At 41.2% G+C, this 72,089-nt stretch overlaps 1 protein-coding gene and 1 long non-coding RNA gene across 3 annotated transcripts; one reads left to right on the top strand and one right to left on the bottom strand.

Annotated features, from left to right (window-relative positions):
- Positions 1 to 16,332: 16,332 nt before the first annotated feature.
- On the bottom strand, positions 16,333 to 36,797 carry LOC132393200 (uncharacterized). Of its 2 annotated transcripts, XR_009511795.1 has the most exons (4): positions 36,696 to 36,797; positions 23,292 to 23,394; positions 21,390 to 21,553; positions 16,333 to 16,818 (listed from the first exon to the last, which is right to left on the bottom strand). It is a non-coding gene; the product is annotated as an uncharacterized LOC132393200 (long non-coding RNA). The 2 variants fall into 2 exon arrangements; XR_009511794.1 differs by lacking the exon at positions 36,696 to 36,797 and having other exon boundaries at positions 23,292 to 23,739.
- A 649-nt stretch (positions 36,798 to 37,446) lies between these two features.
- On the top strand, positions 37,447 to 69,946 carry LOC132398189 (histone-lysine N-methyltransferase PRDM9-like). Its single transcript, XM_059977310.1, has 10 exons — positions 37,447 to 37,470; positions 38,368 to 38,491; positions 42,981 to 43,118; positions 44,772 to 45,043; positions 45,788 to 45,855; positions 48,137 to 48,327; positions 48,956 to 50,490; positions 51,136 to 51,321; positions 69,671 to 69,786; positions 69,874 to 69,946. Exons 1-10 carry the CDS (start codon positions 37,447 to 37,449, stop codon positions 69,944 to 69,946), a joined length of 2,727 nt encoding a protein of 908 aa, XP_059833293.1.
- The last annotated feature ends 2,143 nt before the right edge of the window (positions 69,947 to 72,089 follow it).

The following is a 72,089-nucleotide window of genomic DNA, read 5'->3' as shown; positions in this document are numbered from 1 at the left end:
TACTCTTTATAAATAAAGAGTAACTGCAAATACAATAATGATAATCATGGTCAGAAATAAGTAGCAAATAATATTGAGAACATGAGTTATTAAGCCCTTAAAAGTGAGTCGACAGAGTGATGAGGTGAGTGAACTTATCTATACTGGTTCAGGATCCTGATGGTTGAAGGGTAAGACCTGTTCCTGAACTAGGCGGCGTTGGACATAAGGCTCCTTCACCTTCTCCTGATGGCAGAGGGAAGAGAGCAGAACCTGGGTGGTGGGTATGCATGATGCTGAATGCTTTACTGTGGCATCACTGAATTACTGGGAGGACTCTTCCTTTGATGGACTGTGGCGAATCCACCACTTTTTCTTGGCTTACCTCTTATTGGGCATTTGTATTTCCATACCAGGCCATGATGCACCACTGTGCATCAGGTTTTCCTGAAACTGGTAGATGAATAATTAATGCTTTCTCTGCAGAATAGTGCAAATTTATTCACAACATCAAGCAAACCATTGTTAGTGTTTTCTCCCAAATTAACATGGCATTAAGGTTTGGCCTTGTGTGAGGAACAGAAGACACTTTAAAGTTATCCTGTCAAATTCTAACACCAGTGCTGATGTGGCTCTCCATGATCTGTCACTGTTCAAAACATTGGAAGACAATGTGGGAAGTCTATTCAGCAAATTAAATGAAATATCGGATCAACAGGGAACCTTTAAAAAATAGTGCTCTAAATCTGAAAAGCATCCACAAGAGACACAGAATCGGAATAAGGGAAGATGTTATTCCCTACTCAAGAGATCACTTAGAAATAACAAATATTAAAGTGAGCAATGGAGTACCTTGGAAAGTACCTTAGGTGAGGGTTCTCCATGGTGCTTGATATGTACTGCTTTCACCAAACCAAACATGCTCTGTCTCTACAAGTTATACAACATTCAAAATGCGCTGAAATGTTTCTGACAATATTTTCTGGCAATATATTCCAAATCTCACTACTGCATTAAAAATGACAAGGGCATCATGTGCATTGGAGCTCCACTGTTTCCAAGTTCAGTTCCTATGTCACACAAAAGGCAATTCAAAAGCACAGTAAATGCCTACTCTGCTGGTGACGGCCTCATCTTTTAATACTAAGTAACTGTCTGTTAAACCACAAGATATGTTTAAATTTAAATAGTGACACAAACACACATGAATTCAGAAATGAATGTGACCAAGAATCAAATTCCTACCCAATAATTTCCCTCCAAAGCAATGTGTGATCAATATAAGACAACTTCGTTGCTGTGAGGAAATGGTCACACTAAACTGCCTTGATTAGTCCAAGATTCCTCGTGCAGTTTTGCTTGTTTTCATTTCCTTGAGAGAGTTTGTTAACCAATAGCACAATAATATTCCCATTAAGCCCTGGGCATGCACAACTTTCTGGACAATAAAGAAACCTATGATGTTTCTCTTCAAGTATGAAAATGAACCCTTAATTGTATTTGATAGTGATTATTTGAATTAAACTGCCTCTTCTTAACCCTAGCTATCTTACGCTTGTAGATTTAGTGAAATGAAATATTGGCATTATCATCAATAGATAATTAACAGATTTTACTTTTCACAGGACTGAATGTACCAAAGCCAGAATTCATGGGACGACGAAGCAGAGGGTGTCAGCCCCATTTAGTGATTCAGATGATCACTTTCTTCTTTCCAAGAAGTCACATAGTGAGCTGAATTTATGATTTGCTGAAACATTTCATGCAGTTGTTAACAAAAATTCTGTTGCAAAGTTTGGTCTTAAGCCTGTTGAATATATTGTCAAAGAGAATCAATATTGAAGTTTAGAGAGAAGGTAATGTGTTGCAATTTCCTATTGCGTTGCTGATACGGTGTGAGTTTACTTTTATGCTACAGTATGTTGCTTTTAGTTTAAGCTCTAATCAGATGTCAAAAGTTTAGTTTATTGTCATATAGACAAGTACATGCCTGAACACAACAAAGTAAAATGTACCTACAGAAGTATCACAGGCACATAGTATCATGTCAGCAGCATTCACAGGAAAAACATAAAATAATAAATTACACAGGAACAGGAGCTTCGTGATGATGACTACCCTTATAGGTCCAAATTATCAATCTAATTCTTTAAAGCAGGCTTAATATGTTGGGAGAATCGTGGTGATAATACAATGGAATAGGAATAATACAATGGAATATGATGGAACAATGAGACGTGTAGAATGTTTGGGAAAAGAGTGCTGACATGTTGGATCAGAGTCGATGATTTCTGTTTAATCACCAGTAATCGCAAAAAAGATGTTAAATTTACTTCTGCACGTTGCAGTGTGTTCAGCATTTTCTTGGTTCAGTTTATATTAATTTTCTGATTATTTCATGGGTTATTTTGCCACCTACTGTTGAATCAAGGGCAAGCCTGGAAACATTACATTCTGTGTTCTACTAAACCAAATCTTGAACTGATCCTTGTGATTACCTAAAATGAACAAACGAAATATGGTTTGAAGTAGTTAGCATTCTTAACCTACTATCATAACTTTTCATCTGATTTTGAAATGTTAGTAATCTGATCTTAATATGATAAATGATTTGACTTAAATGTCATAATTTCTGGTTTATCTTTGTCACTAATGATCTCAATGCAGATTCACTATATTTTCCCAAGGTGTTTCTTACTGTGCGGTTACAAATGAATTCTGTCATATTACACAAATCTCTGAAGTAACATGCAGATCATGAAAAACAAGTAATATTTCAGGATTAATTCCCTTGATCTGAAATTCAGAATGAAATATTTTGCTGTTTTACATTTCACAGCTGATGACTTATTTGCTGACTGCTTCCAGAATTTTCTGCTTTCATTTCAGATTTCCAGACCATGTAGTTATAGATTTTTATCTTTTATGACTGGTTGCTGTTTCTATCTGATTCTACAACTAATTTTTCATTTTCCCCTCTTCATAAGATTTCAGGTGCCAACAATTTCATTTACCATTTTTAAAGTGAATGTTTCATTTTGTCTTCTTCACTGTTCTGCTACTTCATAATTTCCTGAGCCAATTTTATCCAAAATAAATATAAACACTAATTCATCATGTTTTTGTTTGTTAAAGTACCCCTCTGTTAGAAAGTATGCAACCACTTTACTCCATTGGATACTGGATCAAATTTTATATCTTTTGCATTGGCCCAGTTATAAATGCTTCTTTAGTTTAAATTGTATAATTTTTCTTGAAGCTTATTAAAGCAGTTTAATTAGTGTTGATCCCAATTGCCATTACATTGTTACCTTTAAACATTTTCTTTGTATTTCACCTGGCTTATCATTATACTATTATGTTTGATCATAGAACATAGAATAATACAGCACAGTACAGGCCTTTCGACTCACAATGTTGTGCCAACCCTTAAAGCCTACCTCCCATATAACCGCCCACCTTAAATTCATCCATATATCTGTCTAGTAGTCTCTTAAGTTACACTAGTGTATCTGCCTCCACCACGCACTCCAGGCAGTGCATTCCACACACCAACCACTCTCTGAGTAAAAGCCTTTCCTCTAACACCTCCCCTTGAACCTACCACCCCTTACCTTAAAGCCATGTCCTTTTGCATTGAGTAGTGGTGCCCTGGGGAAGAGACGGTGGCTGTCCACACTATCTATTCCTCTTAATATCTTGTATACCTCTATCATGTCTCCTCTCATCCTCCTTTTCTCCAAAGAGTAAAGCCCTAGCTCCCTTAATCTCTGATCATAATGCATTCTCTCAAAACCAAGCAGCATCCTGGTAAATCTCCTCTGTACCCTTTACAGAGCTACATCATTACCTCATGACTCTTAAACTCTATCCATTGATTTATGAAAGCTAACACCCCATAAGCTTTCTTAACTATCCTCCAATCCAAATGTATTCCTTCCACCATGACCCTCTGCTTTCTGCAGGCAAGCCAATTCTAAATCTACCGGGCCAAACTTCCCTGGATTCCATGCCTTCTGACTTTCTGAGTAAGCCTACCATGTGGAATCTTGTCAAATGACTTCTTAAAATCCATGTAGATCACATCCACTGCACTACCCTCATCTATATCCCTGCTCACCTCTTCAAAGAACTCTATCAGGCTTGTTAGACATGATCTGCCCTTCACAAAGCCATGCTGACTGTCCCTGGTCAGACCATAATTCTCTGAATGCCCATAGATCCAATTTCTAAAAATCTTTTCCAACAGCTTTCCCACCACAGACGTAAGGCTCACTGGTCTATAATTACCCTGGACTATCCTTACTACCTTTTTTGAACAGGGGGGACAACATTCACCTCCCTCCAATCCTCAAGTACCATTCCCATGGACAACAAGGAGATAAAGATCCTAGCCAGAGGCTCAGCAATCTCTTCCCTCTCCTCATTGAGCAGCCTGGGGAATATTCCATCAGGCGCCGGGGACTTATCTGTCTTAATGTATTTTAACAACTCCAACACCTCCTCTCCCTTAATATCAACATGCTCCAGAACATCAAACTCACTCATATTGTCCTCACCGTCATCAAGTTCCCTCTCATTGGTGAATACCTAAGAGAAGTATTCATTGAGAACCTCGCTCACTTCCACAGCCTCCAAGCACATCTTCCCACCTTTATCTCTAATCGGTCCTACCTTCACTCCTGTCATCCTTTTGTTCTTCACATAATTGAAGAATTCCTTTACCCTACTCGCCAAGGCCTTCTCATGTCCCCTTCTTGAGTTCATTATGAGTTTTCTCTTCAAGTTTATAAATGAACACTTAGTTGTATTTGATTGGTCTTTTGAATGAAACAGTCCACTCTTAACCAAGATATTCATATTATCCTACGGCTGACCTAATTAAGTGACTTTTCACATATCTCCATTGTTAATCTCACTTACTAGGAATGTCTCCACATATAGGTCATAACAATGGAAAATAAATTTTTTTCTCAGCAATGCACACACAAAATGCTGGAGTAATTCAGCAGGGCAGGCACCATCCATGATAAAGAGATGATCAAGTCTGATGTAGGATCGGCTCAAAATGCCATCCTTTTACACTTTTTCATAGAAGCTGCCTAGCCTGTTCCTCCAGCATGTTCAGTGTGTTGCTTGGATTCCAGCAACTGTAGATTTTCTTATGTTTGGAGTAATTATTTTTCCAGATGCTTTGCACAGCAGCTGGTTCATGATGGTATTATATTCAAAGACATGCAGTAAAATTATATCCATTGTGGATCACTAGCCTTTCTCAACACCAGCTCCCACCAGCTATAGGAACAGCAACATCCTGATCACTTCTTAACTTTGTATTTTAGTTTGTGAAGCCTGCGAGACGTTTGTTATTGAAGAATGCCCTGTGCATGGTCCACCCATCTTTATGAAGGACTCTGTTGTGGATTCCAATCAACCAGACAGAGCACGTTTAACTCTTCCTGAGGGTCTTTACATAGCCACATCAAAAATTCAGAAAGCTGGTCTTGGTGTCTGGAATGAAGGGAAGGTTATTCCCAGGGGTATTCATTTTGGACCATATGAAGGGGAGCTTTCTACTGAAGCAGCAGCTACTGTCAGTGGATATTCATGGGTGGTAAGTAGCTCTTGCAGTTAACAAAAGCAATACTCCACACGTTAGGTTGCACCTGTTGAAGAGAACTGTGGGAGTAAATATGTTGTTACTAGCTTGAGACCAGCTAAACACCACGATAGGGAAAACAGTGAGAAGACAGTATGTTCACAAAATGTTCCCCATAGTTGATAATCCTGTGTTCCATTATTACCTCCATCATTATTTGAACACTGCTATACTTTAGCCTTACATTATATTTCATTGGAATTAGGGAATCAGCTACAGACAAGTATTCTCAGCTGAGAAAAAATACATAACTTCCGACCCTTAATGTCTCTCTTCTCACCACTTCCAGTGATTCTCAATACCATTCTCACACTTGTAGCTAAATTAAGACTCCATCACGTGCCCGCTCTATTACACTTCCTTTTATTCTGATTAATTCTACACTCCTGGATTGAGAGTGCATTGAATGATTGTGGCCAACAAGAAAAGATCAGATCTTTGTAGTAGCTAAAAAACCTTTAACTACCATTTGAGTCCCAGAAATATTGTGGGAGTGCTGTCGTATCAAAGCATAAACTCATTAAACAGATTAAAGGATAATTAATTGAACCGATAGTATGGAAAAAATGCAAACTTCATGGTTATGTTTTTCACTAATCAGGCAGTTGAACCAAAATATTTTTCCATAGATCTGTAAGGCAAACGATGACCTTGAGTACATAGATGCACAGGATCAATCTAAATCAAACTGGATGAGGTATGCAAAGATTTATACAATTACAAGACAATGCTGGAGAACTGATTTTGAACGTTCCAGAAGAATCGACACTTTGTCTGACAGTTGTGTTCTCCAGTTAAACAAAGGTTTCTCCTCAGACCAGGCCAAGACCCACAAATTCTTTCTCAAACCTTGTGATGCTACACTGCCAACTGATGCTGCAGTAATGTCAACTGCATTGGTGCTGATTCAACGCACCCAGGCAAAGCTTCTCAATTTCATCAAGTTTTCCTCTAACTTTCCTGCCTTTAAATCCACTTGGTCCATTACTGACAGCTCCACCCAATTTCTTGATCTCTCTGCCTCCAAATGTGGAGCCAAACTGTCGACTGCCATTTTTATCAACCGATTCCAATGGTTTTCTTGATTATACCTCCTCCCACTCTATCTCCTGTTTAAAAAAAAAGCTATTCCCCTTTCTCAGTTCTTTCATCTCTGCCAGATCTGCTCCCAGGATGAAGCTCCCTTTCCAGGATATCAGAGATGTACTTTTTTCAAAAACTGGAGTTTCTCTTCCTCCACTGTTGATGCTGCCCTCACCTGCATCTCCTCCATTTCCTGAACACTTGCACTCATCCTATCTTTCCACCACTTTAACTGTGACAGAATTCCTCTTCTCCTTACCTACCACCCCATGAGCCTGTGCAACTAACACGTTCTTTGCAACTTCTGCCACCTCCAAAGGGATTCTATCACTTACCCCCTCTCTCTGCTTTCCACAACCGTTTGTCCCTCCCCACTAAACTCCCTGGTATCACAGCAAGTCTCAGGAAATAAGTAATCCACTTCACATCACGCTGCCTCACTCTTGTTAATATCACAGTCAGTATATGAGGGGTGATTGATAAGTTCACGGCCTAACTTAGGAGTCAATTTTAGAAAACCTAGCACATTTATTTTTCGACATTGTTCCCTCCTGCATTTACACACTTAGTCCAGCGGTTATCAGGGGTTTTGATAATTTCATGGCCTAAGGCAGAAGGAGATAAGTTATTAACTTCCAACTTCCTGCATAATCACTCAAAGAGTTGAAATGCATGTACATGTTACGAGAGCAGTGTAACTCATTTCCTTCTACCTTAGGCCACATACTTATCAATCACCCAGGCTGTGGACACGTCCTGCAGGTCCAAGATCCATATGTTCCATGACCGCTGGAGTAAGTGTGTAAATATAGGTGGGGACTATGTTGAATAATAAACGTGCTAGGTTTTCTAAATTTGACTCCTTCTACCTTAGGCCACAAACTTATCAATCACTCCTCGTATTCTGCATCCAAGTTGTGTGAGATTGCTTTGTCTGGACATCAGATTTGAAGTTGAATCATAAATGTTGTTATTTGAAATGTGCTGCTGGGAAGATGTTTTGTACTTTGTCCCCAGGGGAACATTGTTTTGTTTTGGTTAGATTCATGTATGGTTGAATGAGAATTCAACTAGAACTTTACATAAAAATCTAAAACAAGCTGTAGATGCTGGAAACTTAAATTGAAAAGAGGAGGTTCTGGGAACATTGAGGAGGCTAGTCCACATTCCTAGTTGGGAATTTGTTAAACTTTCAGCTGAAAGAGTATTTGACAGATTTCTGACGAAGAGCTTTCCATATTTCATTTTTGAATTTGAGCCAGAATTGGAGACTTCTCTCATTCATTTGACTTTGCCAATAGACCTCACATTCTGTGTACACCTCACAATTTTAATTTTAACTTCATATTTACTTCTTGTGTTCCAGGTTTGTGAACTGTGCCAGAAAGGAGGAGGAACAGAACCTGGTTGCCTTCCAGCACTGTGGAAACATTTACTACAGGACGTGTAAGCCAGTTCCTCCTGACTGTGAGTTACTGGTCTGGTACAGTGATGATTATGCCAAGGAGCTGGGAATCACTTGGACCTCCATGTGGATGTCAAATCAGGAAGCAAAATATGAGCATTCTGATCAGTTTAACAAACTCCAGGAAAACATTATGTTTACTGTAAATATGTTATGCATGTTTCAAGTGGAACGTATAACACGATCAAAAATAATGCAGGAATAGTCATGCAGATGAGATATTTGACAGAAGTTAAAGCACATAGAATTGCACTGAATGATATAATGGGTGTCAACAGTGTGTATATTTTGTGGGTGCATAGATTTATTTTAAAAAACACATAGTTGGACCATCTCAGTCTCGAACCTGTTAGCATATTAACAGATGTAGTCAGTTCCTTTGTCCTGCTGTGGACCTCAGCAATTCCCAGCTTGTGATTTTCTGTGACATGTACATTTTGCTTCTTGGTTGGCCATTTTAACATACAGACTATCACAGAGCCTAGAGGAATTCTTAAAGATTAACACATGGAGGAGATCAGAGATAGAATCTATCATCCTTGATTATTTATGGAAATCCAGTAGAGTTTCATAAATTTGTCCCCTCCACCCCACACCCCCCAGCCCACAGTCTTAGAATTAATGTCTCAGGGCAGCTCAGTAATGAAGCAATTACAGATCTCACTCTCACAAATTCATTCTTGTGTATTTTGCTGGAAGTGCTATTTTCTGTTTTTCTTTCTCCAGTATTACATCAAGTGACCCAGAGTGACTGTTACCCTTGCCCTCAATGCAACATTGCATTTACCACAACAGATTTCCTTAAACGGCATTTGAGATGACATGCTGCAGCGTCCAGACCAACATCATCTGGAGAACTATCTTGCTCCAATGTAAACCAAGCTGGTGAGAGTCCAGTGTCCAAAAGTAGGCAGTATGTATTCACACTATCCAATAGAAAGAGGGCATTTACCAAGTCAGATTACCCTCAAGCCGGCAAAAAGGAGGGACAGCATGAATGTCCGGATTGTGGATAGAGTTTCACACAGGCAGGGAGCCTTCATCAACACCAGCAGACCCACACCGGAGAGAGGCCGTATAAATGTTCCGAATGTGGGAAGAGTTTCACAGAGCCAGGGCACCCAACACCAGCGGACCCACACCGGAGAGAGGCCGTATAAATGTTCAGAATGTGGGAAGAGTTTCACAGAGCCAGGGCACCCAACACCAGCAGACCCACACCGGAGAGAGGCCGTATAAATGTTCCGAATGTGGGAAGAGTTTCACAGAGCCAGGGCACCCAACACCAGCGGACCCACACCGGAGAGAGGCCCTATAAATGTTACAAATGTGGGAGGAGCTTTGCTTATCTTCACCAGCAGAAATCGCACACTTGTATTGAAACTTGTCAGACATGTGGGAATGTCTTCAGGGATTCATCAACTTTCACAACTCCTGTGAGAGGTTCTATAGAACAATAACAAACACAATGATAATTAATTCTGTAGTTATTAAAGTTCAATGATTTTTTTCCAAAGGACCTTGCATATTTTATTTTCAAATTGTAGTTTTTACTTATACATCCTGTATTTTATTGTTCTTGATGATATATTTATGTGATGGTTGATATACAGGGATGGGTCCCATCATTTCCTACAAACTGCGTGAATTTGAGAGGCGATATCACTGCTGCCTGTTCCACCCTATCAAGGCAGCATCTTCCAACTGTGATTTTAATATATTTAACATGTTTCAGTGATAAAACAAGCTTAATTTGTATCTTTTGGCATTGTACGTATTTAAAGTATATGCGGAGTAAAATTATTGACTAGCACCCCACGTTGTGTGGGTAAAATCTGTTAATTTTAATAAACTCATTGTTCTTTGAATACACGGGACTGAAGTTGTTTTAGAGGTGGTTGCCCAAAATCCTGTGCCTATTGCACAACATATTACTGGTTCTTGTTGAAGGGAAGTGTAAACCTGCTCAGCATACTCCTGGCGTTGGTCACCATGTAATCCCCTCCTACCTCAGCACCAAACCTTTGCAGCCCACTGCACTTCATCCCTGCTGGTTGTAGTCTAACTGTGCATTTGTCATCCAGCATTCACAGTCTTTGTTTTGTCAAAAGTCTAATGACTACCCTGATTACTACCACAGACTGTGACTGGTTGCCACTGAGATCTGTGTCCGGATCACTTGCTCCACATTCTTTGCTCATTCGGCATACGTAAAATTCCACACAGTGGGCGACTGGAATCTGGTGGATACGAGGGTGGCATCAGGAATAGCGGATGATTCATTGAAGCTACCATCAAGGCGAGAAACAAAACTGTGTTTGGGGAAACATACATGAGATGAGTTTGAAGTTGTAATTTGCACTGTCTCGAGATTCCCCACCCTCATTGGGGGCAGAACGGATTTGATGGAGTTGCTTCTGATCCCCCTCCACCACACTCATTTACCTGTTGGGATGAAGGAAATTACCTTTACTAATGATGTGATAACGAAAAGAGTGCGTGCAGTGAATAACGATCCTTTATGGACAACGTGACGCTGAGGGAAGTTTGCTCACAATTTGTGTGTTCTGTGCTGCTTCTTTTATGGGCTACTGAATAACCAAACCATAGCAACTACCCCTCTGGTCTGTGCACATTTGGCAAAAGCCCAAAATGACAAGCAGCATTTACAGAGAGAGGAAAGCTCCCTGATAACCAGTTCATCCCAAAGAAATGTACAAGGTCCAGTTATTACAGATAGCTCTGTGTGTGTGTGTGTGTGTGTGTGTTAGTAAAAGTTCTTCAACAGTAACAGTTCTTACTCTGAATTCTCATCTTTCTCTCTAGCCCTGATGAAAGGTTTCAGCCCAAAATGTCAACTGTTTACTCTTTCTCTTTTCCCTCGCTGGGGTCTGGCCCGCTGAGTTCCACCAGCATCTTGTGTGTGTTGCATTGGATTTACTGCATCTGCAGACTTTTTTTGTGTTTGTCCAGACAGGAATAAGACTGGAGGGAATTTTGTGGTTAATTCTGATTGCATGATTTTCATATTTTAAGTACAATAAGCTCACCTTCCTCAGGGCGGTAGCCCTGACCCCTTTCCTGAATGTCATTCTGCCGCTAGGTGCTGCAGCTCATTTTCTTTCACCACTTTTACTCCCCAGCCTACATTGGTCGTCTACACCTCTCAAACCCTCATATGCAGAAACTTTTATAAGCCACCCCAATCCATTCCCCCCCTTCCTATCTCAGTATCCCTGATATCTCTAAACTTCAAAGTTTTCCTGAACGCAGGTCCAAACCCCACAAATCGCTGACCACAGCTCCACCCCTACTCTTCCCTGACCGTAGTTCTAACTCCCTACCCAACGTCTTCTGCACCAGCTGTCCCAACCCACCATTGGTCTCCCACGCCTACTCATCTCCACATATTTGAATTTCATTCCCCTTGCATATTCACTGAACTCGCCACTCTTTTTTGATCCTGTAGACTTCTACCCTCTCCTAATTCTAACTGCAACCATCTATGATTTCTTGACCCCACTACCCACCTCTGACTCTGGCTTCCTCCCCCTATCATTCTCCGAATACAATCCCCTACTCTTCCCTGAACCTGGTTCCAGCTTCGACTCCCGCTGTAAGCTCTTACCCTTTTGCGGACTCTGCTCCAATCCTTCAAGCTTCCCTCATTCTATGACTGACTGTAACTGACATTATTGCCATCTCTGATCATGCTCCAATTAAACTTTCTATTAAATTACTGGATTCAGCTCCCAGTCAATATTAGACAACAGTGATTTAATTCTCATCTGCTTCAAGACTCCGACTTTGTTAAATTTATGAAGGAACAGACTGATTTCTTCTTTTCAACTAATTTTAAAGAAGAGATCTCCAACAGGACACTTTGGGACACTTTTAAGGCATATATCTGTGGTCAGATTATTCTGTTGGCATGAGGAAACATTATTATTGATTGATAAGATTACAGAAATTGATAAGAAATATTCCATCGCTCCTAGTAAGGAGCTTCAAATGGAACATAATCTATTACTTACATCCTCGATTGAACATCAATTAATGAAAACCTGATGTGATTTTTTACACACAGTGATAAATTGGGTAAATTATTAGCTAATCAATTGAAAACTGCCTTGGTTAAATGCCAAATCATTAACATTCGTAAACAAGTTGATAATTTGACTGTTAATCATGACAAAATAAACAAATCTTTTCAAGAGTTTTATACCTCTTTATATAACTCTGATTTTCCAAATGATACTTATCTCATGTATGACTTTTTAAGGAAATTGAATTTTCCAAAACTATCACCCAAAGAACATTTTAATATTAGAAACTCCCTTTACAGATTAAGAAATAAAAGGTGTTATTCTTTCAATGAATTCTGGTAAAGCACCAGGTCCAGATGGTTATACAGTAGAATTTTTTAAGTGCTTTTCGTCTATTCTCTCTCCTTGGCTAGTTAGAGTTTTTAAAGAAGCAATTAGATAAGGAAAATTACCACAGTAATTTTATAGGGCTTCTATTTCCTTAATTTTAAAAGAGAATAAAGATCCTATTGATTGTCCATCATATCGAGCAATATCTTTGTTGAATGTAGATTCTAAGATTTTTGGAGAAGGTGTTACCTCGAATTATATCTGTGGACCAAACTGGATTTATTAAAAACTATTATTTAACATTAGGAGATTAGTGAATATTGTTTACACTCCTTCACGTAGTACTGCAGAATGTGACATTTCATTAGATGTTGAGAAAGCATTTGACAGAGTTGAATGGCCATATTTATTTACTGGAGAAATTTAATTTTAGTTTGACATTTATATCTTGGATCAAATTGATGTATCATACCCCAGTAGCTTCGATTATTACTAATAATCAAAGATCTCCTTTTTAATTTTTTACTTATTTTGGGGCACCGGGTCTTTTAGTCCATTACTATTTGATAATTGCTCTGGAACCTCAAGAATCACCTAATATTTTTGGTATTACCTGCAGGAATGAGATACATAAACTATCATTATTTGCAGATGACTTACTATTGTATATTTCTAATCCTGAGGAATCCATTCCCGCAGTTTTATCTTTGTTGGCTCAGTTTACCCTTTAAATTGGATACCGACTATTTAATTTATTTAGGGGTTAAAATTACAAAAAAAAACTGATTCATTTAAGGCTAATTTTTACCTTTAATTGATAAGGTTAAACATTTATTTACCAATTTGTCACCAAGGTCTTTGTCATTGATAGGTCAGATCAATGCTATCAAGATGATTATATTACCCAAATTTTTAGATTTATTTCAAGCTGTACCAATTTTAATTCCGAAATCTTTTTTTGATAGCATTGATTCTAAAATTTCTTCATATATTTGGCAGAATACAAATCCGAGGCTAGGCAAAAGGTATTTACCAAATTCTAAAATGGAGGGTGGTCTGGTACTGCCGAATTTTAGATTTTATTATTGGGCAGTTAATATCCGCTATTTGAAATTTTGGCTATGGGACTTGGATATAACCTCAAGCCCTCATTGGGTAAATCTCAAATGTAAATCGGTACAAAGCTTCCCTTTGCTCTTTATAAATTGTATAAGCAATTAGATAATCAAATAGTTAAATATACTTTACGAACATGGTTTCAATTTTGGAATTTTTTTGAGTTGAACCAATTTATTTTAGCAAGTCCTATTATATCTAACTTTTTTTTTCTATCCCTCTATTAATTGACTTGGAAAACTAAAGGTATATTATGATTTTGTTTTTATTTTTGGATAATTGTTTCATGTCATTTGAACAATTATCTAACAAATATAATTTATCTAGATCCCATTTCTTTAGATATTTACAGGTTAGAAACTTAAATACCATCCTTCCCACTTCCCTGAATCTATATGGATAGTTTGGAAAAAATTTTAGATTTAAATCTTTTCAGAAAGTTAGAATAGCAACTATTTATAATATAATCATTTAGATCCATCCAAGAAAATTAAAACTGATTGGGAAAGGGAACTTAAGCTTACTTTACCTTTCGAAAAATGGGAAATAATTCTCCAATTAGTTAACTCATCCTCTATTTTGCTAAACATTCGTTGATATAGTTCAAAGTAGTGCACAGGGCCCATATGTCTAAGGATAAATTAGCTCGCTATTATTCTCATACAAGTCCAGTGTGTGATAGATGTCACTCTGAGACAGCCTCTTTAACCCATATGTTTTGGTCATGTTCCTCTTTAACATTATTTCAACTGTATTGAACATTGATTAACAACTTCATCCTATTACTGCAATTTTTGGTTTACCAATGATAGAACCACACCACTTAACCTCTTCAGCATGTCAGATGATTGCATTTCTTACATTAATGGCAAAAAGATCTATTTTGCTGAATTGGAAAGAGATTAATCCTCCCACCACATTTCATTGGTTCTCTCAAACTATGTTATGTTTAAACTTAGAAAGAAATCAGAAGTGTCATATAATCCATCCATTAAATTTGAAAAGACTTGGAATCCTTTTATGCAATGCTTCATATGATGTGATTTGACCATTTTTAAAACCTATTTTCTTGTATTAATATATGCAGGGAGGTTCAGAGCTGATGGCACTAATGGTCCCCTTTTCTTGATGTTACAATCAGCCCATGTTCTTTTCTTTTTTAGTTCTTGGTTAGTATTGTTTAGATTAGTATTTTTGGGAGGGGGATATATTTTCTTTTTTGGTATGTTAATCCTTTTTTAATGTATTCTACATTTGTATTTAAACAACTTTGGAAGATTTATTACCCTTGTATTAACTGAATATATGCAATTCCAATAATTGTGTAGCAATATTATGTTGTATTTACTATAATGAAATTAATAAAAAGATTGGAAAAGATTTACGACCTTCTGCAGCTTCTTCTGGTCCTGTGCAGTAGCCCCTCCATGCCAGACAGTGATGCAGCCTGTCAGATTGCTCTCCACGGTACAATTATAGAAGTTCTTGAGTGTATTTGTTGACATGCCAAATTGCTTCAAATCCCTTATAAAATATAGCTGTCTTGCCTTCTTAATGACTACATCAATTTGTTGGGACCAGGTTAGATGCTCAGAGACCTTGACACCCAGGAACTTGAAGCAGCTCACTCTCATCCCTCTATGATAATTCTTATGTGTTCCTTTGTCTTATCTTTCCAGAAGTCCACAAACAGCTCTTACTGATGTTGAGTGCCAGGTTGTTGCTGAGCACCATTCCACTCCTTGGGACATCTCACTCCTGTATGCCCTCTCGTACCCACCTGCGATTCTACCAACATTGGTTGCATCATAAGCAAATTTGTAGATGGTATTTAAGCTATGCCCACACAGTTGTGTTTACAAAGAGTAGAGCAGTGGGCTAAGCATGTACCTGGTAGACCCATTGTTCATGCCTGCACTTGCCCACTGTACTTATGTTCTCATAGCTGGACTGCATTGAGCCCCTTAATTCAGTCCCATCCCATCAACGTGTGTGACACTTAGGACCATTTCCGCCACTTTAACAACTTTCAGTACACTGACACTCATTGCCTCATGTTTGCCTTGGTCGCCTAGTCTCTACATTTCCATCTACTTGGAGGAGGAGCTAAAGATGGCACAGAGCACCACTTCTTCTAGTTCATCAACAAAACAGTAATTTCTTCTCTTTAATATCTTTTCTTCTTTCCTTTTTACAGTGGCTGGTATTCTATCAGATTCCGTGATCTACAGCTGCACTCAAACTGCGGTTCTTCACTGCCCGAGTGCTCCGAGCATTTTTTGCTTCCCTTGGAATGGTCTGGAAGGTATCCACCTTTAGGATGCAGCACTTAAGATGACCCAGTTCCTCGCCAGTGTCACCAACTGAAGTATCATGGGACATCAAGACAGTAGTGCATGCTTCTATCAAAATGTGCAATGCTGCAGATTGTAACACCGAAACTGAGCTGTTGGTCTCCCTCCTCGCCGCAATATCTCCATCTCCCTCATTAATGAGAGAGAGAGCCTGTGTCAAACCCTTGGGTGGACACTGTTGAAATTATATTCCTGTGAGCAACACTTTGGGTCCAATGATCATAATTCTATTAATATTAAAGTAGCTATAGAGAAGTAACCAAGAGGATAAATCAGAGAAGGTTGTTGGGATGGATTTACTTTACTTTATTGTCACCAAACAATTGATACTAGAGTGTACAATCATCACAGTGATATTTGTTTCTGTGCTTCATGCTCCCTGAAGTAAAAAACAAAGTAAATATAATAAAAATTTAAATTATAAATCATAATTATAAAATAGAAAAGAGAAAGTAAGGTAGTGCAAGTTAGGTCCAGATATTTGGAAGGTACGGCCCAGATCCGGGTCAGGATCTGTTCAGCAGTCTTATCACAGTTGGAAAGAAGCTGTTCCCAAATCTGGCCGTATGAATCTTCAAATTCCTGAACCTTCTCCCAGAGGGAAGAGGGACCAAAAGTGTGTTGGCTGGGTGGGTCGTGTCCTTGATTATTCTGGCAGCACTGCTCCGACAGCGTGCGGTGTAAAGTGAGTCCAAGGATGGGTGATTGGTTTGTTTGATGTGCTGGGCTATGTTCACGATCTTCTGCAGCTTCTTTCGGTCTTGGACAGGCCAACTTCCATACCAGCTTGTGATGCAAATGTTCAAATTTCAGATTCAGATTTTCAAATGTTTCAAAGGTACATTTAATGTCAGAGAAACGTATACAATATACATCCTGAAATTCTTTTTCTTCTCAGACATATACAAAAACAGAGCAATGTCCCAAAGAATGAATGACAGTTAATTGCTGGAACCCAAAAATCCCCCCAGTTCCTCCCACCCACACATGAGCAGCTGCAAAGCAATGAACCCATCCCTCCCCCACAAGCATCTTTGCCCCCATCGAGCTCTCAAGCATTCAGTAAAGCATCAATAAAGACACAGACCTGCAGTACCCCAAACCATAAGACAAAGGAGCAGAAGTCAGCCATTCGGCCCATTGAGTCTGCTCTGCCATTTTATCATGAGCTGATCCATTCTTGCACTTAGTCCCACTCCCCTGCCTTCTCACCATAACCTTTAATGCCCTGGCTACTCAGATACCTATCAATCTTTGTCTTAAATACACCCAATGACTTTGCCTCCACCGCCGTCCGTGGCAACAAATTCCACAGATTCACCACCCTCTGGCTAAAAAAAATTTCTTCGCATCTCTGTTCTGAATGGGCGCCCTTCCATCCTTAAGTCATGCCATCTTGTACTAAACTCCCCCACCATAGGAAACAACTTTGCCACATGCACTCTGTCCATGCCTTTCAACATTCAAAATGTTTCTATGAGGTCCCCCCTCATTCTGTTAAACAGTCCAAGAGCGGTCAAACGTTCCTCATATGTCAACCCTCTTATTCCCGGAATTATTCTAGTGAATCTTCACTGAACCCTCTCCAACGTCATCACATCCTTTCTTAAATAAGGAGCCCAAAACTGCATACAGTACTCCAAGTGAGGTCTTACCAGTGCCTTATAGAGCCTCAACATCACACCCCTGCTCCTATACTCTATTCCTCTAGAAATGAATGCCAACATTGCACTTGCCTTCTTCACCATGGACTCAACCTGGAGGTTAACCTTAAGGGTATCCTGCACGAGGTCTCCCAAGTTCCGTTGCATCTCGGAACTTTGAATTCTCTCCCCATTTAAATAATATTCTGCCTATTTCTTTCTTCTACCAAAGTGCATGACCATACACTTTCCAACATTGTATTTCATTTGCCACTTCTTTGCCCATTCACCCAGTCTATCCAAGTCTCTCTGCAGCCTCTGTTTCCTCAGCACTACCGGCCCCTCCACCTATCTTTGTATCATCAGCAAACTTAGCCACAAAGCCATCTACTCCATAATCCAAATCGTTGATATACAATGTAAAAAGAAGCAGCCCCAACACGGACCCCCGTGGAACACCACTGGTACTCGCAGCCAACTAGAATGGGATCCCTTTATTCCCACTCTCTGTTCCCTGCCATTCAACCAACGCTCTATCCACATAACTTTCCCATAATTCTACATGCTCTATCTTGTTTAACAGCCTCATGTGCGGCACCTTGTCAAAGACCTTCTGAAAATCCAAATACACAACAGCTACTGCATTTCCCTTGTCTAGCCTACTTGTAATTTCCTCAAAAAATTGCAATAGGTTTTTCAGGCAGGATTTTCCTTTAAGGAAACCATGCTGAGTTCTGCCTATCTTGTCATATGCTTCCAGGCACTCCATAACCTCATCCTTGACAATTGACTCCAACAACTTCCCAACCGCCGATGCCAAGTTAACAGGTCTATAATTTCCTTTTTGCTTCCTTACTCCCTTCTTAAATAGCGGAGTGACATTTGCAATCTTCCAGTCCTCCGGAACCAAGCCAGAATCTATTGACTTTTGACAGAGCATTGCTAATGCCTCCGCAATCTCCACAGCTACTTCCTTCAGAACACGAGGGTGCACTCCATTTGGTCTGAGAGATTTATCTACCCTTAGACTATTCAGCTTCCTGAGTACATTCTCTGTCATAATTGTGACTGCGCACACTTCTCCTCCCTGACATCCTTGAGTGTCCAGTATACTGCTGATGTCTTCCTCAGTGAAGACTGATGCAAGATACTCGTTCAGTTCCTCCTTATCTCCCATTATAATTCCTCCAGCATCATTTTCTATCAGTCCTATATCTACTCACCTGTTTTTCACTCTTTATATACTTGAAAAAGCTTTTATTATCCTCTGATATTATTTGCTAGCTTCCTTTAATAGTTCACCTTTTCCCTCTTAATTACCTTCTTAGTTTCCTTTTGTAAGCTTGTAAAAACTTCCCAGTCCTCTGTCTTCCCACTAATTTTTGCTTCCTTGTATGCCCTCTCCTTTGCTTTTACTTTGGCTTTGACTTCTCTTGTCAGCCACGGTTGCATCCTTTTTCCATTGGAAAATTTCTTCTTTTTTGTAGTATCTCTTGTCTTGCACCTTCCTCACTTCTCACATAAACTGCAGCCACTGCTGCTCTGCCATCCTTCCCACTAGTGTCCCTTTCCAGTCCCTTTGGCCAGTTCCTCTCTCATACCACTGTAATTTGCTTTACTTCACTGAAATACCAACACATCAGAGTTTGGCTTCTCTTTCTCAAATTTCACAGTGAACTCAACCATGTTATGATCACTGCTTCCTAAGGGTTCCTTCATCTCAATCTCTCTAATCACCTCTGGTTCATTACACAATACCCAATCCAGTACAGCCAATCCGCTAGTGGGCTCAGCAACAAACTATTCTAAAAAGCCATCTTGTAGACATTCTACAAATACTCTCTCTTGAGATCCAGTGCTGACCTGATTTTCCCAATCCACTCGCAAGTTAAAATCCCCCACAATTATCATAACACTGCCCTTCTGGCAAGCCTTTTCTATTTCCTTTTGTAATTTGTAGTCCACATCACTGCAGCTGTTAGGAGGCAGTTGCCCAAGCTGCAAGTCTCCCCTCTCCACGCCACAGATGTTGTCCAAGGGAAGAGCATTAGAAGGAAGCCTGTATATAACCGCCATCAGGGTCCTTTTACTCCAGCAATTTCTTAGCTTAACCAATAAAGATACCGCACCTTCTGATCCTATATCACCTCTTTCTAATGATTTAATACAATTTCTTACCAATAAAGCCACGCCACCCTCTCTGTCTATCTGCCTATCCTTCTGATACACTGTGTATCCTTGGACGTCCAGCACCCAGAGATATGCATCCTTTAGCCACGTCTCAGTGATGGCCACAACATCATACCTGCCAATCTGTAGCTGTATGACAAGGTCATGCAACTTGTTCCTTATGCTGTGTGTATTTAAGTATAACACCTTAAGTCCAGTATTTGGTACTTTTTGCTTTGATTGCACTGCAACTCATCCTAATTGTTGCAAATTTGCCCTATCACCTGCCTGTCCTTCCTGATATCTTTAATGCTCACTATCTTAGATTTATTTCTGTTTTCCCCCTCCTCTGCTCTATCATTCCGGTTCCCACCCCGCTGCCAAATTAGTTTAAACCCTCTCTATCAGCTCTATTAAACCTTCCTGCCAGGATATTGGTCCCCTTCGGGTTCAGATGTAACCTGTCCTTTTTGAACAGGTCATAATTCTCCCAGAAGAGATCCCAGTGATCCAAGAATCTGAAGCCTTGCCTTCTGCACCAGTCTCTCAGACATGCATTCATCTGCCTAATCCTACTATTCTTGCCCTCGCTAGCACGTGGCACAGGTAGCAATCCTGAGATTACTAGCCTGGAGGTCCTGCTTCTCAGCTTCCTTCCTAACTCCCGGAAATCTCTCTTCAGGACCTCCTCTCTTTTCCTGTCTATGTCACTGGTACCAACATGTACAAAGACAGCTGGCTGCTCGCCCTCTCCCTTCAGAATATTCTGGACCTAATCGGAGACATCCTGTACCCTGACACCTGGGAGGCAACACACCATGGGGGTATCTCTACCAGGCTCACAGAATCTCCTGTCTGCTCCCCAACTATGGAATCCCCTATGACTACCGCATTTCTCTTCTCCCTCCTTCTCTCCTGCTCAACAGCGCCAGGCTCAGTGTCAGAGACCCGGTCACCGTGGCCGTCCCCTGTCAGGTCATCCCCCTCAACCGCATCCAAAATAATATACTTGTTGCTGAGGGGTTCAGGCACAGGGGTGCTCTCCACTATCCAGGCATTTCCCTTCTCTCTCCTGACACTCATCCAGTTTTCTGACCCCTGTAGCTCCTGTCTATCACCTCTTCACTTTCCCTAATAAGCAGTAGGTCATCAAGATGCAGCTCCAGATCCCTAACACGGTCTCTGAGAAACTGCATCTCTGTGCACCTGGCGCAGATGTGGCCATCAGGGAGGCTGGAGGTCTCCCAGGACTCCCACATCTAACACTACTCATTCACCTGGTAATTCAATGTACCACAGGCTCTCTCTCAATCTCTCCCCCTAATAAGTGAAAAAGAGGTGTCCCTGTTTCACAGAGAGAGGGAAGACATAACAAGCAACTTGCTGATTTACAATGTTAAAAGTCTGTTGCGTTGCTTTTTCTGTGCTGTGCCCAGAGGACTTGTGTCTCTGGGCACACAGCCCGCAGCTGGCATGCTGCTTTTGATCTCCCATCTCCTATGACACACCAGTTTCCTGCGTAATATGGACCTCGAGTCTGCCCACCTCCAGAGCCACGAAATCCCGCAACACTGAAGGCGCACTAGTCTTCCAAGCCACGTCCTTGGCATATCAAATAACGGCCAGACGTGAGACCCCGACAGCGGGCCCCATTCCCACAAAGAACCGAAGTCAGTGTGTAACTCCAGGTCAGGAGCTTCAAAAGAACCCTGAAAAGAAAAAAAAAGATGGAAATAGAGCTGTTTCTGAAGATGCAAACAACGGAGTCACGTTAGGCACCATCATTCTCCTAAGCTCCTCCTGCACTTTAACAGGGACCATTGGTGGCTAATCTGGAAGGTTAGATTACTGGGATCAAATAGAGTTAGCAGAGTGAATTCAGAATTGGCTCTGTGGTAGGAAGCAGAATATGATCGTATAAGGTTGTGTCTGGGGATGGACGGCTGTCCAGTGGTATCCCACAGTGGTCAGTGATTGGACATTTGTGGGTAACTTATATAAAAGTTTTGTCTGTAAATTTACAAAATATAGTTAGCAAGTTTGCAAATGCTCCTAAAGTAGCTGGTGATGTAGACATTGTGGAAGGCTTTGAAATTATCAGAAGATACTGTTCAGTTAGATTTATGGCCTGAGGACTAGCAAATGGCTTTCAATTCTGATAAATGTAAGGTATTGCATTTTGAGAATCAACTCAGGATTAAGCTTATAACAGTGAATAGTAGAACCATGGGGAGTGTTGTGGAATGAAAGGAGTGAGGATTTCATGTCCACAGTTCACCAAAAGTGTGTCATTGTTAGAAAGAATGGTGTCGAGAATGTTTGGTATACTGGCCATCAACAGAAACTGCGTTGAATACAGGAAATGGGAAGCGATGTTGCATTTATATAAGATGCCAGTGAGTTTGCACAAAGTATTGTGTATGGTTTTGGTCGCACTGTTACATGAAAAATATTATCAGTTTAGAAGGAGTACAGAAAGGATTTACTAGGCTGTTACCTGGATTGGATGTGGGGCCTAGGTTATAGGGAGAAGCTGCATAGATTACTACTTTAGTTCCTGTAATGGAAGATTGAGGGGGATCTTATAGGGGCATAAGAACATGAGGGGTGTTGGACAGAGTGAACCTCCTGTTTCCTATTGGGAGGTATTTGAAAGAGAACATAAATTGAAGATCGGGGTGAGAGATCTACAAAGGACATCAGGACAGCCTCTTCAGGCATAGGACTGTGCATATTTGGAATAAGCAAACAGAAATAATACTTCATTAGCAACATTTAAAATCCATCTTGATTTAATTCCATGAATAGGAAGGGTTTAGAGGGCTCTGTGACAAACACGGGCTGATAGGACTTCACCCTGGGGCAACACAGTGTACATGGATGAGTTGGACCATAAGAATAGACTCCTATGATTGAGGAAGGGAAGCACAGCAAACATTTCTTTCACTATCCTGTCCCCCAGTTTTGGTGGAATTAGACAGGAACACGTAAAGGTCGATTGGGAGAGGCTGATTCCTGTTTCAATAAATCTTTACAATTTCCTGTCTAACGCTAATAAGTTCCATCTAGTGAATGGAACTAAAATGGGATCACTATGTGAGTAAAGTTGTTCAGGTTGGTTCAGAAGCTAATCAAACAACCTCTGCAGGGTGGAGGTACTCTAGTGAGGACTGCATTGGTACTTCTTCATGCCCCCTGCTGAGCTTGTCACTTTCATCAGTTTTGCCTCTAACTTCCATCGTGCCCTAAATCAACTTCAACCATCTCGGACACCTCCCTCCCTCTCCAGAGGTCGTCTCTTTGGAGACAAGCATCAACCAATACCTTTCATAATCCTACTGATTCCCATAGTTAACTGAACTATACAAGACTGCTAGCTAAAACTGTCAAATGGTGAACAAAGTCCACACTGCAGCTGAAAAGTACAAATAAGAATAAAACAAATACCTCTAGTCTTCCGAGTCAGTTGACCTGACTGTCCAATTTCTCAGGCAAGGCGGATTGCAGGCAGCAAAGAACTGCTGTGACTGTGTCCAAGTCTCGACAAACACTATGACGACAGGTATGGGGTTAAATATTATCACAACTAAAGAATAATTAGCTGACATGTGCATATTCAGCCATCTCTTTCAGATCCATCTGATCCAGATTGCTTAGCTACTTTCAGCCTATCAACTTCCAAAGAACCTTCTCTCTCGTAATCATACGTTTACACACTTCTGCCCCCTGACAGTCCGGAACTCCCACCACACTGCTAATATCTTCCACAATGAAGACTGATGCAAAATACTTAGGTTGTCCAGCATTAGTTTGTCCTTCATTAATAACTCTTCAATGTAATTTTTCAGTAGTCCAATATCTATTCTTGTCTCTCTTTTACACCTTAGGTATCCAAAGAAACATTTGGTATCCTCTTTAGTATTATTGGCTAGCTTACTTTCATATTCCATCTTTTCTTTCTTAATGACTTTTTAGGTACTTTTAAAAAAACTTCCCAATCATCTAACTTCCAACTAATTTTTGTTCTATTCTACATCTCTTCGGCTTTTATGTTGGCTTTGTCTCTCTTGTTAATCATTGTTGTGTCATTTTCCCTCTTGAATATATCTTCCTCTTTGGTATGTAGAGTATATAAACTGTGCCTTCCAAATTCTTTCAGTAACTTCAACTTCTGCTGCTTTGCCGTCATCCCTGCTAGTGTTTCCCCCCACCAAATCAATTTTGGCCAACTTCTCTCCCATGTATCTATAATTTCCTTCACTCCACTATAATATTGATACATCTGACTTTAGATTCTCTTTCTCAAATTTCACGGGGAATTTGTTGATATGATCACTTGCCCCAATGGGTTAATTTTTTCCCTCAAGCTCAATTCTGGGTCATTGTACAGCATGTAATCCAGAATAGCTGATCCCCTAGTGGTCTCAACTATGAGCTGCTCTAACAAGCCAACTCATTGAAATTCTAGAAATTCCCCCTCTTGGGATCCTGCACCAACTTAATTTTTCCCAATTTACTTGCATATTGAAATCCTCCATGACTATTGTAACATTGTCCTTATGGCATACATTTTCTATCTCCCATTATAATTTTAGACCACATCCTCACTATTCTGTAGGGGTCTGTACATATGGTAGCTCTCATCAGGGTCTTTTTACCCTTGTAGTTCCTTAGCTCTACCCACAATGATTCAACACATTCTGACCCTATGTCTTCTCTTTCTAATGATATGATTTAATTTCTAACCAACAGAGCCACCCCACCATATTTGCCTGCCTGCCTGCCTGCCTGTCCTTTCAATACAATATATATCTTTGGATGTTCGGCTCCCATTTTTAATCTTATTTCAGCCATCAGTCAGTTATGCCTACAACATCATACATGTCAATTTGTAACTGTGCTACACATTCATCTACCTTATTCCCTATACTGTATAGAGCGTGCATTCAGATATAACACATTCGATATGGTATTCACACTTCTTGATTATGTTGACCTTTTATATTGAAACATCCTGTTGACTGCAATCTTGCCCTATCATCAGCCTCTCCTTGCTAGAAGTCTCATTACACATTACCTTCGTAAACTACTACCTCATCCTCAGCACTATCACTCTGATACCCACCCCCTTGCCAAATTAGTTTAATCACTCCCAAACAACTCTACCAACCTTGCTCACAAAAACATTGCACACCCTTGGGTTCGGGGTCTAACCCATCCTTTTGTACAAGTCATATTTTCCCCATAAGAAATTCTAATGATCCATATATCTGAACCCCTCTCCACTCTACTGGTTCCTCAGCCACATATTCACCTGCCAAATTATCCTATTCTTACACTCACTGGTGTGTTGCACAGGCAGCAATCTAGAGATTACCACCTTGGAAGTCCTTTTTTGACTTTCCACCTAGCTCCCTTGTACTTTTCTACCTCCCCTCCTTGTCTACCTATGTTATTGGTGCCAATATGCACCAAGCCTTCTGGCAGCTCAAACTCACCCTTTAAAATAGCATGGGTCTGATATCCCTGACAGATTTCAATAAAAGGTACATCATACACCCTGAATCATGTCGACAATAATTAGAAGAACAGTCCTTGCCTCAAGTGTGCAATAATCAAAGTGGGTCATTCTATGCTTCACCAGAGGGTATTTATAAAATCAGGAAATCCTTCTCCATACCAGTAAGCAGATATTTGATAAATGTGGGGTGAGTTTCTCACATCTGAGAAACCTCCAATATTAACTGGTGATTGTAAGAAAGAGGCCTCATTAATGCATGACTCTAGCAACAATGACAAGTAGATGTAAATCTGATAAATGCAAGGTGATGCACTTTGGAATGTGTGATGAAGATAGGATATAATGAATGTTAGGGTTCGGAAACACTGAAGAACAGAAGGACATTGATATACAGATTCAGAGATCCCTCAGGGTGGCAGCACAGATAGATAGAATGCTGGAAATATTTGAATATTTCTCTTCATTAGCCAAGGTAAAGAATAAAAAGGGAAGGACATTATGGTGACATGAAACCTACACTGCATGTGGGACTGTAATTCACGATTCAGCAGACCCCGTGAAAATCTGTTCCTGAGAACATGGGAACTAGTTCGTAACTGAATGCCTTTTACATAATATGACTACTTTCACTACCATGAACAGCCGCTGCTAATCTTAAATTCTTCCAACATAGATGGAACACAATTTAGTAAATAAATGAAACAAAGTTCCATATTTTTCACTCACCATGGTGCCTGGAAAATTGGGCAATGTTACTACTCCAGGCTATTCCTCTTGTCGAGATTGTATCTTCTGAATGGAATTTCAGAACAGATCATCTGACAAAATTTTACCTTCTGCAATTTGGAATCCACTTGTCCCATCAAACCAACCATCACTGCCCCTTTATACTGACTGTTTGACATTACTCGGCATAGTTTTTTAGTGAAACTCCAAGTGTCACTACTAAGGATTTATTCCTCTGGAACAAAGTTTCTCAATCAGGGTACTGTGGAACCCTAGGATTTGGTGAGAGGTCATGAGGGGTTCTGCGAGAGACCATGTTTAAAAAAAAACATAGTTTTTTAAACTTGGCACAATGAGCAATGCTGGTACTCACAGTGGTGGGCGGTGACCAAGCAGCCCCATTAGAAGTCTCTCAGCCTAGTACAGTGTGCAGTAGGACTGTGTTAATTTGGTTAGGTCCATACTCAGTTTTTGATGACTGTTGATAATTAGTGAGCGCTGTACTGCAGAGAGAGGAGGACAGTGGTCTGATGAGGAGCATGAAATGCATTTTCTGACTGTTTAATTAACTCACCCAACTTGGGCTGTGATTTAAGCCTCGCCCTCCAACTCCCCCTTACACACCGCCAACTGACTTATGGGAGCGAGCAAACTATCAGTGCAGTAGAAAATTGGAGCGAACCTTTTATTCTAAAGACAGACCAGTGTGGTGATTTTTGAAGAGGAGCTGTGAGATGGAAGAGGAGGATTCTAGGCCTAAACCTACGGCCAATTCTGATATAACCATATAACAATCACAGCACGGAAACAGGTCATCTCGCCCCTCCTAGTCCGTGCCGAACTCTTAATCTCACCTAGTCCCACCTACCCGCACTCAGCCCATAACCCTCCACTCCTTTCCTGTCCATATACCTATCTAATTTTACCTTAAATAACACAACTGAACTGGCCTCTACTACTTCTACAGGAAGTTCATTCCACACAGCTATCACTCTCTGAGTAAAAAAAATACCCCCTCGTGTTTCCCTTAAACTTCTGCTCCCTAACTCTCAAATCATGTCCTCTCGTTTGAATCTCCCCTACTCTCAATGGAAACAGCCTATTCACGTCAACTCTATCTATCCTTCTCAAAATTTTAAATACCTCGAACAAATCCCCCCTCAACCTTCTACGCTCCAATGAATAGAGACCTAACTTGTTCAACCTTTCTCTGTAACTTAAGTGCTGAAACCCAGGTAACATCCTAGTAAATCGTCTCTGCACTCTCTCTAATTTATTGATATCTTTCCTATAATTCGGTGACCAGAACTGTACACAATTGACCAGAACTGTACACAATATGGTTAATGATGAAGAATTACAATCTTCAGAGTCATTTCACTGTGCAACAACTGACATAAAAAAACTCCGTCTTTTCAATGAAAGCTACTTATCAATGAGTTTTACATGGACTGGTGAGCCAAGTTAGCCTATTCCATCGTGCCTCACCTATGGCAAACAATTGACAGATGTAACAATGGCTCCAGCAAAATTGAAAAAACACTTAACTACAAATCACAGCCATATGATACGAAATGTGCTGATTATTTTAAACAACTATTGAAATCTCAAGACAAGCAGATTAAAGCTTTTGAAAGTAAAGTAACAGCCAGTAAAAAGGATTCAGGAAGCAAGTTATTTGTTAGTTTTAAGACCAGTTCACTTTAGCATGTTTAAAAAGAACTGTGTATAAACATGGACAAAGACCACACCAATCTCCTGCTACATAGAGGAATCTGATGGCTTAGCAGAGGAAGAGTCCTTAGCAGGGTGTTGAGCTGAAAGGTCAATTTCAGGAGTGTTTCAGGAAAATGGTAGGCCAGATTTTGCTGAGTGCCTTGAAGATGAAGAATGGCTGCAGAAACTAGCCTGTTTAACAGACATTTTTCATTGTACGAATCAGTTAAACAAGTCTCTGCAAGGCCCTGAAAAGATGTTTTGACTCCAAGTGACAAGATTCCTGGATTTAAAACGGAACCAAATCTTTGGAAAAATCATATTGCAAAGGGAAATCTTGAAATGTTTCCACTGCTGCTTGTGCTTGCTTGAGGGTGAGGAAGGATATCAGAAAGTCCTGAGCCTCATTGAAAACCACCTGGTAGAACTGCAGAACAAATCTGAACAGTATTTTCCTCCCTTTCAACACTAGTGTATGACTGGGTGAGAGACCCTTTCTCCGAATCTTCTGCTCAGCCTGAGAACTTGATTTTGAGGGAAGAGCAAGAACTTTGTGAGCTGCACTCTGGTCACGCACTCAAGATACAATTTACTGACCTGCCCCTGGACAACTTCTGGATTTCTGTGAAACAAGAGTCTCCTGCCATTTATAGGAATGCAATGAACATTTTGCTGCAGTTTTCAATTTCATACTTGTAGCAGTAAGCTTTTTCTAATAAGCATCAAGTACAAAGATAGAAAGCGTCTCATTTCAATTAAAGCTGATATCCGTGTGTGCTCATCACAAATTCAAGCCAGATCTGAGAAATTTATTATGTTTGCCTTATGGGTTTTTAAAACTTATGAAAGGGAAAGAAAGAGATTAATTTCAAGAAAGGCAAGTTAAAAACTTATTCCCTACTCACAACAACATTGACAATTATTTTTGGATTATTACATCTGCAGCTTACTGATTATGGTAATCTACCATGAGCTGTAGATATAATTTTTATGTGTGGATTCCCTGAGACGTGAAATCATTTCAAGGGTTCCTCGGGGCAAAAAGGTGGAGAAAGGCTGCTCTAGAGACTCCACTCAAACAGCCAAGTTTGTAGATGAATTTCATTCTACACAGGGAGATACTGTATTCAATAAAAATCCTGTTTTTGTGTTTTATGATGTCCAAGAAAATGGTTTCAGAAGATGAAACAGGAGACAGATTTGAAAATAAAAATGTTTCATGTTGAATTGTATAATGTTTCTTCTGGGCTCAAGGATCTAAATTTTTCCCTGTCCTACAATGCATTTAAAATATTATTAATTAAATGATTGATCTTCCAGTCGAGATGGCAATAGCGAACAATGCTTGCTTGGAAAATGTCTTCCAGATAGTCCATGGAACTTTTATTTTGCTTTTTCTGCATTTGCTTGTTTTCTGAAATGTATTTCTTGAACCACTGGAGCCTATGACTAGTGGTTTTGAGATCGACTGAATTATCTAACGTTTTGCTGAATATGAGAAAATTCCGGGAAATGACCTAGAGGTAAAGAAGCTTAGAGACAGGATGTGAGCCCACAACCAACTCCATTTCCCACTGATTAAAATGTAAAGGAAAATTGATGTATTTGAGGAAGCGAGCGAGTGTTCAGCATTGACTATCTTGCTCACTGCTGCTGGATAAGGCGACCGTGTGTGATGGCCTATTGCCTTTGTGTTTGATTGGTCTTCCTCTTCTCGATGTTGTCGGACAATGTTACCAAAGTTCTATTGGTTGGACTGTAGACTGAAATTTGAACTAACTGTAGTTCAAATAGGTCCCTTTCAGTTCTATGGTTTGTTTTTTCATTTGCATTCTTTTTTCTTGTCCATGCTTTGGTGTCGTGATTTTTTTTGTGCAAGAGCACAGGTTGGAGGCTTGACCTCCTAGCCACAATTCTGTGCGAGTCTACAAGTTGATGGGACAAACACTGCCATACTGGACCAACTTGATAGGTGTATCTGAGTCAGTCATTGTCCAGTTATCCAAGGGGGCCTGCATTCATTCTCCACCTACATTCCCCAGTTCCATTTACCTGGCGATATGTTGCTTAACTTACTGAATTCTTCCAGCAGACTGCTGGCTATTGCAAAAACTGGTGTCATAAATAAACATGACAGTTATCTTTGGAGATGTGCCATTTTCACTTCATGGCTTAATTGCAGGAGTTAATCAGGGTATAATCCCTTGGGCCAACCATCACCATGAAATTATTGATTTCATTAATCATCTACTTTCTATATGCGATCACTTTGGTTACAAGATCATATCTGTGGTTATTCACTGATAATCACTTAATGTTCAGTTCCAGTCACTGCTATCTGTGGTTTGAACCAAACTACATCAGCATAAAGCAAGGACTAGATAGCATTCAGGTAAGGGCTGATAAGGGACAAGGAAAAGTGTACCACCAACATGCCAAGCAATCATTTCCATCAAGATAAAATACAGCCACCTAATCTACAAACTTCATGGAAATCTTGTTAACAAGACTCTCATCATCAAAACTGAGGGTGACCAGCAGCTCAACTAAAACACCTACCATGAATTTCTGGCAGCACACACAAAATGATGGAGGAACTCAGGAGGCCAGGCAGAATTTACACCTTTAGTCTGAAGGAAGTGGGAGGAGCTGAAGGAGAAATTATTAAGAGTGAGGACGAGTTCTGCCAGATGGAGGAGATTGGTGGTGAAGGAGAACCTTCATGGTGATGGTGGGCTCTGGTGTCCAGATAAAAATGGTGAGCTGTGAGGCCTTCCCCGTGGGGGAATGGAGGTGTATAGGGTCTGGGCATCCATAGTAAAAACAAGATGCTTGGGGCCGGGGAACTTGAAATCATTGAAAAGTTCACAAGTGTGTGAAGTATCACAGATACAGGTAGGAAGGGTGAACTGGGGGATAAAACTGGGTCGAGATACGTAGATACATGTTCAGTGGGGCCTGGATCTACCTGTACAGGCAGCTTTGTTGTTTTTGGGTAGGAGGTAGAAACGGGTGGTGCAGGGTGAAGAAATTATGAGGGTTGGTGGTAGCAGATGGGAGATCACCAAAGTTATTAAGATTGGTAATGGTGTTGGAGACAATGGCTTGGTGCTTCTTCGTGGGGTCCAGTTCGAGGGATAGGTAAGGGGAGGTGTCTGACAGTTGTTGCCAGTCCTCAGCAAGTTAGAGGTCAGTCTGCCAGACTACTATAGCACACCCCTTATCTGCGGGTTTAATAGTGAGGCTGGGATTAGCACAGAGACAGTGGAGGAACGTGTGTTCAGAAGGAGTGAAGTTGGAATTCGAAAGAGGAATGGTGAAGTCGAGACAGTTGATACTCCTTCACAAGATAGCAATGAAAAGATCCAGAGTAAGCAGAAGACCAGAGCGGGGTGTCCTGGCAGAGGAGGAGGATTGAAGTTGAGAGAAAGGCTCATCTGTGTGGGGTGGAGTGTCCTTGCCAAAGAAGTAGGCCCAGAGACTGATGCAACAGAAGAAGTACTCTGCATTATGGTGGGCGTGGAATTCACTGAAGTGTGGGTGCAAGGCGACAAAGGTGAAGCCTTACTGAGGACAAAACACTCTCCCTCAGAGAGAGGAAGAGGATGGTGAAGACACGGCACAGATAAGAGATGCAATCAGAGGCGGGAAGGGGGTTGGTAGTGTCAGAGGAGAGGGGTGGATTGGGGTATTCAGGGAAAGTGGTGTGAAAGGAACACGGAGTCGGTAGACCTGATGCAGATTGGGAGACGCTTCTCTAACCACCTATGCTCCGTCCGCCAGAAACAGCAGGATCTCCCAGTGTCAACCCATTTTAATTCCACTTTCCATTCCCACATGTCAGTCCATGGCCTCCTCTACCGTCATGCTGAGGCCACACCTAGGTTGGAGGAGCCACACCTTACATTCTGTCTGGGTAACCTCCAACCTGATTGCATATAACCATATAACAATCACAGCACGGAAACAGGCCATCTCAGCCCTCCTAATCTATGCTGAACTCTTAATCTCACCTAGTCCCACCTATCCGCACTCCGCCCATAACCCTCCACTCCTTTCCTGTCCATATACCTATCCAATTTTACCTTAAATGACACAACTGAACTGGCCTCTACTACTTCTACAGGAAGCTCATTCCACACAGCAGCTATCACTCTCTGAGTAAAGAAATACCCCCTCGTGTTTCCCTTAAACTTCTGCCCCCTAACTCTCAAATCATGTCCTCTCATTTGAATCTCACCTACTCTCAATGGAAACAGCCTATTCACGTCAACTCTATCTATCCCTCTCAAAATTTTAAATACCTCGATCAAATCCCCCCTCAACCTTCTACGCTCCAATGAATAGAGACCCAACTTGTTCAACCTTTCTCTGTAACTTAAGTGCTGAAACCCAGGTAACATCCTAGTAAATCGTCTCTGCGCTCTCTCTAATTTATTGATATCTTTCCTATAATTCGGTGACCAGAACTGCACACAATATTCTAAATTTGGCCTTACCAATGCCTTGTACAATTTTAACATTACATCCCAACTTCTGTACTCAATGCTTTGATTTATAAAGGCCAGCGTTCCAAAAGCCTTCTTCACCACCCTATCTACATGAGACTCCACCTTCAGGAAAACTATGCACTGTTATTCCTAGATCTCTCTGTTCCTCTGCATTCCTCAATGCCCTACCATTTACCCTGTATGTTCTATTTGGATTATTCCTGCCAAAATGTAGAACCTCACACTTCTCAGCATTAAGCTCCATCTGCCAACGTTCAGCCCATTCTTCTAACTGGCATAAATCTCCCTGCAAGCTTTGAAAACCCACCTCATTATCCACAACACCTCCTACCTTAGTATCATCGGCATACTTACTAATCCAATTTACCACCCCATCATCCAGATCATTTATGTGTATTACAAACAACATTGGGCCCAAAACAGATCCCTGAGGCACCCCGCTAGTCACCGGCCTCCATCCCGATAAACAATTATCCACCACTACTCTCTGGCTATTCCCATCTAGCCACTGTTGAATCCATTTTATTACTCCAGCATTAATACCTAATGACTGAACCTTCTTAATTAACCTTCCATGTGGAACTTTGTCAAAGGCTTTGCTGAAGTCCATATAGACTACATCCACTGCCTTACCCTCGTCAACATTCCTCGTAACTTCTTCAAAAAATTCAATAAGGTTTGTCAAACATGACCCTCCACGCACAAATCCATGCTGGCTACTCCTAATCAGATCCTGTCTATCCAGATAATTATTAATACTATCTCTAAGAATACTTTCCATTAATTTACCCACCACTGATGTCAAACTGACAGGTCTATAATTGCTAGGCTTACTTCTAGAACCCTTTTTAAACAATGGCGCAATCCCCGTTTCTAATGACATCTTAAAGATCTCCGTCAAAGCTCCTGCTATTTCTACACAAACTTCCCTCAAGGTTCTGGGGAATATCCTGTCAGGACCCGGAGATTTATCCACTTTTAAATTTCTTAAAAGCGCCAGTACTTCCACCTCTTTAATTGTCATAGGTTCCATAACTTCCTTACTTGTTTCCCACACCTTACACAATTCAATATCCTTCTCCTTAGTGAATACCGAAGAGATCATTCAAAATCTCTCCCATCTCCCTTGGCTCCACACATAGCTGTCCACTCTGATTCTCTAAGGGGCCAATTTTCTCTAAGGGGCATGAACATCGAGTTCTCCAACTTCTGGTAATGCCCACCTCCCGTCCACAATTCCCATTTCCCTCTCTCACCTTACCTGCCAAGTACCTCTGTCAGGTACTCCTCTGCCCCCTCCTATTAGATTACTCCCCTCTCCAGCCCTCTATCACTTTCACCAATCAACTTCCCAACTCTTTACTTTGCCTCGCTCCCACCTCCCATTTCACCCATCACCTTTGTGGTTCTACCTCCCCTCCTCCCACTTTCTTACGCATACTCATCTTCTTTTCCCAGTCCTGATGAAGGGTCTTGGCCTGGAACGTCAACTGTAGTTTTATTTTTCCCATAGATGCAGGCTGGCCTGCTGAGTTCCTCCAGCAATTTGTGTGTTACTGATTTCCAGCAACTGCAGATTTTCTCTTGCTTCTACAATGAATTTCTCTCCAATGGCAAGATCAGTGCAGCTCCAAAATGTGAAGGAGCCTGACATCAGCCAGGTGAAAGTGGACCACTTGCTGGGTCCCCACCAGTCACCAAATAATTAATTTCCTCCACCACATGCATAAAGTAGCCTCAGAGTGCATAATTTACAAACTTTAGTGCAGTTACTCAGACTAGCTACATCAACTCCACCTCCCAAATCCATGGATTCTACCATGCAATGGAAAAAGGAGCAGGGAACACTGGGACTGCTCTGAGGTGCACGCTATCCTGTCTTGGAAATTTTAACTTGAAATTCCTCAGCGAGGCCCAAATCCCTGGACCCCTCTCCACAATGTCATCAATGGAATGATTTTAAAAAAGTTTAAACACAAGCAGATGCTGGAACGCTGAACAGAGTCAATGTTTCGAGTCAGCGATGCATTCCCTACCTGATATTGAAACTGATGGTGCAGCGATCCTTCAGAAAATCTGGGCAACAGAGTGATCTGGAATCCCTCCTGCACGGCAGGTCAAACTGTACCTGAATTTGAACCAGCTCCCAAGACAGAAAGGCTCTCACTTACTGATGCAGGTTACATTCAAGATAGATGCAAGGTTAACAAGCAAATTGTTTGAACAGCCACTGTATAATGCCCTCTCCCCACCTCACATCCACTCAACCCTCGTTTTTCCATAACGTGTGAGATCAAAACTCATTCTGTTGAAAAAAAAATCAGGTTGTTTAATGTCAACAATATGCAGATGCAATAAACATTACTGTGCAAAATGATGCATGAGATCACATGTAGTGAGTGTGGATCTTTGCACAAAGAAATGCAGCTGGAAGTTGGCAATTGAGGAAAATTGGCTGTAACCAAGAAGAATGATGAGACGGTGTATAGAGAGGAAGTGGCGAAGCTGGTAGATTGGTGTGAGAAGAACAACCTAAGCCTGAATATGGAGAAGACAAAGGAAATCATTGTGGACTTTAGGAAGGTGCAGACAAACCATCCCCCTCTGTGAATACACGGCGCCCCCGTAGACAGAGTTAACTGCAACACGTGCCTGGGAGTTCACATCACAGACGACCTCACCTGGTCTCTTAATATCACCTCCCTGAACAAGAATGCATACCAGTGCCTCCAGTTCCTGAGATTGAGGCAAGAAAGGCTCCCTCTCCCCTCCATCTTAACAGCATATTATAAGAGGCACCATTGAGAGCATCCTGACAGGTTGCATCTCGTCTGGTATGAGAGCAGTCGAGCATCAGACCAGATGTCTCTAGAAAGGAGTGTGAGAACAGCTGAGAGAATCATAGCACTCTTCCTACCATCCATCGGGACATTTATCGGGAGCACTGCATACGTAGGTCCCTTAGTATTATCAAGGATCCCACCCATCATCCAGCATCCTCTTTGACTTTCTACCATCAGGCAGGAGACGACTATCCCAGCAGTATCATGTTCAGAGTGTCAGTGGTTACTCTGCTCCATAATTTATAATATTTAATATTAATACACATTACTTTGTTATTTATCTGTAGATATTGTCCTAACCTCTTACTTTCTTATGAGGTTTTTTTTCGCTTTACACTCCAACTGGTAGAAACAAGGTCTTGTTTTTATATACATTACATACCTGATATACATTTACAGAGTTAAATGACAATAAAATTCAGTTCACTTGAAGATTAGCAGCAGTGGCATCCAGAAAACAGGTTGCAAGCAAAAACATCCCAACAACCACCCGATTCTGTGATTCATCTGGCCCGTGAGCCATTTGGTACCTTAGGATAACGAACAAACCGGGAAAGAATCTCTCACCCCAATGCCTCGCCATCTCTCTTCTTCTAATTTTGACTTTTAATAGCGGTTGGCAGTCCAACTTAAAGGTGCATTATTGCCACAAACTGGACTGGGGTGTGGAGTAGACAACTGGGAATAAGCCCTTAGTACTTCTTTTTTTCAAATTGAAGCTATAATAAAGAGCTATAGATTACAAGTAGTAAAAGACAATACTGTGAATGAAATTAAAGCCACTCCCATAACTTAGCAAAACTTTCAAATGAAAACTGTCAACCCAAAAGATTATGAAGCCTGCATTTGTTTTCTTTCATCCATTCGCTTAACAATATAGTAACATATATTAAACTGTTTCATAGTAATACCTACAAAACCCAGAATGGTGCTTACAAACATGATACAAGGAATAATTAAGCCATTATAATTCACATCAAAATAACTCATCCCTTCTGGTTTTATCCCACTTTCCAATGAACTCTAGTTTCATATATTTTGTAATGTTGTCTCTCCTTATGTTCATTACCCCATAACTCTTGCCATAACCCCTTAATTCTTAACCCGACCAACCCCTTAGTTTCAGATTTGCGACATGGAAGGTCTATATCCACTGCTGAACTTTGTCCAGCCTTTCAGCTATACAATCAACCCGCTCATAACCCCTCAACAATCCCATCTGCAGGGACCCTTGAGAAAAAAAAGCAATCAAACCGATCATTTGTACACGAACTAATCTTTGACAGTAAGTCTGATCTACTGCTGCTTCAACTCTTCAAAATTGAAAAAGAATCTGAACGTTACAACTTTACATGGACAAACTTCCTCCGGCCAGTGTAAGGCTAACATGACGCAACCAACTTTGGTAGATGTAGTAATAAATAATTATTAAGTCGTTTCTTTACTGTTGCCCGTAATTCGGGCAAACACTACGACTACATTCCCAATTTAAGTATATTTTGATCCATTTGCAAAAACAGCTCATAATATTTACCTTAATGTATTGATGAACAGATTTTCAGGCAGAATAGAATCAGTGGACTTTATCAAATCGTTTTAACTAAAATCGACTTCTTCATCCGCTCAAGGAGGGGCTGTTATTTCAAAGACCCACCCAGGCTCCGTCCTGTCGTCATCACGCCAGCGACCCGACAACGCGCATGCGCCGAGGACAATCCCACCCATCACGTCCTTCTGGCGGGAAAGCGGAGACGATGTGAAATCCGGACCGTTTTGGCGCTTTTTTTTACCACAGAGCTTCAGCGCCCCGCACGCAGCGCGGTATACCGTCGTCTGATTGGGCAGCCCCGATCACGTGAGCAACGTCTATAAATAGCCCCGGTGCGGACGGGCAGCAGGTTTCGACACGAGGTCGTGGGAGTGTGAGGATTAGTGCAGTTTCTTAGAGTAAAATCGTGAGGGACTGAATTCCCCTTTTCAGATAAGGAACGAGACCCATGATCGAAAGTCTTACTGAGGAGACAGTGCTCCCTCGCCAGAAGGAAATTCTTGAGGGAGAAACAATCTCCAGCGCAATACCGAGAAAACTGCACTCTGGTCACTGGAGATGATCTATCTGGGATTGAGCTGTCTGCCGTCTCGGCAGAGCGGGAAGTAACAGGATCAGGGAAAAAGGTTTGGGCAACAGGGTTGCCCAGAAGGAAAAAAGGGCGAGAAGGATCAGGGGAATTAGAGTGTGAGAGTTGAGGAAAGAAAGCTGAGGTGTTGCTTTAGGAGATGAAGTCATGTCTGGGAGCGGGGAATCGGAGGTGAGTTCCCTGGGACCTTGGACACAGATGATGGATAGATGTACTCTTGATGGCCTTGAAAGGGAAAAGATGCTATTGCTCCATCTCAGACCAGATTAATTCTTGCTTGTGGAGAGGCCCCAGCCACATTAATTCCTGTCAGTGGGGAGTTGATGAGTTACTCCGGGTGCTGATTCTCATCATGGACATTAATTTTGGTTCTTTGACCATTAAGACTATCTACCTCATGCATGCTTCCAGTTCTGTGTCCCTCTGGTGTTTTGTTTCTGCTCAGATGTGAGACAACATTCACTTAATGTTTGTTTCCACAGCTCATACCTGGCATTTGCTTATCTTCAACATTTTGTGTTTTTTTTTGGATGGTTTTTATCTCATCTTCCTCGGTTTTCTTAAGATGCCACTGGATGACAACAGCATTAGTGAAGTAGCTATGCCAACAGTATAACATTTTTCCTTCATCTGGGAATAAGTGCAAATGATTTTCAGTATGTAGTCAATCAGCATCTCAAGCGCTCCCCATCATTCCACAATATCATCGCTCATTTAGGTACTGAAGAGCATTATTTTACTCATTTTGTGATCTGCAGTAGTTTCTTGCCTCTTATATTCTGACATACTTTTTATCTGGGATGTAATCAGCGGTTGACCTTACTCAACTCTTGGGTGTAAATTCCAAGTATTTGCCAACCTCTAAATAAAAATTCTCCTTAAGTCCAGCCCAGGGGGTCTCGGCTGTAATTTGAACTTGTGTTAGCTTGATCTCGTTTCCTATATTGCAGGTACTATCCTTGAACACAAAATAAATATGTGGAAAGTTGTCTTAATCTGTTTTGCAACTGTGATGAAACAAAATGGATTTTAATACTCTGGCACTTCAGGAAATGTCTTTCTTTCCAGGATGCAAACAAGTTTAAAGACATTGTTGGTTACTTTTCCAAAGAAGATTGGGCAGAGCTGAGTGACTGGGAGAAACTCCGCTATAAGAATGTGAAGCGGAACTATGAAGCCATGCTCGCCATGGGTTTGTAGAAAGCATTATTTTCCTTAATATTCTGTTTGGCATTTTCAGATGACACCTGTTGGCATACGATTTTCCCACATGCCATCACAGTGGATAATGAGTTTGAAGGCTGTGTTCATTTGTGCATTCAATTTCCTCTGCTGATACACTTTCAGAATGTGTATAAATACATTTAATAGCCCTGTTCTGTGGTAATATTGATTCAAACACAAGAAAATCTGCAGATACTGGAAAGCTATCAACCTATGCTTTATACACAATGACATGCACTTCTGACATACAAAGATTAAATGTAGCAGTTAAAATCCCCACATAAACTGGAATCATTACACATTCTTGCCTAATGATCTCTTCTTTCTTCCGCCAGGCTGCCCTCAGTTGAAATCTTTGTTGTCTCCATGTTGGAAGCACGGTCACTGCACTCTCAGACAAGAACAAGAGTTTAAGCAATCAGATTACCACTTGCCTCATTACACAATGAATACCTAAGCTTTGAGCAAACCGACACTCACTGATGTGTACAAAACATTTGGTTAACACTAAAAAAAATCTAAACGAAGGTCGTCTGCTAACTTGCCTTTCTGCTGATCAACACTCCCGCGATAAATGCTTGCTCAAGTTTATAGTATGTATATTTCATCATACATTACCTAGAGGTTCATTTTCTTGAAGGGTAAGACCTGTTCTAGAACTAGGCAGTGTTGGACATAAGGCTCCTTCACCTTCTCCCAAAGGCAGAGGGAGGAGAGCAAAGCCTGGGTGGTGGGTGCCCTTGATGCTGAATGCTTTATTGTGACATCACTGAATTACTGGGAGGACTTTTCCTTTGATGGACTGTGGCGCATCCACCACTTTTTCTTGGCTTATCTGTTCTTGGGCATTTGTATTTCCATACCAGGCCATGATGCACCAGTCAGGATACTCTCCACTGTGCAGCAAGTTTTCTGAAACTGTTAGATGAATAATTAATGCTTTCTCTGCAGAATAGTGCAAATTTATTCACAGCATCAAGCAAACCATTGACAGTGTTTTCTCCCAAATTAACAACATGGCATTAAGGTATGGCATTGTGTGAGGAACAGAAGAGACTTTAAAGTTATCCTGTCAAATTCTAACTGCAGTGCTGATGTGGCTCTCCATAATCTGTCACTGTTCAAAACATTGGAAGACAATGTGGGAAGTCTATTCAGCAAATTAAATGAAATACCGGATCTACAGAGAACTTTGTATAAATAATGCTCTGAATCCGAAGAGCATCCCCAAAACACACAGAACCAGAATAAGAAATGTTATCCCCTACTTGAGAGATCACTTAGAAACAACAAATATTAAAGTGAGCAATGGAGTACCTTGGATGAGGGCTTGTTCTCCATGGTGCTTGATATGTACTGCTTTCACCAAACCAAACATGTACTGTCTCTGCAAGTTAGACAACATTCAAAATGTGCTGGGTTGGGATGTTTATGGCTAGATTTTCCAGCAACATATTCCAAATCTGTGACCACTGCAATGACAAGGGTATCATGTGCATTGGAGCTCCACTGTCTCCAAGTTCAGCTCTTATGTCCCATAAAATGCAATTCAAAAGCATATTAAATGCCTACTCTGCTGGTGAAGGCCTCATCGTTTAATACTAAATAAATCTCTGTTAAAGCACAAGATAAGTTTAAAATTAAATAATGACACAAACATACAAACACATGAATTCAGAAATGAATGTGAATAAGAATCAGATTCCTGCCCAAAAAATTCCCTCCAAAGTAATGTGTGATCACTGTAAGATTTCTTTATCACTTTAGAGGAAATGAGCACACCAAACTGCCTAAAGATTAGTTGATTCCTTGTGCAGTTTTGCTTGTTTTCATTTCCTTCTGAGAGTTTCCTATCCAATAGCACAATAATATTCCCATTAAGCATAGGCTATACACTCCTCTCTGGATAATGGAGAAACCTATGTTTCTCTTCAAGTCTAAAAATGAACCCTTAGTTGTATTTGATTGTGAGTTTTTGAATTCAACTGTCCCCTCTTAACCTTCCTAGCTATCTTGTGCTTGTAAATCTGGTGAAATGAAATACTGGCATTATCATCAATAGATAATGAACACATTTTACTTTTCACAGGACTGAATGTACCAAAGCCAGAATTCATGGGACGACGGAGCAGAGGGTGTCAGCCCCATTTATATGAATCAAGTGATTCAGATGAGGAATGGACACCTAATCTTCTTTCCAGAAAGTCACAAAGTAATTTGAATGTATTATTTTTTGAGAATTTTGATCCAGCTGTTAACAAAAATTCCTCTGCAAAGTTTGATTTTGACTCTGTTGAATATATTGCCAAAGAGAATCAATACTAAAGTTTAGAAAGATGGTAATGTGTTACATTTTCCTATTGCACTGCTGATAAGGTGTGAGTTGTCATTTACTTTTATGATACAGTATGTTGCTTTTAACTTAAGCTCTAAATAAATGTCAAAATTTCAGTATATTGTCATATGGACAAACACATGCCTGAACACAATAAAGTAAAATGTACCTACAGAAGTATTGCAGGCACATAGTATCATGTCAGCAGCATTCACAGGAAAAACAAAGTGATAAAAACTTTTACAGTACAGAACAGACTCAGATCAAAAAAACAAGGTCTATTTCAGTGCAAAGTGATCTAAAAGTTTCTAAACCATAGTGATTGAGTATATACTGGATTATCCAGAACTGCCAAGCAGTTGGGATAAAATTTGCTTTTCTTAACCTGAACTAATACTTCACTTTTTATTTCTAAGGGATGAGAACATTTATACCTCTTTTTAAACGTCAATATAGCCAGGGAGCTAAGAGGACTGTTGTCAAGGTAGGAAAAGGAAATGCTTGTGGAATAAATTAATATCAGTATTAATAGCACGGTCACCAACATCAGCATTTCTATTTCTAAAAAAGAAATTGATTGAATTGTTTGTGTTTTCACTATCACCGTTGTTGGATTGATGTGCTTAAGTTAGCAACAATATTTTGGTGTTCAGGATAACGGTTCCACAAATTTTGTTAGGTACACCAGCTGCCATTTCAAATGATTTTTGATGTCATTGTTTAATGTTAATTTGCACCTTCTCTGAGGATTGGATGTCATATGAAAGACGATCAGAGACAAGTATTAAGAAGATATGTCTAATCTCCCCTCATTCTACTGATTCACAATCAGGTGGGTTTCCTTCATTTGTTCTGTGAGCAGGGCTGTTCTTAATTTCCAAACAACTTATTTAATTCTTGTGTTCAAATTTCATCATCTCCTGATGTCATCAAATATTATTTCACAGAATGGTATGAAAGATGTGGCCTTAGAGAAATTACCAACGTGGGGTAGTTCCTGCTTTTATTTGTTGATTGGTTTTGGAGTTCAACTGAAAAGCAAAGGGAGAACTAGTAGGAAGAAAAAATAAAACTTTGCTACTTCATTCTGAAGCACTGTTTGAGCATCACACTTTGCACCCAATTGTCACGTCACAGGTCACTTCCTGTTCAAAGAATAACAAATGTGAAGATTTGAATGAAGTCACTGAGGAACATGGCTCAATGAAGGAAGATCCAGTTTTAATTAAGCAAATCAAAAGAACAGCAGGTAATTTTGGTTTGTACAGGTGAAGCTCTAAGTAGAGACCAAAAATTGACTTTCATTTAATAAGATAAATTATGGAGGTCAGATGAATATCATCTAACTTCCATCATAGATATTTTACTTGGATTTATGAATATATTGCATTCTATATCTCTGTACTTACTGTTCAAACTGACTTGAAACAATAATAGGACATAATGTAGGGTTGATCCACTGTGTTTATATGGTTAGAAATTAAAAATAAAAATGCAATCAGTCTGAGATTATACAACAGATTCCCCAATAGGCTCAGGGTCACTGAGGAATGGATATGCAGGGAGATTCGGGAAAGCTGTAAATGCAACAGGTTATCAGCTACAGGTATATTCCCATTCCTCAATATGGACTGTGAGCTCCTTCGCACAGGAGGTTTCGATGGGACAGAATTTGTTTTCTGCATCCCGGATGGTTTCCTGTATCAACATGTAAATAGCCCAAATAGAGGAGGAGCCATACTGGACCTGGTGCTGGGAAATGTGTCTGACCAGGCGAAATGCATTATAATGCTGGGCATGCATTTAAATTGTGAGGTGGTGCTCAAAGCAGATGTACAGGGCAAGCTGTTGCACACAAGGCGCTTGGTGCTGGGAATGTGTTGCCATGGGTGGCTGTAGACGTCATTATGATCCAGGCTTTTAAGAGTTTTCCTAGAAAAACATATCAGTGTGCAGTGAATGGAGGAATGTGGATGTTGTATAGGCAGATGGGATTTGTTTATATCAGTATTTAACTAATAGTCTAATTAGTTTGGCACAACTTTACAGACTGGCATGTTCTACTGTTCTGTATTGTATTAGTTTAATTTGTTTAATGTTTCCTCCTTTTGTATTATTCCAGCTCTCTCCACCAAAAATATGTTTGGATCAACAAATGACAAGTCAACCACAGTGTCTGAGAAAAGACGGTATGATTTACGAAATAAAGACAAGAAAAATTACACTGAGGAACAGGAGCTTCATGATGACGACTACCTTTGTAAGTCCAAATCATCAATCTATTTCTTTAAAGCAAGCATAATATATTGGGAGAATTTTGGTGATGGTACAATGGATTGGGAGGCTATAGCAATGATGGAACAATGAGATGTGTAGAATGTTTGTGAAAAGAGCACTGACATGTCGGATCAGGGTCGATGATTTCTTTTTAATTTTAACAGCCAGTAATCACATGATTAATGTTAAATTTGCTTCTGCACATTGCAGTATGGTCAACATCTTCTTGGTCCAGTTTATAAGTTTTCATCTTATTTTCAAATATTAGCAATTTGATCTTAATGAGTATAAATGATTTAACTTAAATGTCATAATTTCTGATGTATTTTTGTCACTAATTTTCTCAATGCAGATTCACTATATTTTCCCAAGGGATTTCTTACTGTGCAGTAATGAATGAATTCTGTCATATTACACAAATCTCTGAGGTAACCTGCAGATCATGAAAAACAAGTAATATTTCAGGATTAATTCCCATGATCTGAACTTCAGAATGAAATGTTTTGCTGTTTTACATTTCACAGGCTTTCATTTATAGGTTGACTCTTTCCAGAATTTTCTGCTTTCATTTCAGATTTCCAGACCATGCAGTTATAGATTTTTATCTTTTATGACTGGTTGCTGTTGCAGTCTGATTCTACAACTAATTGTCCATTTTCCCCTCTTCGTAAGGAGATTGCAGTTGCCAACAATTTCATCTACCATTTTTAAAGTGAACATTTCACTATATCTCCATCACTCTTATGCGACTTCATAATTTCCCAAGTCAATTTTACCCAAAGTAAATGTAAACACTAACTCATCATGTTTTTGTTTGTTAAAGTAGCCCTCTGTTAGAAAGTATGCAACCACTTTACTCCATTGGACACTGGATCAAATTTCATGTCTTTTGCATTGGCCCAGTTATAAATGCTTCATTAGTTCAAATTATATAATTTTTCTTTAACTTTTTTGAAGCAGTTTTAATAGAGTTGATCCTATTTGCCAAGACATTGTTACCTTTAAAAGTTTTCTTTGCATTTCTCCTAGCTAATCATTGCACTATTAAGTGAGATCTATGAGATCTCTCTTCAAGTTTATAAATGAATACTTAGTTGTATTTGATTGGTCTTTTGAATGAAACAGTCCAATCGTAGCCCAAGATATTCATATTAACCTACAGCTGACATAATGAAGTCACTTTTCACATATCTCCATTGTTAATCTCACTTACTAGGAATGTCTCCACATACAGGTCATAACAATGGAAAATAATATTTTTTTCTCAGCAATGCACACACAAAATGCTGGAGTAATTCAACGGGGCAGGCACCATCCATGAAAAAGAGATGATCAAGTCTGATGTAGGGTCAGCCCAAAATGTCATCTGTTTACTCTTTTTCATAGAAGCTGCCTAGCCTGCTTAGTTCCTCCAGCATGTTCAGTGTGTTGCTTGGATTCTAGCATCTGTAGATTTTCTTATGTTTGGAGTAATTATTTTTCCAGATGCTTTGCACAGCAAAGTTCACGATGGCATTATATTCAAAGACATGCAGTAAAATTATATCCATCATGGATCACTAGCCTTTCTGAACACCAGCTCCCACCAGCTACAGGAACAGCATCATCCTGATCAGTTCTTAACTTTGTATTTTAGTTTGTGAAGCCTGCGAGACGTTTTTTATTGAAGAATGCCCTGTGCATGGTCCACCCATCTTTATGAAGGACACCGTTGTGGATTCCACTCAACCAGACAGAGCACGTTTAACTCTTCCTGAGGGTCTCTACATAGCCACATCAAAAATTCAGAAAGCTGGTCTTGGTGTCTGGAATGAAGGGAAGATTATTCCCAGGGGTGTTCATTTTGGACCATATGAAGGGGAGCTTTCTACTGAAGAAGCTGCTGCCGTCAGTGGATATTCATGGGTGGTAAGTAGCTCTTGCAGTTAACAAAAGCAATACTCCACACGTTAGGTTGCACCTGTTGAAGAGAACTGTGGGAGTAAATATTTTGCTACCAGCTTGAGATCAGCTGAACAGCACCATAGGGAAAACAGTGAGAGGACAGTGTGTTCACAAAATGTTCCCCACGGTTAATAATCCTGTCTTCCATGATTACCACCATCATTATTTGTACACTGCAAAACTTTGGCATTACATTGTATTTCACTGGAATTAGCGAACCAGCTGCAGACAAGTATTCTCAGCTGAGAAAAACTACAGAACTTCCCACCCTTCATTTCTCTCTTCTCACCATGTTCCAGTGATTTTCAATACCATTCTCACACTTGCAAGCCTTGTTCTTTCCGACTGTCAGCTAAATTAGTACTCTGTCACATTTCCTTTTATTCTGATTTCTACACTCCTGGATTGAGAGTGTATTGAATGTTTGTGGCCAACAGGAAATGATCAGAACTTTGTAGTAGCTAAAGAACCTTTAACTACCATGCAAAACTTTTAAATGTTGTACTGAATTCCAAATATATGTTCCAGTAGTTCATTTTCCACATGATTTGAGTCCCAGGAATATTGCTGGAGTGCTGTGGCATCAGAGCGTAAGCTCATTAAACAGATTAAAGGATAATTAATTGAATCGATAGTATGGGAAATATGCAAACTTCATGCTTATGTTCTTCACTAATCAGGGAATTGTACCAAAATATTTTTCCATAGATCAGTAAGGCAAACAACGAACTTGAGTACATAGATGCACAGGATGAATCTAAATCAAACTGGATGAGGTAAGCAAAGTTTTATACAACTACAAGCAATGATGGATAATTGATTCTGAATGTTCCAGAAGAATCAACACTTTCTCTGACAGTTGTGTTCTCTAGCTAAACGAATTTTTCTCCTCAGACCAGGCCAAGACCCACAAATTCTTACTTTATCCCTGTGATGCTGCACTGCCAACTGATGCTGCAGCAATGTCAACTGCATTGGTGCTGATTCAACACACCCAGGCAAAGCTCCTGAATTTCATCAAGTTTTCCTCTAAATTTCTTGCCCTTACATCCACTTGGACCATTTCTGGCAACTCCATTGGACTTCTTGATTTCTGCGTCCATTTGTGGAGCCAAACTGTCAACTACTATTTTCATCACCCTACTGATTCCAATGGTTTTCTTGACTATACCTCCTCCCACCCTATGACCTTTTAAAAAAATGTTATTCCCCTTTCTCAGTTCTTTCATCTCTGCCACATCTGCTCCCAGGATGAGGCTTTCCTTTTCAGGATATCAGAGATGTACTGTTTCTTCAAAAACTGGGGTTTCTCTTCCTCCACTAGTGATGCTGCCCTCTGATGCATTTCCTCCATTTCTTGAACACTTGCACTCATCCTATCTTCCCATCGCTTTAACAATGACAGAGTTCCTCTTCTCCTTACCTACCACCCCATGAGCCTACGTATCTAACACATAGTGCTTTACAACTTCTGCCATCTCCAAAGGGATTCTATCACCAAATGTATCGTTACTTACCCCCTCTCTCTGCTTTCCACAACCATTTGTCCCTCCCCACTACACTCCCTCCTAGCACTGACCCTTGTAAGCTGGCCATATAACTACTCCTGGCTATTCACCTCCTTCCTCGCCTACATTCAGGGCCCCTTGCAGTCCTTCCGGGTGAGGGAACACGTCACCCACGAATCTTCTGGAGTCCCTGTGCTCCCTTGGTGACCTCCTGTATGTTTGGAAGACCCATCGTAAATTGTGGGACCACTTTGCCAACTACCAACGCTTGATCCATCAACAATTTAATTCTGATTCCAATTCGCATTTCTGTTCTGACATGTCAGTCCATGAACTCCTCTTGTAGCACAGGGAGGTCTCTAATGTGATGGTATCCATATTTATTTCTTTTTATGGTTAAAAAAATCCAAACTCGCTCCTCTTCTTCTATTTCCTACTCTGGCCTCTTACCTCTTCTCTGTATCACCTCTCCCATCAGATTCCTTCCTTTCTAGTCCTTTATCTTTCATACCCACCAAATGTTACCTATCACTTTCTATCTATCATCCTTGAGATACCCCGCCTTTTTATTCTGTTGCCTTTCCCTTTCCTTTCCTGTCCAGAAGAAGGGTCTTGGTCTGAAATGGTGACTATTTACTCATTTCCATTGATGTTGCCTGGCTTGCTGAATTCCTCCAACATTTTGTGCATATTTCTCTGGATTCCCAGAATCTGCAGAATTTCATGTGTTGAAGATAATCAGCCTGTCATGTTTTGATCTGACTAGAATACTGAAACCACAGTTTAAAGTCAGGCAACACACATAAAATGCTGATGGAATGCAGCAGTCCAGGCAGAATCTATAGGGGGAAGCACTGTTGACGTTTCGGGCCGAGACCCTTCGTCAGGACTGGGCATTTAAAGTCAGGAGTCACAGCAAGTCTAAGGAAAGTATTAACCCACTTTACAGCACGCTGCCTCACTCCTGTTGATTTTTACTCCCCTGTTAATATACAGGGGGTAATACACAGTCAGTGTATTCTGCATCTAAGTTGTGCGAGATTGCTTTATCAAGACATCAGATTTGAAGTTGATACACAGTGTATTCTGCATCTAAGTTGTGCGACATTGCTTTATCAAGACATCAGATTTGAAGTTGAATCATAAACGTTGTTATTTGAAATGTGCTGCTGGGAAGATGTTTTGTATTTTGTCCCCAGAGGAACATTGTTTTGTTTTGGTTAGATTCATGTATGGTTGAATGAGAATTCAACTGGAACTTTACATAAAAATCTAAAACAAACTGTAGATGCTGGAAACTTAAAATGAAAAGAGGAGGTTCTGGGAACATTGAGAAGGCTAGTCCACATTCCTAGTTGGGAATTTGTTAAAGTTTCAGATGAAAGAGTATTTGACAGATTTCTGACGAAGAGCTTTCCATATTTCATTCTTGAATTTGAGCCAGAATTGGAGACTTCTCTCATTCATTTGACTTTGCCAATAGACCTCACATTCTGTGTTCACCTCACAATTTTAAGTTTTAACTTCATATTTACTTCTTGTGTTCCAGGTTTGTGAATTGTGCCAGAAAGGAGGAGGAACAGAACCTGGTTGCCTTCCAGCACTGTGGAAACATTTACTACAGGACGTGTAAGCCAGTTCCTCCTGACTGTGAGTTACTGGTCTGGTACGGTGATGATTATGCCAAGGAGCTGGGAATCACTTGGACCTCCATGTGGATGTCAAATCAGGAAGCAAAATGTGAGCATTCTGATCAGTTTAACAAACTCCAGGAAAACATTATGTTTACTGTAAATATGTTATGCATGTTTCAAGTGGAACGTATAACACTATTAAAAACAATGCAGCAATAATCATACAGATGAGATATTTGACAAAAGTTAAAGCACACAGAATTGCCCCAAATTATATAATGGATGTCAACAATGTGTATATTTTGTGGATGCAATGGATATATTTTAAAAATACAGTTGGATTATCTCAGTCTTGAACCTGTGAGGATATTGACAGATGTAGTCAGCTCCCTCACCCTGCTGTGGACCTCAGCAACTCCCAGCTTCTGATTATAGCTGACATGTATACTTTGCTTCGCTGTTTTCCATTTAACAGTAGGACTGTTCCAGAGGCCGGAGGGATTCTTAATGATTAATACATGGACGGGATCAGAGATGGAATCCATCATCCTTGATTATTGAAAATCCTGTAGAGTTTCATGAACGTCCCCTCCACCCCAAACCCCCACCCCCCTCACAGTCTTACAATTAATGTCTCAGAGCATCTCAGTAATGTTGAAGCAATTAAAGATCTCACTTTCCAGTCGATTCTTGTATATTTTGCTGAAAGTGATATTTTCTTTTTTTCTCTCCAGTGTCACATCAAGTGACCCAGAGTGACTGTTACCCTTGCCCTCAATGCAACATTGCATTTACCACAACAGATTTCCTTAAACGGCATTTGAGACGACATGCTGCATCATCCTCCAATGTAAACCAAGATGGTCAGAATCCGGTGTCTAAAAGTAGGCAGGATCCATTCACACCATCCAACAGAAAGAGGGTATTTGCCAAGTCAGATTACCCTCAAGCCGGTAAAAAGGAGAGGCCTTATAAATGTTCCGAATGTGGGAAGAGTTTCACACAGGCAGGGAGCCTCCAAAAACACCAGCGGACCCACACCGGGGAGAGACCATATAAATGTTCCGAATGTGGGAAGAGTTTCACAGTGTCAGGGAGCCTCCATCAACACCAGCGGACCCACACCGGGGAGAGGCCGTATAAATGTTCCGAATGTGGGAAGAGTTTCACACAGTCAGGGAGCCTCCAAAAACACCAGCGGACCCACACCGGGGAGAGGCCGTATAAATGTTCCGAATGTGGGAAGAGTTTCACAGAGTCAGGGCACCTCCATCAACACCAGCGGACCCACACCGGGGAGAGGCCGTATAAATGTTCCGAATGTGGGAAGAGTTTCACAGAGTCAGGGCACCTCCATCAACACCAGCGGACCCACACCGGGGAGAGGCCGTATAAATGTTCCGAATGTGGGAAGAGTTTCACAGAGTCAGGGCACCTCCATCAACACCAGCGGACCCACACCGGGGAGAGGCCGTATAAATGTTCCGAATGTGGGAAGAGTTTCACACGGACAGGGAGCCTCCATCAACACCAGCGGACCCACACCGGGGAGAGGCCGTATAAATGTTCCGAATGTGGGAAGAGTTTCACACAGGCAGGGCACCTCCATCAACACCAGCGGACCCACACCGGGGAGAGGCCGTATAAATGTTCCGAATGTGGGAAGAGTTTCACACGGACAGGGAGCCTCCATCAACACCAGCGGACCCACACCGGGGAGAGGCCGTATAAATGTTCCGAATGTGGGAAGAGTTTCACAGAGTCAGGGAGCCTCCAAAAACACCAGCGGATCCACACCGGGGAGAGGCCGTATAAATGTTCCGAATGTGGGAAGAGTTTCACAGAGTCAGGGCACCTCCATCAACACCAGCGGACCCACACCGGGGAGAGGCCGTATAAATGTTCCGAATGTGGGAAGAGTTTCACACGGACAGGGAGCCTCCAAAAACACCAGCGGACCCACACCGGGGAGAGGCCGTATAAATGTTCCGAATGTGGGAAGAGTTTCACAGAGTCAGGGCACCTCCATCAACACCAGCGGACCCACACCGGGGAGAGGCCGTATAAATGTTCCGAATGTGGGAAGAGTTTCACACAGTCAGGGAGCCTCCAAAAACACCAGCGGACCCACACCGGGGAGAGGCCGTATAAATGTTCCGAATGTGGGAAGAGTTTTGCTTATCTTCACCAGCAGAAATCTCACACTTGTGTTGAAACTTGTCACACGTGTGGGAATGTCTTCGGGGATTCATCAGCTTTCACAATTCATGTAAGAGGTTGTATCGAACAGTAACGAACACAACGGTAATTAATTCCGTATTTATTAAAGTTCAATGATTCTTTCTCAATGACCTCCAATAGTTTTTTTGTCTCAAATTGTATTTTTTTACTTATAAATCCCGTATTTTACTCTTTTGATGTTATATTTTATGTGAAGATTGGTATCTAGGAGCGATATCACTATTGCTTGTTCCACCCTCTCTGTCAAGGAAGCATTTTGCGACTGGGTAAAAAAAAACTGTCCCGACTGTGATTTTAATATATCTAACAGATGTTTCAGTGATGAAACAAATTTAATTCGTATCGTTCTGCATCGTACGTATTTAAAATATTCGAGTTAAGTTATTGACCAGCACCCCATATTGTGCGAGTAAAATCTGTTAATGTTAATAAATTCATTATTTTCTGAATAAACGTGACCGAATAGTTGTTTTTAGAGGTGGTTGCGTAAAATCCTGTGTCTGTTGCGCACCGTATTGCCGGTTGTTGTTCAAGGGAAGTGTAAATCCGCTCAGCATACTCCCGGCGTTGGTCACCGTGTAATCCTATCCTACCTCAGCACCAAGCCTTTCCAGCTCACTGCACTTCAGCCCTGATGTTCGAAGTCTAACGACTACCGTGACTCCTGCCACAGACTGCGACCGGCTACCACCGAGATCTGTGTCCGGATCGCTTGATCCATATTCTCTGTTCATCCGGCATGTGTAAAGTTCCACATGGTGGGCGACTGGAATCTGGTAGTTACGAGGGTGGCATCAGGAATTGCGGACGATTCATCGAAGCTGCTGCCATCAAGGCGAGAAACGAAATGCTGTGTTCGGTAAACATTCATAATAAATGTGAGATGAGTATAAAGTTGAAGTTGTAATTTTCACTGTTTCGAGATTCCCGCCCTCACTGGGGGCAGCACGGATTTCATGGAGCACTTCAGATCCGCCACCCACCCGGCACACACCGATTTAGCTGTTCGGGCGAAGAAAAATGATCTGATATCTAAAAGAAAGCGTCCGTGCAGTGAATAATGACCCGTTATGGACTGAAGTTTGCTCGCAATTTCTGTGTTCTGTGCTGCTTCTTTTTGCGAGCTATTGAATAATTGAACAATAGCAGCTACCCCTCGGCAGTCTGTGCAAATTTGGCAAAACCAAAAATGACAAGCAGCGTTTACAGAAAGCTCCCAGATAAACAGTTCATTCCAAAGAAATGTACGAGGTTCGATTATTACGGATAACCTGTGTGCTAAGCTTAGCGAAGGTTCCCGAACAGTCGACAGTAACAGTTCTGACTGACTTCTCATCTTTCTCTATAGCCCAAACGAAAGGTCTCAGCCCGAAATATCGACTGTTTCTCTTTTCCCTTGCCCCTACCAATGTGGCCCGCTGAGTTCCTCCAGCGTCTTGTGTGTGTTGCGTTGGATTTACTGCATCTGCAGACTTTCTCGTGTTTCTCCAGAGAGGAATAAAACGAGCGAATTTTGTGGATAATTCTGATTGCATGACTTTCTTATTTAGAAGTATAATAAGCTCATTTGCCTGGAGGCGGGAGCCCCAACCCCTTTCCTGAGATCTGTCATTCTGCCGCGAGGTGTTACTGCTCATTTTATTTCGCCACTTTTACTCCCCACCCTACATTGGTCTCCTACGCCTCCCAAACCCTAGTCTCCAGAAATTTATCTGCGCCACCCCCCCTCCACCGCCATCTTCCCATCTCAGTTTTTCTGACATCTCTAAACTTCAAGTTTTTGCCGAGCCCAGGTATAAACTCCACAATTCGCTGACCACTGCTCCACCCCTACCCTCCCCTTCCCTGACCGTAGTTCTAACTCCCTACCCAACTTCTTCTGCACCAGCTGTCCCGACACACTGCTGGTCTCCCACGCCTATCCTCACCTCCACAAACTGATCTGAATTTCACTCCCTTTGCATATTCTCTGAACTCGCCACCCTTTTTTAATCCTGTAGACTTCAACCCTCTCCTAATTCTAGCTGCAACCGTCTACGTTCTCCTCACCCGTCTCTGACTCCGGCTTCCTCCCCCTATCGCTCGCTGACTACAATCCCTTACTCTTCCCTGAACCTGGTTCCAGCTTCGACTCCAGCAGCAAGCTCTACCCTTTTTGTTGATTCTGCTCCAATCCCTCAAGCTTCGTCGAACCCAGCCCCAACACCCCTTCGCTGACCCTATTGCCAACCTCTGTCATGTCTTCACTGTCGGCTCTGACCTTACCTACTCTGAGGCAGAAAGCTCTTTGTCCTCCTATACCCAAATTCTAAATGAACTCTGCACACCCCATAATGCTGAGTTCCTCTATCGCTTCCAACTCTGAGCCGATTTCTGTAGCAAGAATTTCCCCGCTCCCCTACCAGGAATAATCAATTTCTTCTACCTTTTTCCGAGTCCCAGATCCATTCAAAGCTCAACTGAGCTTTTAACTCAGATGGATTTGCAAATAAATATCATTTACAACTGAGGCTCGCTGTGCCTTCCTCAATCTGTCATGGAGTCCTTCGAAAACACCCACATTGTTATGGAGAGGTCAAGTCTCAGTAGCTTCACTTCCCAGTGTAACAGCTTCTGTCCCCACTAAAGTCAGTATGTTCTAGACAGCATCAGCCTACGGGGGTAGGGGGGGGGGAGGTGCTTGATTACCTTTTGCAGTTACCTGCCAGTCTCCAGTTTCTGTCTGATCTCTTCACAGAACAAACAGGACAGTTATACTTTGCGGTTGAATATCTGATCGTTCCTCCTTAATAATCTTGTTATTGTGTGGAAGACTTCTGAGTGTCCTCCCATTATCGGACACTGCTTCATGGAGACCATGACAGTGGGTGCTGGTATGATAAGAGGATCCCACTGAATAGTCACCTTGAAGATGCCAAATGCAAATTTAATCTTGTTAAACGTATTTATCTCTTAGTAATAGTGATCAGTTAGTTATAGAGAAAATACGTTATTTACTGACAGGTAACTTTATTGTCTCCAGTGTTACGAAGGATGCTCAGCTCTGATGGGCAGAAGGGTGCAAGGTTGCCCATGTCCCCCTTCCCTGGGAGAATTACAAACCGTTACTGTTGCCAGGCTGTTAATGAGAGAGAAAGAGATGGAACAAAACATACCGGGACTGGAACATTTGCTTCAGACAAGGGCGAGATAACACCGGGGGAGAGAGAGACCATATTATGACTCCTGTAAGACTCACGGCTCTGGAGAGGGCTGTTTACTTGGTACTATTCTGTTCATTAAAATTCCTCAGTGGACAGCCGGAGTGGGCTGGTTTGATGGGCTAAGCCATTCAAAACTGATTGACATCTGAGACCCCGTGAGTAGGGATAAAAATGAGGTCTGGGGAGACACCCCTCAGATGCACCCAAGAGACACACTAGTGAGCACTGTTTAAGTGTTGGAACCCACGAGAAAAGTGTGGGGCATCAGAGACCGAACGAAGGATCAGTCAATTTTAACTCACAGTGTTTATAGCGAGGCCGGTGGGGGCTTGTGTGTGTGTCCACCCTTGCCTGGGTGACGAGTCCACCTTAGAAGAACGGTTTAGCTAAAGGACAGAGGGGTCATACCTGAATGGCCACAACAACACATCGACGGATCAAGAAAGTAAAGGAAGGTTTGACTGGCTGTCACTGTTTGATCGCTCTCTCTCTCTCTCTCTCTCTCTCTCTCTCTCTCTCTCTCTCTCTCTCTCTCTCTCTCTCTCTCTCTCCAACAATTACAACACATCGACCAACAACTACCTCAGCCTGTATGAACTGAACTGAACTTTATACTTTCCCATGATACTTCATTATCCCCTAGACATCGATAGAGCTTGTTTATTATTGATTGTAATTATATCCACACTTTTAGGTTTAGTTATTGCTAACATGTATTATCTGTATATTTGCATTGTTGAGATTGATTCGTATATTTTACTAATAAACACTGTTTTGAAAATAGTACCAAACTCCAACGGACACTTCTAACGTTACGGGGTATGTAACAAATTGGGGCCTCGTCTCGAGATTTGATACCAAATTGGGGGGGCAGTGAATCGGACTATAGGATCATTATTTGTTCTGGTTGAGTGGGTAGCCAGACAGGAAACCAGCAAAGATAGATGTAGACGAATTTACAGAAAACCCGACTTTGAAGGCACTAGAGAGTGCCAAAAAGACGGACTTGGTGAATATTGCAAAAGGTTTAAATCTCACAGAGGCGAAGTTGTCAATGAAAAGGTGGGAGATACAGAGAGCCCAGTATTATATATCCGAGGATGTGTTCACGCCAGAGTTATTGGAACTTATCCCTGAAAAGAAACCAGTTGTTGGGGCGGTTCAGTTAGAGATGGAAAGATTAAGGTTGGACGTGGAACAGAAGAAAAGGGAGTATGAGCTCCAGCTAAGGGAGATGGAGGTGAGAAGGGAGAAGGAAAGAGCTGAAAGGGAGATGGAGGAAAGGGAAAAGGAGAAACAGAGGCAGCATGTGCTGGACATGGAGAGGTTAAAGCAACAGGGAAAAGACCGAGGGGCAGACCGAGAGGAGAAGTTTAATGTTAGTAGGGAGTTTAGGTTAGTACCTTCGTTCGAGGAGACGGATATTGATAGTTACTTCTTGCATTTTGAAAAGGAGGCAGTGAATCAGAAGTGGCCCAGAGATCAGTGGGTGGCGTTGTTACAAAGTGCATTAAAAAGTAAGGCTCAACAGGCATATGCGGCATTGTCCATGGACGAGTCTGCGGATTATGAGGAAGTAAGAGAGGCTATCCTTCGGGCCTATGAGTTGGTACCTGAAGCGTATAGACAAAAGTTCAGAGATTTAAAGAAACTGGAATCAGACGTATGCAGAGTTTGCCTATGAAAAGGGTGTGCTCTTGGATTGTTGGTGTGCTGCAGAAAAGGTGGAGGAGGATTTCCATCGTTTCAGAGAGTTAATTCTGATTGAGGAATTTAAAGGTTGTGTTTCGGATAATATCAGGATGTATCTGAATGAGAAGCCGAATAAATCTATATTGGAATTTGCCAGGTTCGCAGATGAATATGTCCTAACCCACAAGACAAAGTTTCCCTCAAATAAGAGTTACCAGAAAGGCAGTAGGGATGGTAAAGAAAGTCCACCGGCTAAGGTAGAGAATAAGCCAGGATCTCATGGTAAAGGTAAGGAGGAGGATAAACAAACTGGCGGGAAGGTTCCTGGCTTGACCTGTCATAATTGTGGAAAGGTTGGTCATATTGCATCTCGGTGCTTTGCTCCGAAGAAGGAGACAGGAAAAGGGAAAACGGCAGTCCCTACAGGGTGTATTGAGTTGATCAGTAAATTGACAAGAAAGGCAAAGGTAGATAGAGTACAAGAGGGGCGTGAGAAATTTATTTCAGAAGGGACGGTGTCTGTGAAAGAAGGAGAGACCCCAGTTCCAGTGAGAATCTGGAGAGATACTGGGGCTGATCAGTCATTGATCCTAAGTAAGGTGCCAGATTTTGGTCCTGAGACTGGAGAGGTAGTTCTAAGAGGTATAGGAAAAGGGACAGAAGCTGTGCCTTTGCATGAGATCATTTTAAAATCTGATCTGGTATCTGGACCAGTTGAAGTAGGGGTGCGGTCAGAATTACTGAGAGATGGCGTGGACGACCTTCTTGTTAATGATTTAGCAGGTGGTGGCGTGTGTTCAGCAGTGAAATTAACGAGCAAGCCTGTGAGTGCTGAGGACCCACCCCTAGATTCTAAGATCTATCCCGCATGTGCAATCACTCGCAGCATGTCGAGAAAGGTGGCTGAGAAAGAGGACAGTTTAAATGAGTCCAGTGTTGATTTGGCTGTACTAGGAGGGGTTAGGGGATGGTAAAGCAGAGAATAGGGAGGTAAAAGAGAATAAAGTAGAGGAGGTAGACCTACCCTTAGCAAGAAGAGAATTTATAAAGGAGCAAGGACGTGACGAGGAGCTTGTGGCATTGAGAGAGTCAGTTCTTTCTGAGACAGAACTGGATAAAGAACCAGAGGGCTACTACCTGAAGGACGGAGTGTTGATGAGGAAGTGGAGGCTGACCACTGTGCCAGTCGATGATGACTGGGCGGTGGAACATCAGTTGGTAGTACTGAAGGTGTATCGGGATGAAATTTTGAACTTAACTCTAGGTGGACATTTGGGAGTAAGAAAGACAGTGGATAGGGTTATGAGAGATTCCTATTGGCCAAAAATGAGGAAGGATATAGCTGATTATTGTAAAAGGTGCCATACGTGTCAGGTGGTAGGAAAGCCGAACCAGGTGATCCCTAAGGCACCTCTCAGACCGATACCTGCTTTTGAGGAGCCTTTCTCCTGAATCATTGTGGATTTTGTGGGTCCTTTGCCTAGAACAGTGAGTGGGCGACAGTACGTCATGACCATGATGTGTGCCGCGACACAATTTCCAGAGGCTGTGCCTCTGGGGAATATTAGGACCCCTGCAGTGGTGAAGGCCCTCGTTAATTTCTTTACCACAGTGGGGCTACCTAAGGAAATACAATCGGATCAGGGGAGTACACTTACATCCAGAGCGTTTCAGCAAATGATGACACAGTTAAACAAATTTTAAACAAATTTTAGCTTCTGTATACCATCCGGAATCTCAAGGAGCATTGGAAAGATTCCACGCTACACTAAAGACTATGATTAAAACTTACTGTCAGGAAAACGTTCGAGACTGGGATGATGCATTACCACTTCTGTTATTTGCAGTGAGGGATACAGTTCAGGAATCTCTGGGGTTCAGTCCATTTGAGCTCGTTTTTGGTCACAGGCCCAGAGGACTAACCCTACTTAAAGAGAAGTGATCTAGCCCGAACGTTCAAGTCAGTGTGATTGACTATGTTTTAAAATTCCGGGAAAGACTCCATAAAGTATGCGCCTTGGCAAAGGAAAATTTAAAAGACTCCCAAATGAGAATGAAACAATGGTGTGACAAACGTACCCGAGAGTAAAAATTTCACGTGGGCGATAAGATCTTGGTCCTATTCCCTGTAGTTACCAACCCACTACAGGCGAGGTTTCAAGTACCATACAAAGTGTGTAAGAAAATAGACTCACTGAATTATGTGATTGAAACCCCTGATAGACGCAAGCCAAACCAGTTGGTTCATGTAAACATGCTGAAAGGTTATCATGAAATGACCCCCGCGGAGGTCGGTGCAGTCACGAAAACTGATGAGGTAGAGAAGAGTGCTGAGGAGAACCCAGAGCGTTTTGAAAAGATAAGTATAATACCCACTAGACTAGTGAACTCAGTTATTCTAGTCAACCTTGCTGATAAAGTCAATCACTTGGAGCCTGAACAAAGAGAGCAGTTAACACAGCTCATTAAACGGCATACAGATTTATGTCCAGATGTTCCAAGGAGGTGTAAAGGAACAGAGCATGATGTCATTGTTACCTTGACCCAGCCTATTAAACAATCCCCTTATCGGATGAATTTGGAAAAGAGCAAGCTAGTAGAAAAATAAATTGAGCTTATGCTAGCTGCTGGTATAATTCGTGAATCCTTTTCTGCGTGGGCCTCTCCCTGCGTGGTAGTACCGAAACCGGACGGTACCATAAGATTCTGTACTGATTACAGAAAGGTGAATGCTGTCACGCAGACAGATGCTTACCCTATCCCTAGGATGGACGATTGCATTGATAAAATGGGGAAGGCAAGGGACATCACTAAGATTGACTTGTTGAAGGGATACTGGTGTGTTCCTTTAATGGACAGGGCTTGAGAAATTTCAGCCTTTGTCACCCCATCTGGGTTTTACGAGTACAACGTCTTGCCGTTCGGAATGAAAAATGCACCAGGGACTTCCAGAGGATGATTGACATGGTGATAAAAGGGTTAACAAATACCAAGGCTTATATTGATGATGTGGTAGTTTGGAATGACACCTGGGGTGAGCACATTGAAGCTGTAGAAAACCTGTTTAAAAGAATGTCTGCAGCCCAACTTACAGTGAACCTTGCAAAGGCTGAATTTGGTCATGCCACAATCACCTACTTGGGGTATGTGGTAGGGCAGGGGCAGTTGGCTCCTGTGCAGGCAAAAGTACAGGCTATTTCTGAGGTTCTTGTACCAACAAATAAGAGAGCCTTGAGAAGATTTTTGAGCATGGTGGGGTACTATCGAAAATTTTGTAAGAACTTTGCTGATATCGCCCTCCTGCTTACAAAACTCCTACAGAAGGAAGAAAAATTTGAGTGGAACAATTCTTGTCAGGATGCTTTTGACAAGTTAAAAACCATACAGTGCCATCATCCTGTGTTAAAGGCACCTGACCTGTTAGAACCTTTCCCCCTGGCGACTGATGCAAGTGATGAGGCTGCAGAGGCAGTCCTATTGCAGAAAGCAGGGGATGGGGTGGAACACCCGGTAGTGTATTTCTCTCGGAAGTTCAATGTGCACCAGAGGAACTACTCTACTGTAGAAAAAGAATTGTTGGCACTTGTTTTGGCAAAACAACCTTTTTGAAGTGTACTTTTGTTCAGCACAAAGACCCTTAATTGTTTATACAGATCAGAACCCTTTGGTATTCCTGGCTAACATGAAAAATAAAAACAGGAGATTATTAAATTGGAGTCTGATGCTACAAGAGTTTGATACTCAGATACAACATATTAAAGGAAGTTACAATGTAATCACTGACTGTTTATCTAGATGCTAAGTGAAGGTATATCTGTATTACTTTATAGCTAAGAACACTTCTGTATTTTTTTTTTGCTGAACTCTGTAATCCTGTAAAACGCTGTACTAGTTAATTTTCCCCTTTGGTGAAAATTCCTAGAAGGATGGGGGTGTTACGAAGGATGAACAGTTCTGATGGGCAGAAGGGTGCAAGGTTGCCCATGTCCCCCTCCCCTGGGAGAATTACAAACCGTTACTGTTGCCAGGCTGTTAATGAGAGAGAAAGAGATGGAACAGAACATACCGGGACTGGAACATTTGCTTCAGACAAGGGCGAGATAACACCGGGGGAGAGAGACCATATTATGACTCCTGTAAGACTTACGGCTCCGGAGAGGGCTGTTTACTTGGTGCTATTCTGTTCATTAAAATTCCTCAGTGGACAGCCGGAGTGGGCTGGTTTGATGGGCTAAACCATTCAAAACTGATTGACATCTGAGACCCCGTGAGTAGGGATAAAAGTGAGGTCTGGGGAGACACCCCTCAGACGCACCAAGAGGCACACTAGTGAGCACTGTTTAAGTGTTGAAACCAACGAGAAAAGTGTGGGGCATCGGAGACCGAACGAAGGATCGGTCAATTTTAACTCACAGCGTTTATAGTGAGGCCGGGCTTGTGAGTGTGTCTACCCTTGTCTGGGTGATGAGTCCACCATAGAAGAACAGTCTAGCTAAAGGACAGAGGGGTCATACCTGAATGGCCACAACAACACATCGACGGATCAAGAACTTAAAGGAAGGTTTGCAAGACAATAGCTGTCACTGTTTGCTCGCCCTCTCTCTCTCTCTCTCTCTCTCTCTCTCTCTCTCTCCAACAATTACAATACATCGACCAACAACTACCTCAGCCTGTATAAACTGAACTGAACTTTATACTTTCCCATGATATTTCATTATCCCCCAGACATCGATAGAGCTTTTTTATTATTGATTATTATTATATCCACACTTTTAGGTTTAGTTATTGCTAGCGTGCTAACGTGCATTATCTGTATATTTGCATTGTTGATATTGATTCGTATATTTTACTAATAAACATTGTTTTGAAAATAATACCAGACTCCAATGGACACTTCTAATTTTGCTGTTAAGACACCCAGTTACGGGGTACGTAACACCAGTAAAAAACATGTGAATTTACACAACCAAATACCTGTGTGCACATGTAACAAGCTTCTCTGACCAGTCAAAGAATAGAAAAGGTAATGCTTGGGAAAGAGGTCTAGACTAGCCAGGTGTTCCTCGTGCTCCCGATCCAACCTCTACATGTCCTTGGGGTACTCTACATCCACAATGGTTAGTCTCCAGACAATTATTGCTCCCTTGTATTAAAGCTTACTTTTAAAACACTTGTCAGCTCAAATATTGCACGGCCATCATGTTGGCTTGAGGTCTGCTGAACTACATTGGCTTCTGACTCTGGTCCAGGGCTACAGTCAGGTTTGTTCTATGGCCTTTGCCATCAGACTGGTGCCTTTTGTTCTTTTTAAATCAGGTGACACACACACACTGAGTCTAATGAGATTACAAATTGCTCCTCCTGAAAGCCTGCTCCTTGTCTGAGAATAGCCTCAGGTTTAGCAGATCATTAGCAGAAAGCTCCCATGTGTCCGCATTCCAATTCTTTGATTAAATTATCCCAGAGCAAGAAATCAGTTCAAATAGTTTACAAAATGCAGGCTCCAAGGACAGTCTCAAAATGGCTGCCTTTATTCCTGTTCACTGATTGTCAATCTTTCTGGCCAACAATCCGCACTGTATGTCCTTGGAGCACATTCATTCAAATTTTGTTTTAGATTAGATTAGATTCAACTTTATTGTCATTGTGCCGAGTACAGATACAAAGCCAATGAAATGCAGTTAGTATCTGACCAGAAATACAAAGGATAGTGTTATTTACAAACAGAAACACAGAAATTGCTGGAGAAACTATAGTATCTTGGAAAAAAAAAGTCCAGCTGAAGTTTCAGGCCAGGACCTTTTGGCAGGACTGGAGAAAAAAAGATGGGGAATATATTTTGAAAGTGGGCGGGGGGGGGGCAGAGAGAGAAACACAAGGTGATAGCTGAAACCAGGAGGGGGGAGGGGTGAAGTAAAGAGCGGGGGGGGGGGAGTTGATTGATGAAAGAGATACAGGTCTGAAGAAGGGAACGTCTAAAAGGAGAGGACAGAAGGCTATGGAAGAAAGAAAAGGAAGGAATACCAGAGAGAAGCAATGGGCATTCAAGGAGATAAGGTGAGCGAGAGAAAGGGGAGAGAGGATGGGGAATGGTGAAGAGGAGTGGCATTACCAGAAATTCGAGGAGTTGCTATCCATGCCATCAGGTTGGAGGCTACCCCCATGGAATAGAGGTAATGCATCTATCAGTACTTGGGTTTCCATTGCTGGTCCTTCCACAATAGCCAATTGAGCTGACAGATCAATAGCTTTTCCAGTCTGTTTCTGTGTGTCTGTCTCTTTCTCTTCAATGTCCTCGTCTCTAACTCCTGCTCTTAGCTCTAGTTGTGACCGGCTTAAGAGAAGATTCACACTCAGAGAAAAATATTGCCCCTTTTTATACCCTTCAAAACCTTATACTTCCACAGGCAAACGTGATTTTCCATTATTATTTGCTCTAGTCTGTTCTAGACTGAAGATAGAGGCTGTGGACTGGTACTCGGACAAAGTTCTCAAAACATTGCTGTGCACTGGCTCCCTTGTACTTTCTCAAACATACGCACATTCCAGACTTAACACCATTGTGTCCTTCAAACTTCTATTTTGTTTTAGACATCATAGCATATACCAAGGAGGAATCAATTTAACTCTACGCAGGAAGATAAATTTGAGGGTAAGAGGGAAAATTGAAAAGGAAATAACCTTTTCCATCTTAGGGTGATGAATATATGGAATGAGCTGCCAGAACTTCCCCCTTCTCCCCACCTGAACATTTTATACTGGCTGTCTCCCCTCTTTTTCCAGTCATAATGAAGTGCCTCAACTCAAAATGTTAATTGTCCATTTCCCTGCATTGAGGATGCCTGGCCATTTGAAATTCTACAGCATTTTATGTTCTTCTCCAGATTTTCAGTCTCTGTAGTTCTTTGCTTTACAAGTTTACTTTCACAGCATGATCCACCATGCATAAGAGCAAAGGAAATCAGATACAAGTTATTGTGATCTTCTTACATAGAACATAGAACATACAGCACATTACAGGCCCTTCAGCCCACAATGTTGTGTCATATAACCCCCCACCTTAAATTCCTCCATATACCTATGTGGTAGTCTCTTAAACTTCACTAGTGTATCTGCGTCCACCACTGACTCAGGCAGTGCATTCCACGCACCAACCACTCTTTGAGTGAAAACCCTTCCTCTAATATCCCCCTCGAACTTCACTCGCCTTAGCCATGTCCTCTTGTACTGAGTAGTGGTGCCCTGGGGAAGAGACGCTGGCTGTCCATTCTGTCCGTTCCTTTTAATATCTTGAACACCTCTATCATGTCTCCTCTCACCCTCCTTCTCTCAAAAGAGTAAAGCCCTAGCTCCCTTAATCTCCGATCATAATCCATACTCTCTAAACCAGGCAGCATCCTGCTAAATCTCCTCTGTACCCTTTCCAATGCTTCCACATCCTTCCTATACTGAGGTGACCAGAACTGGACACAGAACTCCAAGTGTGGCCTAACTTGAGTTTTATAGAGCTGCATCATTACATTGCATCTCTTAAACTCTATCCCTTGACTTATGAAAGCATACAAGTAGACTTATATTCTTGCATACAAGTAGACTGTAATAGTACTTCACTTGAAAATTATGCCTAGTTTGATATGTAAGACTCATTTTACAAACTCTGAACAGGAAGTTAGCAAGCAGCAGCAAGTTAGGAAAAATAATTTTCCTGAAAAAAATCCAACAGGATAAGCAAAGTTCACAATATGCTATGGAACCTATCACCAATCATCTTCTGGAAACTGTTTCCTCAAATTATGATCTAATTTCCAATAAACAAAAGAAATTGGGCAGATGCTGGAAATCCAAAGCAACACACATAAAATGCCAAGACCCTTCTTCAGAACACATCAGGATAATTTCCATTAGTTAGTCAGTGTGCTGTGAGATGTGAGACAGCTTAAACATACAGTAAAATGTTTAAATTAATTTAAAAATGGTGGTTACTGAAATGGAATATTGGTGTAACGATTGATAGTGAGAGAGATAAGGGAAATACAACAGATTAAGTAGTGAAAGGGAGGATTGTGCTGTAAGAGTTTAAAACTTGTATTTGGAAGTTACATTATCAGTTTTGACAGTGAAACAGATTTAATGCTTCTGTTGATCATGCTTTTACAGAATTGGAAACTGTGACATGAGCTATCTAGTTCTAAGAGAAACTGGAAAGGCTGGCTATCTGAAATTGCTGAACTCAGTAACAATATTAAGAGTTATACCGTGCCTGGATGTGATTCTGACCCAGTAGCTTTTGTAGGATTCATTGGAATTTTGTAGTTAGTTAAAGACAGGTCAGGCGTAAAGTAAAGTGATGGGAAAATGGAGCTACAAAGTTACCTGTATATACTGAACATAGATTCTCTATAAACTGGATAGTTTCTAGAGTATTAAAGAGACTACATTGTGAGATCAGTGGCCTTAAATTGGGGGAATTGATTCTGATATGTCAATCCATGGCCTCCTCGACTGTCACAATGAGCCACACACAGGTTGGAGGAACAACACCTTATATTCCGTCTGGGTAGCCTCCAACCTGATGGCATGAACATTGATTTCTCGAACATCCAGTAATGTGCCCCCCCTTCATAATTCCCCAACCCCTTTTCCATCTCTCACCTTATCTCCAAGCCTGCCCATTGCCTCCCCCTGATATTCCTCCCCCCCCCCCTTTTCTTTCTTCTACGGCCTTCTGTCTTCAATTAGATTCCCCTGTCTCCAGCACTTTAAAACTTTCACCAATCAACTTCCCATCTCTTTACTTCATGCCTCCTCATCCCACTTCACTCATCAACGTCCCCTCCCTACCCCACCTTTTAAAATCTAGTCATCTTTTTTTTTTCTCCAGTCCTGTCGAAGGGTCTCAGCCCAAAACTGTACTTTTTTCCATAGATGCTGCCTGGCCTCCTGAGTTCCTCCTGCGTTTTGTGTGTGTTGCTTGGAAAAAAACAATACATTGTTTATTAGGAGGTGAAGATATAATATGGCAGTTGTTTTCTCAGTCTATACTAATACCTTCATTAAATCAACCTTTTGTTGGTTTTAAAGCTTTCATTCAGTTATGTTAATGTATAAAAATTCAGATTAACCATCAGATCAGTTTATTATCATATACCAGGTTACTGTGAAATTCCTTGTGTGACACAGAGTAAACTGTACAGTGGTATTTTAAATACAGGCACAAAATGGGTGGAGCATGGATAGTAGAGTATGTGCAGTACAAAACAATGCAAACTATAACAGAGTAACTGAGGGAAGTAGAGTTTAGAGTCAGAGGATAGGACCGTACCACAGGCAGGGTATGGTTCAAAGTTGGTAGCAGGGGTAAAGACACTCTTTTAAGTCTGGTACCTTGGCTTTCAAGCTCCTGTATCTACTAAAAGTCAGGAGAAAGAAAATGGCCAGGATTGTGAGTGGAACTGTTCTTTACTTATCTGTTCAACTTGCCTATGCCTTTTGATCGTCAAGTGCTTAAAGGTATCTCACCTTGATTCAAATTTCCACTTGTTTCTTTTAATAATATTGTACAGCAGAATAGAATTTCTATACCTATAGAGAGTAGCAAAAAGGAGACTCTGAGAAAGAGACAAACAGGTGAGGTGTATAGAGAATAACCAAGGTAGAAAGAAAGATGGGGTCCAAAAGAGAGGCTGATGTAACAATGGTAGAACTCACACCACAGATAAAGGGAGAAAGAGATGAAGACAAATTCAAAGTCAGCTAAATAGATCAATAAAGAGGGGGAGAGTTATAGAGCACTATAGCACAGAAAAAGGCTCTTAGCCTATCTTGTCTGTGCTATGCTGGTCTCCTTTCTTTTCAGTCCTGATAAAGGGTCTTGGCCTGAAACATCGGCTGTTTACTCTTTACCATAGATGCTACCTGACCTGCTAAGTTCCTACAGCATTTTGTGTGTATTTCTTTGGATTTTCAACATCTGCAGATTTTTTGATGTTTGTTTTCCTCTGCCTACCTGAATCTCCCTGCATCTGGCCCACAGCCATCCACACTTCACATACCCATGTATCCAGCCAAACTTCCCCTAAAAATTACAGTGAACATGTTTCCACTACATCCACAGACAGCTCATTCTACATTTGCACCACCCTCTAAGTGAAGATGTTCCCCCTGGGGTTCCCCTTAGATCCTTTCACCTAAAACATATGACCTCTAACTCTTATCTCATTGAACCTGAGGTGTAAAAGCATGAATGCATTCTCCCTATATATACCTTCAATTTTGTATACCTCTATATGATCTCCCTCATTCTACTGCACTTCAGGGAGTAAATTTGTGACCTATTCCTGTAACTCAGGTCATCAAGACCTAGCAACATCTGTGTACATTTTCTCTGCACTCTTTCGAGAGAATAAATAACAGGATGATGCTGCCAGGCCTCTCAAGGCTTATTTTTCATTTATCCTGATTTTGCCTGATGCACTTTCTTGTACTAATTTATCCTTTGATTCACTTAAAAATCCAGTCATGCTTTACACTCACTCTGAATAAATTAACCGAGCTTCCATTGACATCTAGGATGCTGAATTCCAAACTGGCTCCCCGACAGAAGAGGAGGTGTAGGGTAATGTAATAAGTGGAAACGTACATAATTCACAGCCACCATCATTGAGTTGGGGTTCACTTTAAGAACCTGACCTACCATGATGACATTATGATGTAAAGAGTTTTTACTGCTTTATTTTGGAGTTCAATAAATAATTACTACTTTTTCTCTTATAGAACACTTTGTGTCTTTTTATTTGCGAAAACCTACATTGGTTACCCCGATGCTCCAGGATGATTCCAGAGGTTTCTCCTCATCTCAGTCCTAAGCAGTCTACCCCTTATTTTGAGACAGTTTATCTTCTGGTTGAGGGGTCCAGAAACACTGACTGGAGATCCCAATGTTTGGACATTTGGCTCACTTAAAACTTACTTACTCGTTTAAGGGCATTAGACTGTAAGAGATAGGAGACGACTTAGGTCATTTGTCCAATCAGGCTTACTCAATTTCACCGTGGCTGATCTATTTTCCCATTCACCTGTCTTTCCCTGTAATCTTTCATGCCTTGATTAATCACCAACTTGTCAATCTCCACTTTAAATACACTCAGTAACTTGGCTTTCATTGCTACTTATTGTAGCAAACTCACCCTCCGGCTAAAGAAGTTCCTCCTCATATCTGTTCTGAATGGATGTCCATCTATTCTGAGGCTGTGCCCTCTGGTACTGGACTTTCCCATTACAGATAATATCCTCTCCACATGCACTCTATCTAGGCTTTTTAACATTTGGTTTCAATGAGATCCTCGCTCATTCTTCTAAATTCCAGGGAATACTGGCTAGCCATTAAGCATTCCTCATATGATAGCCCATTTCATTCACGTGAAACTTCTCTGAATCCTCTCCAATGTCAGCACATCCTCTCATAGTTAAGGGGCCCAGAACTGCTTCCAATACTCCAAGGTATGCCTTATAAAGCCTCAGCATTCCATCTTTGCTTTTATATTCCAGTTCTCTCAAAATGAATACTAACATTGCATTTGCTTTCCTCACTATAGATTCAACCTTCACGATAACCTTTAGGGAAACTTGCTCAAGGACTCCCAAGTCCTTTGTACCTTGGTTTTCTTAATTTTTTGCCCATTTAGAAAATAGTCTATGCTTTTGTTCCTTCTACCAAAAGGTGTGACCATGCACTTCCCAAAACTATATTCTATCTGCCACTTCTTTGTCCATTATCCTAATCTGCAGTCCTCCTGCTTCCTGAACACTTGGTACTTGTACAACTTGGTCACCAAGCCATCAATTCCATTATCCGAATTGTGCTGTCTTTACGACAGTTATTTAGTTTATAATATTTTCGCTTAGTAATTCATTCAATAGTATTTTCTAGTTAGAATTAGAAGTGTTTAAAGTATATTCATTGCATGTAAAATATATCGGCATGCGATGACGTCACATCCGGTTTCGCCGCGTCTTGTGGGGAAGTACCGGTTTGAAATTAGCGCGAGGGTGGGGGCTTACCACGAGGCACACCTGAGCAGAAGTTGTTTTGCAGGCATTAGAAATCACAGTGAGAGCAACGCTGTAAGTTAATAGATAATCGATATGTTGAACTAAGATGTTAATGCGGATCCTGTTAGAAGTAACGACGGTCGATAATGTTTATGCTTTCGTTAGTTAAAGAGTTGCGGATAGTTTGCATGGAAGTGTATTTAAAGTAGTCAATGGAGCAGGTAAACTCTCCCTGTATACTGCACCTTAGTGTAATGTAGTTATAGTCACCTTTGCAAGTATTTACAATTGAAATGTGATATTAAGGAAGGAACAAATACTGTATCAATCTTGTATTGTTTTATCAACAGTTTTCACCATATGTTAATGTGAAGAGTGAACAGTAAATGGTTATTCTTACTGCGATCTGGTCTCATTGACTGGTTTATCTCGACGTTGAATTCGGCGTTATCAGTTACACGTGAAGGAGAACGTTACACGAATTATTGACGTTATAACACAAAAAGAAGTGGTCACAACAGCAAACCCTGCAGAACACCACTAGTCACTGACAGCCAACCAGAAAAGGCTCCTTTTATTCCCATTCTGCATCCTGCCAATCAGCTAATGTTCTATCTATGCTAGTATCTTTCCTGTAATACCAGGGGCTCTTATTTTGTTAAGCAGCCTTGGGGCGGCATGGTAGCATAATGTTTAGCACAATGCTTTATGCTGCAGATGACCTGGGATCAATTTCCACTGCTGCCTGTAAGGAGTGTGTACATTTTCCCCGCGACCGTGTCAGTTTCCTCCCACAGTCCAAAGACATACCAGTTTGTAGGGTAATTGATCATTGTAAATTATTCCATGATTAGGCTAGGTTTAAATCAGTGGGTTGCTGTGCAGTGAGTGGCTCAAAAGGCCAGAGGGCCTACTCCATACTGTACTCCAATAAACAAATAAATGTGTGACATCTTGTTAAATGCCTCCTAGGAGCACAAACACAGCACTTTCACACATTATTTATTATAAATTACACATTGCACATTTAGATGGAGACATAACATAAAGATTTTTCCTCATGTACATGAAGGATGTAATTAATAAACTGAATTCAATTCAGACTCACATACCTGCTCTAAAATAGCCACTCTACTGGAGATTGTCTCCCTTTTATTCAATTATATCTCTTATGTAAGATATAATGCCCATATTTTTAAATAAGCGTCCTTACTTGCAAACAAGTTTTTAAACTGTTTTGACTCAACTCTCTGTTGCCGAGACCCCTAGGACTTACAGTAAAATACTTCAATAACAAGCTTCCTGAAAAGGAGATCATATGGCAAATGAGCTTCAAGAAATATATTGAATGATTTTGTACAAGTTGAATAGGCCATTTAAACACTGTAACACCACAGCTCTGAGGATATTTTACAGACCACTAACATTAAAAGCATTCTAAAATGATGGGTTGAAGAAATCAGTCTGAAAGAGGGGCAGTATGCCAGGAGGGAGATTGATGGGGACTGAATCAGCTGGGAAAATGGGTGAGAAGGAAGGAAAAGGCAGAGAATACAGGATGCTTCTATGGTTAGTCTGTGCAGTAATGTGAGAATCAGTGGAACAGCAGAAAGGGGATAAAAGGCACAATGTTGACCATTTCTCTCGGTTGTCAGAGGGGAGGAATTCTTTCAAAAGACTTTGCTCCTAGTTGGCTTTCCAATTCCAGTAACTCCTACCTCAAGCCAAGACACCAGCAGTGTTAAAATAATGCTAGTGAGCTGGAAGACGAGTTTGGTCTCAGCAGGCAGCATTATTTTTCCTTTCAGCATTGACGATTATCAGCTGTGGGGGATATTTTGTAAACATGCTGTCTTCTCACTGTTTTTTCTTTGTGATGGCTTTAGTTGATTTCAGGCAAGAGGAGACTTCAGCTTTTTGGTCCCAACTGGTATTGCAAGCTTACCCCATTGAGAAGCTTTAAAAGTAGTTATACAAGGGAAGGCCTATCTACTTTTGGACCCAGAGGACCCCAGAGAGGATTTTTTAAAAAACTGAGCTAGAATGAAGCAGCCATTAAGGAGTGCCTGTCATTGAGGTGAAAGTAATGAGGCTTTGGCTCAGGAGGCTGAGAAGTTTCAAGGTAAAAACCGTTGCCTCCTTTGTACTATTGATGGTTTCGTGATGGCATTCGGGGCAGTGGTTTGCTCCTCCTGCAGGAGATGGGAGATCAGGGAAGCTCCCAGTATTCATGGTGACTATCCTTTTTGGAAATGTGTCCAGCTGCAGATCCTGGCTGGCAGCGTCAAGCAGCTGGAACTGCAGATCAACTTTCTCAGGACTTTTGATGATGCTGAGAGCATCACCAACAGAAACATTAGCAAATGGACACAACAAAGGTACAGCAGGTAATTGAGCAATGACCAGGAAAGATAGGGAGTGCATTAATCTCATTAACAGACATCACATTTTGTATATTTTTGTAGGTTCAGCCTTTCAGAGGAGAGCAACAACAGCTTGGTCTGTGGTACAATAACTGAGTCTTGGTATTCACCATGAAGGTTAGATAAGGACAGCCGTGTTGGTAGGAGACTCGAACAAGAGATTCTGTAGCCATGAACAAAAATGGCAGTTGGAAGTTAATGCAGACAAGGGTGAGGTGTTGCACTTTGGTAGGACCATCCAGAGTCGGCCTTACACAGTGACTGGATGGGCTCAGAGGAGTGTGGTACAGCAAAGGGATCTGTAATACAGGTCCATAGTTAATTGAACATGGCATCACAGGTAGACAGGATCATGAAGAAAGCTTTTGGCACATTGGTCTTCATAAATTAAAGTAGTGAGAGTCATGTTATGTGAACAAAGTCACCAGAGAGACCCAGCTGATAGATATCAAGTATTTTTGTATTTCACACACACACACAAGCTTTTTGGAGTCACTGAAAAGAGGGAGAGGTGGGTGGGGGAGTAGACAGAGATTCCACAACCAAATATTACAGCACATTTTTATATGTTAAATAAAAAAGATATTGGGACCTATAGTTCCTATGGTTATAATGGCCTCCCAGTGCGTCTTTGCACTTGCATGGAGTTTTCAAATGGCTGGATATTCCCACCAACACACCCAAAATGAGAGTTAATTACTATCGTATCCATGTAATGGGATGTTGACTGAATTCATACATAGACAGTGAGTTATCAGTTAAGAGGCTGTTTCTGGGTCTGCATCTCCTGTCACAAGTTGCATTTTAAATTCAATCTACAATCCATATTCAGGTCTGAAAATTAGTTGCTGAAGTTAACATTTGCTATAAACCCTAACTCCAATAAATGCCCTAACCGAATAAAATAGGCCAAAGTCAGCATAGTTTGCTTAAAGCAAAATCTTGCCTGACAAATATGTTGGGATTCTTTGAGGAAATAACAGACAGGATAGGCAAAGGTGAGATGAGATGTTATGTTGAAGTTGTAAAAGATGTTGGTTAGGCCTCATCTGAAGTATTGAGTGCCCTTTTGTTTTAAGACAGAAATGTAAATAAGTTTGAAAGAGTACAGAGAACACTCACAAGGACATTACTGGGACAGAGGAACTGAGCTATAAGGAAAGATTGAATAGTTTAGTACTTTATTACTTATAATGTAGAAGGTTTGGTAGAGGAGTTCAAAATTATGAAGGGTTTTATTCAGGATAAGCGCAAGCAGGCATTTTCCACTGAGGGTGGGTGGGATTACAACCATAGGTCATGAGTTAAGGATGTAAGGGAGGCATTAGTAGTGATGTTTGAAGAATCATCAGATTCTGGAATGATTCTAGAAAAGTGTAAAAGTGTAAAAGGAACAAAAGCTAAAGTCAAGTCAAATTTATTGTCATTTAACACTATACATGTATATAGCATATATAATGATATAATGTATATAGAAATGAGACAACGTTTCTCCAAACCAGGGTGTAAAGCACAGTAGTACACATAACACATAATACTTAAGGAAGTCAGGATAAAATCTACAGAGAAATCATGCATAAAATAACAAACTATAGTGCATAAATTAAATTGTAAGGTATGGAACAGATTAACTAGCAATGCTTCAAATGTGATGTGGCAGGGAGTTCAGTAGCCAAATTGCCTGAAGGAAGAAACTGTCTCCCATACTGATTGTTCTTGTTTTTAAGTATTGTATTCTCCTGCCTGATGGTAGAAAGTCAAAGAGGATGCTGGATCCTTAATAATATGAACAATGCCAGAAGCCTGACTTCAGTGGTTGGTAAGATGCTGGTGTGCATTATTAAGGATGAGGCTTTGGGCTACTTAGATGCATGGAATAAAATAGGCTGAAGTCAGCATGGAATCCTTGAAGCAACATCTTGCCTGTTGGAACTCTTTGAGGAAATAACAGGTGGGATAGACAAAGGAGAGTTATTGGCTTTTCAGAAGGCATTTGTCAGGGTGCCACACATGAGGCTGCTAAACGAGATAAGATCCCATGGTATCACAGGAAAGATATAGCATGGATAGCAGACTAACTGACTGACTGGCAAGGGGCAAAGAATGGGAGGAAAGGGGTCATTTTGGATTTACTAGTAGTTGATGTTGAGACCACTTCTTTCATGTGTTATGTCAGAGATTTTGATAACAGAATTTATGGTTTTGTGGCCAAGTTTGCAAATGATACAACATAAAGCAGGAAATCTGCAGAAGGAATG

The sequence above is a fragment of the Hypanus sabinus genome, chromosome 1 (genome assembly GCF_030144855.1).
Source record: "Hypanus sabinus isolate sHypSab1 chromosome 1, sHypSab1.hap1, whole genome shotgun sequence".
NCBI classification, from domain to species: Eukaryota; Metazoa; Chordata; class Chondrichthyes; order Myliobatiformes; family Dasyatidae; genus Hypanus; species Hypanus sabinus.
This window is presented reverse-complemented; position numbering and strand designations above follow the sequence as displayed.

Coding starts and splice junctions, on each gene's coding strand:
- LOC132398189 (XM_059977310.1), top strand. CDS start 37,447: ATGTCTGGGAGCGGGGAATCGGAG. Junction 38,492..42,980: donor TGAAGCCATGCTCGCCATGG/GTTTGTAGAAAG, acceptor GTATTATTCCAG/CTCTCTCCACCAAAAATATG. Junction 45,044..45,787: donor TCAGTGGATATTCATGGGTG/GTAAGTAGCTCT, acceptor ATTTTTCCATAG/ATCAGTAAGGCAAACAACGA.